Source organism: Ruditapes philippinarum, unplaced genomic scaffold, assembly GCF_026571515.1.
Source record: "Ruditapes philippinarum isolate M1 unplaced genomic scaffold, ASM2657151v2 ctg1930_1_1_1_1, whole genome shotgun sequence".
Taxonomy (NCBI): domain Eukaryota; kingdom Metazoa; phylum Mollusca; class Bivalvia; order Venerida; family Veneridae; genus Ruditapes; species Ruditapes philippinarum.
Window position 1 is genome coordinate 32,674 of NW_026865849.1, and position 72,089 is coordinate 104,762.

General features: G+C 31.1%; 2 protein-coding genes across 3 annotated transcripts; one reads left to right on the top strand and one right to left on the bottom strand.

Annotated features, from left to right (window-relative positions):
- Positions 1-1,591: 1,591 nt before the first annotated feature.
- On the bottom strand, positions 1,592-45,971 carry LOC132730553 (uncharacterized). Of its 2 annotated transcripts, none has more exons than XM_060716505.1 (6): positions 45,847-45,971; positions 7,888-8,015; positions 7,314-7,488; positions 6,412-6,635; positions 4,643-4,912; positions 1,592-3,951 (listed from the first exon to the last, which is right to left on the bottom strand). In XM_060716505.1, exons 2-6 carry the CDS (start codon positions 7,937-7,939, stop codon positions 3,335-3,337), a joined length of 1,338 nt encoding a protein of 445 aa, XP_060572488.1. In that variant the 5' UTR covers positions 7,940-8,015; positions 45,847-45,971; the 3' UTR covers positions 1,592-3,334. The 2 variants fall into 2 exon arrangements, with proteins under 2 accessions (XP_060572488.1, XP_060572489.1); XM_060716506.1 differs by lacking the exon at positions 45,847-45,971 and adding an exon at positions 24,331-24,409.
- Positions 45,972-64,308: 18,337 nt separating this feature from the next.
- LOC132730549 (von Willebrand factor C domain-containing protein 2-like) lies at positions 64,309-66,086 on the top strand. Its single transcript, XM_060716502.1, has 2 exons — positions 64,309-64,605; positions 65,883-66,086. Exons 1-2 carry the CDS (start codon positions 64,350-64,352, stop codon positions 66,059-66,061), a joined length of 435 nt encoding a protein of 144 aa, XP_060572485.1. The 5' UTR covers positions 64,309-64,349; the 3' UTR covers positions 66,062-66,086.
- The last annotated feature ends 6,003 nt before the right edge of the window (positions 66,087-72,089 follow it).

The window sequence follows — 72,089 nt, forward strand, 5'->3', positions numbered from 1 at the left end:
TATAGTTTTTCTTAATTGTGTCAAAAGTTGAAGCGTTCTGTTTTATAATTAATAGTATGAGGCTTTTAAAGATCTTGTTACTCATTTTTTATGGTTTTATATCATAAATATAATGCTCAAAAGGAGATTTATCAATATTATAAGTTCCAAAAAGCTTTATTTTTATAGATATTACCGAATTTACATTTCATGTCCATAAAGGGGGGTAGTTAGAAATTTATTTTCTATAAAGTACAAGACATTTTTTCAATAAGAAATGAATAAATATATTTTGTTGATTACATATAATGTTAACAAATATTTGCAGTACATATTTTGCATATTATTCGATGTTTGAAAATTGTTTTAGAAGCATAATTATACGTTTAAGTATATAAAATTTCACTTAAGTGTGGTAACAACCTTAATTACAACATACAGGATCTTTAATGGCTTGTATTAGCTGAAAAAAATGATTTCTACACGATTTATTTTTCTTATTCAGTTATTCAGTTTTAACTTGATTACAATGTTATTGAAAACATAAAGTAAAAGAGTCAATTTGACCATATATGCTCAAATGCTATTAATAAAAAACTAGTTTGAAATGTATTTTCTCTTAGTATTATAAAATTGTATCGCTATATTTTATTGTTAACTTGTTTCAATAACAATATAACAATGGTTTTATATCAAAATTTTATGAAAATAACATACTTTTCGTAACGAAAACATATCTAAGAAAAAAGTTTAAATCCAGACCAAGTCAATAATGGATATTGTTTGATCAAACCTTCTCTTTGTGTAAAATACACTGTTTTGTCAGAAATAATTTCATAATAATTTCCTGCACTGTTGTCACATTGACGTTAGATTACCATAAAATCAATGACATTTATAAACTTTAATTCCGTCGTTGATTGATTCACAGCGGTTATAACCCTGTTATATCAGCAGACTAACAATTGCCGCATTTTATTACCACATTAGGTATTTAATGTGGCGGAACATTGGCAAATAACTTCATGATAAATGATGCTATAATACAAAGATATCACGCAGAAAAACATGATAATTGGCCAAGAATGATTAACAAAGTAATAACATTGTCATGAAGGTGTACATGTATTTGTAAATAAACGTAAATTGAAAATAAAATCTAACATAGTGTAAACATAATAATCATCCTAAAATTAAATTTAATTCTTGACACAGTTAAGAAGCCCACATCTTTATATTATCTTAAATGTTCTTACTTCATCAATTTATGTATGAATTAATGTTTGAAATTATGTTGCGATTATTCTATATGGTTCATTAAGATGTATCTATTACATGATTAGTTCTACATCTAATGGTCAAGTTGTTTGCCACTCAAGGAAACCAAGAAAGCATGGTTTCGAACTCCCTACTTGGGAATATCACATAATTAGAGCTTTCGGTCATCCTATATTGCCTTCAAATTGCGCTTATTAGATATTTTGTTGTTGAATGTTTTAATAGTATAACATGATTGACAAATAATATACACGTGCTGACACAACATTTTAAATTAACGCTAAGCGCCAGTAGATTATAGCGCTCAATCGCTGCGTCCCTCATTAATTCTTCAAATCAAATCAGTTTATTTGCGTTGTAGCTCATGATTAGGCGTGCAATAAAACACATTTAAAACTACTTTTCTCTATCTAAAATCAGTGATTTAAAACTTTGTTTGTCGTGAAATTGTAAAAAAAACATTACACATGACATATCTAAATAATAACATATTTTCAAGTGTATGGTTGTGGATATAAACAGTTAAATAAAACAGCCAGAACTAATCAAGTGCATATAACGAACAGTTACAATTACAATTGTATAGAAAATTGACACCGTTTTTATACTTTAATTTATTATTTGGAAAGGTTCAGTTCCAACTTTTTAACAATTAGCAATGAATAATGGAAGATGTTAAAATAGACCATGATTGGCTGTACTGACAGAGCTATTTCCGTAAGTTTATCACATCGCCAGAAATAATAGCTCAAAGGTGTGTTATATATACCAAGTAACGCATATAATAGAAATGAATATGCCATCTGCATTTGATTGCATTAGTTGCAATTTTATCGCTTAATCGTGCTGCCCAATTGTGATAGTATATCCTCATTGCTTTGAATACATATCGCATATCTTTATGTCGTTGAAATGTACTTTTGCAGCACTTCAATTGTTACGAAGGAAAGTTCTTGTTGACAAATTGCTCTAACTGATCTGTCGGAAATATTATTGTAAAATCGTCATCCCATTCATGTATCAAACATTTCTAACACCTACTTCGTAATATTTACGTGTATCGTTATGAACGGTTTAGAATAAGGCATTAATATCAAACGAAACTAATAATATCTTTACTGAACACATTTTGTACGTTAAAAGTTTCGTATTTATTATATTTTACATCTTTGCCATGATCTTCTTTGGTTATATTTTTTTCCCATTAAATTTTTAACTCACACTGACCACAATGATCAGCTTTGTCTGTTAGCCATGTGTCTTACAATAACGTAGTGTCCACAAAGTAGCAGCGTTTTTTTATTGCATTTCAACCATACTTGCACAGCTCATGTATCGCCAGTATATCAAGGTTCATTTTTTGAACCGGTCTGATTCCATCACGTCTTTTTCAGTGTTATGGCCAAATGTACATGTAAATTAGATAACATTTTCCTTTTATTAATTATATTTTAACCAAACTTATACAGAACTTATATTACTAATTGATCTACAAAGGGCTAGGTGCAGTAATGAATAGTAGATATAACTTCTTAGATAACCAAAAATATCTCATTTCTGATGTTGGCATGGTGTCATTCGTGCACTGTTTATATTGATCTTTGTCTTTTGAAATCTTGATATAACATATTATAATTATATAAAACAATTGTTTACAGGTAATATTAAGGTAAAAAGTAAGTGATTTCTATATAATTAAAAAATAAAATACTATATCATACCAAAGACAAGTAGTATTGCCATGTCAACAAGTTATATAAAATGTGCGTACCAACTCTACATTTTTAGAAATATATATAAAATTTTACGATTTGCGACTGCATAGTAGACATTCATGGACATTTTGCATTCTTCCACTTTTGAGAATTGGCATTTATCTATCTAATTAAGTATATATTCACTGTATATATTTTTAAACATGGGGATGTGGATTCTTAATTCTATATTCATTAATTTGATAAATTGCCTTTATATTTGCAAACGGTCACTGCACATTTCCGATTATCTATCACAAAATTAACCTTGTCATATTTTTAACAAAGCAAGGACAGAACTGTTAAAACTCAGGTAAGCGTGTTCACAAGGCGGAATCAACCTCAAACGTTTTCATGCCGACAGTATTGTCTTGTAAACCTTCATTTTGTTTTAGTACGTATTGCACAAACTTTGTTACATCTGACAGAACCATAAGTCCAAATACTATACACATAAATACGAGAGAAACATAACCTACTGACTTTGAAATTGCTCGGTTGTCTTGGGCACTTGTCTTTTTTCTCAGAGTTGCAGATACTTTAGTTTTATCAACACGGAGTTTAACGACAAAATATTCTACCTTTTCTTCTGTAGTCATATTCGACCATTCTGGTATAGACTGCTCACTAGAAATAAAATTTGGTAGATCCGAACAACCGCAGGTACACTCTGATGTTGTGGTTATCGGAGCAGCAGATGATGTTGTAGCAGCAGTCGTTGATGTTGAAGCAGCAGACGTTGTTGTAGTTGTTGGAGCAGCAGTCGTTGTTGATGTGGTGGTAGTGGTTGAAGTTGTTGGCGCAGCAGTTGTTGTTGTAGTTGTGGTGGTGGTGGTGGTGGTGGTTGTGGTTGTTTGGTCAGTGTATAAATCACATACAGCAGCTGGTGTTTTACTATTGTCATCTGTGACTGGTGTATTGTCAGTCGTGTCTTCGGCATCTGATTTATAAAATAATATCCTAACATGTTAGTATTTCTTTGTTTTATTTAGTCTATGTATATTCTGGTTCAATTTTGTTGCATGTTGAAATATATGACCAAATTATAAACACTGTTAACTTGTTAACTTGTATTTAGGTACACAGACATTTACATATGCTTATTGACCCTTTAGCTACCGATCAGTACTATTTCAATGCAAACTTATGTACATTTTTCCCGAAAGTTACAAAAAGGACGGCACTGAAGAAATAAGTTCATTCACACCTCAATTAAAGAATACAATTGTTAAAGACTTTTTAAGAATTGTTTAAACTCATATTTTCCTGACAGCTACACCTTTCAGTTCAACTAATTTTTATTTTTCAAGTTTGTTTCATACTATCTGATTAACTGAATTGAAGTTGTATCATAATTTTGAAAGTTTATTTAATAGCCCGTCATAAATTAATTTTGAATGTCATTTGAAACATAGAAGTTTTCAAAAATATTGAAGCTAAGAGGTTGAAATTTTTATCAAATGCTTTGATTTGTTTTGATAAAAAGACCTACAATGTTCAAGTACTATATATTCTTAAAATGAAAAAACCCTGAAATAACAGGTCCAGCAGCTCCACTTGGTTATGTGACAGACATTTACAAATTTACAAACAAAGGTAAAGAATAATGATTAAATATAAACTTATCGTACCCGTATAGCAATTCTTAATTGACATGCTGGTACTACTTCCGTCATATGTTGCAGATTCTGTGAAATAAAACGGATTTTCAGCAAAATATAAGACACAATTATCCATGCTTGATGCTGACAAAAAATTGAGACCCCAACAATTGAGATTGTTCGCAATTCTCATGAGACATTTTGATTTACATCCATTATGATCAGCTGTTGTTATTGTACTCGATGAAAACTTATTCGATGTAGTTGGGATTCCAGTTCTGTCTGTAAATGTACAATCGGCTGAAATAAAAATGAAAAACGTTAGTTTGTTTGTTAGCTTGGTTAACTTGTGTCTATAAACGATAGTTTTCTATTAAATGATATGTTAAATGATATATTATACAATTATTGACTAGTGAGCCATTGAATATGATGTGATATTCACCGGCAGATGACATATTGACCGAGGCGATAGCCGAGGTCAATATGACTTTCTGCCGGTGAATATCACATCATATTCAATGGTTCACTAGTCAATAATTGTTTTATTATATGAATAGGCTAAGAAATTAGAAAAAAAAACCACAAAAGTACAACCTTATAATTATACATGTACAAATTTTGCCTCGTTGAAGCGCGAGAAAAAAGACGCACGTGTTAGGCGTGCAACGACTACGCGAACGCTGCGCATACAAAAATAATTCAAGTTTATACTCATCATTGCGGTGTTACCTTTTAGTATAATAGTAAAGTATTGATATTTTAATCGAGAAATATGCCATAAAGAACAAAAAGCAACAATTATTTTTTAATCAACACACGTAATTAACAGTCTACGGTGTATGATCATTGAATATGAGTCTCAATCTATTTTTAGACTGGGAAAATCCAGTTCAGCCAGTGAATATGATACTACACCCAGTAAATATGATTTTATAAAAAGTTCTGATGACTACTGTTTGGACCAATGAGATTGCAGCTATATTTAGATCATATAATAATGTGCTTTAGTCAGTATATGACGTGCACGCATTTGTTGAAATCTTTAAAAAAAAACGTATAAACAAAAATATTTAACTCAGTATGTCTATCGATCTTATCAATCAATAGCATGTGAAAATGCAGCAAATAATGTGCAGGAGCATGAGGAAATTGATTATAAAGCAGTATGCTTTCAACTGTAATATCTATTACTTACTATGTAAGATAAAGGAATTTTCAAAGAGTCAATTTTCGAATAAAATTATTTTGTTCATCCATAGAGAAAAAACAGATTCCCTAAAGAAAGTACAAAACTGAAAAATTGAAAATGATGCAGGCTCGGTTTGATTGAGCCTCTTCATGGACGGTAGTGGTAATTGCAAGCTACCGTCCACACCCCTAGCACCGGTTTAAGCAGAATTCAACATTTAACCTGAACTGGTACAATGTTGAATTTTGAAACATCCGTAGATGTGTTTATATGTCGGTGATCATGGAACCTTCAATGCGAAACATTAGTGCCATTCAATGAATAGCGGCATATGGTCCCCGAGAAGAAATGTGCTGGTGCACTTTACGAAAAAAAAACATTGGGCGAAACAAAATAGAATGGAATTTTAAAGGGAATTAAAAGTTATGAAGCCTGCATATCACAGTTAAGCTGTAAAAAACAAAATTCAAAAGCAGGCAACATATCCTTAGGGTGTTTAAAGCGTATTTAGGTGAAGAATGCTGGAATCATCCGACTAAAAATATACCAAATTGAAAAGAAGTAAAAGTACCAAAAATATGCAGTCATAACAATAATGCAAGTTTACCTGCACTCTGTTTTTCACATACAAATTTGTGATCATGGCTGCAGTCATGTGACTCCCAGCCGATACCATTCTTGTTAGTTTGACCACATTTCTTGTCACTTGTATCTTTAGGTTCGGCTGCATTTTTGTAATTTTCATAGTCCACCCAAAAGCAACTGGTCCATGCAAAAACATCATTACTGCTAGTGCTCGGATAGTGAAGTCCAATCCAAGGGTTTTCATTGCTTAAATCGATGATATATACATAAAGTTTACTTATTGAATATGCAACACTATCTTCACAATAAAGGCGGTCTTATTGCTGAAATTAAGTCCATGGTGTACAAAATTATTTATTGAACGTGTTCCGTCATTCCCACAATAAAGCTGTTGCCATTGATTATATTAATGATGTTAATATACTTATTGCATACCGCTATGTGATTAAATAACAAACAACAGACTGTCAGTGCAATACATATCTAAGTAACACATTAGGGAACGATATTATTGATTCATACAAAATAAGAAAAACATAAAATCAAATAGAGAACGAGGTATAATTTAAAATATATAATTTAAAATATCTAACATCAAAATTTTGTTGTTGTTGTCTTTATATTATTATAATCATATCTCTCTTTGTCACGAAACTATGAGAAGAAAAAGTCAATGTCACCACCATAACATTGACATACACATTTTGTTACTTTAAAAAACTCGGTTTAGAAATGGTTAATTTCAGTCAGATTCCTTAAGAAAAAATATGAATCTTTGATGTGATGGTATAAAAAAGAACAATTTGCTTTTTGATAAGACAGAATCATTACAAAAACAACGACAAATATAAATTAAATGGATAAACAAAAAAATCGGAAAAACCTTAAGCTTATGTCAGATATTGTTTATTTAATAAAACTTACAAAGCCCAAAAATCTGCATTGTATTTTTCAATAACGACAGTTCTTTCAGCAGAGTCTTCAACATACAGTCTACCACCGTTGTTGTCACATATAGCCGCTGCCTCGTTCCAACTTCGTTGATAATTATGATATGTTACTGTAAGTTTCTTATTACTCAGTGTTATCATTTCGATTTCTATAGAAATTAAAAAGAAAGCAAATGAATATTTAGCATTATGAAATTGTTCACAAATAAGAATGGACAATGAATTAATGATGTACATATCTGCACTCGTTTGGTATTAACATTAAATAACAAAATATAGAAAACAAAAGATAAATTTTGTTACTATGGTATATGTTATTCTGTATTCAGTAAAATAATTGGGAAAATATATTTATGCATGCTGAATTGATTTCTCAACGTTTCTTAATTTGTGTGCGTTTTTAGCCGTGGCAGATTAATACTCTAAAATGGTATGAATAAACAAAGAAATTATCCAACTTTTACGGATTCCTAGGAAATATATATTTTTATTACTAGGTCTTAGTCTTTAAAATATAACATTTGCAAATGAGCATCTAAATTTATTACCTTTTATTTTGGCAAGTGTGCATAAACAAATGATTTTAAGGAGAAGCATCATATTGTATTGTAAGGACAATCAAAGTCTCTCTCCCAAACCATTCTCACGTCAGTTCATGTACTGTTTTTGCCTGAAACTAAATTGAGCCACAATTGAGAAGTTCCGCAGTTAAAATAATCCCTGTCATACTCGATAAGTTTTTAGTAGATATAACACGGATTAATATTTTACAATAAGTAGTATAGTGACACAAAACAAAACAATTCATAATTTGAATATGAGAAAATCGGGATTGCAACAACGAATACAGTTACTATATATGATGCTTTAATAGAAAGACAAAAGAAAACACCATATTTCGTCATTTTCAACGATTATTCAATTCTTACAGAAGTTATTATTTGATTTTTTTTATATCTCGTCACTGGGTATCGTCTAAAATTTGTTTTTCTATTAATATTCATATTCCCAGAATTAAATATAATATTTTCAGCAAGCATTTTAATAATTATGATAACGGCAAGATAATCATGTAGCAGAAAATGGCGGATTTATTATCATCTATTGAGATCGACGGTTACATTTCGTTTAATTAAGTGCTGTGTATGGTTCTTATATGGTACTTATACATTACTATTTGAATGAACTTTTACTATTCAAATCTATCTTGCAGAAAGCTAGAACCCGTTAGCTTATTAGGTTATAAAAACTTTACAGAATCAAAGAAAGACTGAAAATAGCATGTATATTTAAAACCCTGTTTGTTTTCTTATATACATGTATGTTATATTATTTTACGAGAATGCGCTTGCATAAATACTACTTTTGTATGCCAGTAGCACATACTAGTGTTAAATCAATGTTTGATTATATATAAATGTCACATTTATTGATAGAATGTCAGTATGGTCCTAATATCAATCGATTGGAGCTTTTAATTATCACATTTGTTTGACTGATATGTGTAACGTTGACAATTTTATTAATTAACATTGCAAAATTGACAAAACCACAAAACCGTTTGGATTTTTTCTATTATCTTTTTTCTGTAAGTTGTTACCACTAAAAGGGGCTAATACTTTAAATAATCAACGTTCAGAATATCCAGTTTAAAATGGCGCCGAGCTATCCTTATTGTAGCGTTGACTTAATCATTTATGCCGAGTACATGTTTGAATCTCATAGAGGCAGACTTTTCACGTAATAGCCTTGTCGTTTTCATAATGGCAGAGTTTTCTACTTTCCATAATGTTGCAGTGAACTTCTTATCGGCGCTGAATTGGAAGTATTGATAAATAACATTTACATAATATATACAACATGATTTTAAAAATACTAGTAAAAACTATTATTAGACCTAATTAATGACGTGTAAACTTTTAAAAGTGCTTTACTTAAACTAATATGTAGGAAAATCAAGTAACACTTGTTGCAATTGTTCTAGTGAATATTTAAGCAGATGCTTTACAAATTGCTTTTATCGGAAGTAAAGCTTTATGGCTGATTCAGATTATTAAAAAAAAACAACAACAACAGAATGTTAGATAAATGTTTATATATAAAAAGCAACGTATTTATAGTCTGAATATAAAGGCACAAAAACCTGTAGTCTGTTAGTTTTATAAACACAATACAGCTTATACATAAATCAATTGATGAAACCAAAAAGCTAATGGTTTTGGGACAGGCAAAACTAATACATATATCTTTAAAATGATATCATGCTACTTATACATTTAAATTGAATAAATAATTCGTGAAAATCATACATAACAGCTAAATGTTCATGTATGTGTTGTATTTGTACTTTTTAAACGTTTTATCTATCTTATTTAATACAGTTTACAACACTTTAATAACATTAACAAAGCGGGACTGAAATTGTACATGAAACTATTGGAATTTCAAATTTGTTTAATTAAGGACATAAGAGCAATCGAAGTATTTATTCAGATACTTTATACACAGTGATAGCAAATAGTATAAATAACTAAATAAATTGTAAATGTTGCCACCTTCTGTTCAAGATAATATCAACTGGAACACCTGTGTTCGTTTATTTGAATAAAAGGTGTAGTTACTGTTTGTTTTGAATAATTCAAATGTTAATGGTAACATATAAAGTTAACTTACAGATTCTGTTGTTGAAGCACTATTGCAAATAATCATAAAGGGGCTTAAATTTCAGAAACCTTTAAAAAAAAATTTTTAATTACTGTTTCCATGTAAAAACATTCACCATACCTTCCTCTGTAAAAATATAGTATGATTAGTGCTCGCCAATTTTTTTAAGCCAATCACCGACGAGGATTTTTCAAATTTTCAGGTTTCAAATCTTAATAGAACAGATTTTATATAAACTGAACGTTTTATATTATAAAACGCAAGTGGGCGGAGCTAAGTTTCGAAGAGCGCTAAAGAGAAATGTACGCATGTGCAGAGATCTTGAAGTTTACTCCTACTAATTAATATTTATGCAAAATGTTTTTTCCGTACACGCACATGTATTTCGTCACTACGGCATAAAATTAAAATAAGAGGTTCATTGAAATGAAAACAAAATAACAGTAAAAATGTTTTATTACTAACGGAACCAGTATCATTTTATAATTTCTAAATAAAAAAGTTCACTTATTCCACAAAAGTATGTATGTAATATTTCTTACTTTTTATGTAAAATATTACAGCCCGTGCAGCTGCAAAACCGAAAGTAGGGTGTTTTTATTAATTTTACAATATACTGCCATTTGTCCGAAGATGATATGTATATGAACATAATAAATATGTATGATGCATATATAATCAAGCTACAGGATTATTTCAGCCCGAAAAATATGTCGAGGTGACGGGCGAGGCAAGACATGTCGACTTTTTGTAGCTTATTGTGAAGTTGCAGTACATGAAAATCGGGCACATGACAAATCAGCACATAAATAAAACATTTTTAGTGTTCCGTGGTATACATCTTTTTACGTGTCATACCTCCTTTCCTTATTACAATGAATTTTTTACTGCATTGTTATCCATCTTTTTACCTAGACAGAATGCGAGAAAAAGCTATGCAAAACACGTGACCCGAAAATGTGTACCGATACCTCTTCCAAATATGGTTATACACATTTAGGCTATCGTGTGACGTCACGCAGTGTGTTGGGCGTAAAAAAATGGGCGGAGCACTAAGCCGGTTAGAGTGCATATTGGATGTTCTTCGTAAATAAGAAAGCTACAGTCGCTTCGCAAGCTCCGCTCCTTTTTAGCTTTCTTATTTACGAAGAACACCCAATATGCACTCTAACCTATACAAAGTATGGAATTTATCATTGTAAACGTAAAGTTTTCATATTGATTATAACTATATGTTTCGATTTTTTATTATTTTTGTGATTTATATGTATTTTATTTTAGTATTTTTCGTATCTTTACGTTAAATCTAATAAAGTACAAGATGATGGGTGAAAAAAAAACATTTCAAACGTTACAGGTAGCAGATATTTGTGCAATCGTGAAGGTTTTATTGGTGCAATTGCAAAGCAAAGTCCAACATAGCTACTGTACTACACACTGAAAAAGGCAGTGCATCGTGGAAAAACGCTACAACCTTTTTAACATGTGTAATATGTTATCATTAATATCACAAATAAACTATTTAATGTATTTTAAACCATTGTCTTGTCAAAATTATCATCATTAATTATCAAAGATAAACAATGAAATAATATCAAGTCTTGGAGTCAATCAATAAATGAATAAATAGATACATGTATATGAAATACTATGAATAATACACTTCGGAGTTCTTTTTGTAAATACCTTTTAAAAAAACATTAAATATTGGTAAATATTGTTTTGCAGTTATCATTTCTGATGGACACGTCGATTGGTATTTCGACTTGATAAAAAATCATAAAAGAAACATTCTGGATACGAAAAAACACTGTTCTGTTCGTATATAAAGATTTCTTAAACCATTAATTATATAAAAACTCATCTTAAATATACATTTTGCATTAAGTTCTGTTTTTTTATTTATTATTTCTGAAAGCAGCACATGTCCAGTTTCAAAATAACCTAAAAATGTATTTAGTGCTCGCAAATTGTTTTAAGCCAATCACCGACGAGGATTTTTCAAATTTTCAGGTTACAAATCTTAATAGAACAGATTTTATATAAACTGGACGTTTTATATTATAAAACGCAAGTGGGCGGAGCTAAGTTTCGAAGAGCGCTAAAGTGAAATATACGCATGTGCAGAGATTTTGAAGTTTACTCCTACTAATCAATATTTATGCATCATGTTTTTCCGTACACGCACGTGTATATCGTCACTACCGCATAGAATTAAAAAAAGAGGTTCATTGAAATAAAAACAGGGAAAATAACAGTAAAAATGGGTTTTTACCTACGGAACCAGTATCATTTTATAATTTCCAAATAAAAAGTTCACTTATTCCAACAAAGTATGTATGTAATATTTCTTACTTTTTATGTAAATATTACAGCCCGTGCCGCTGCAAAACCGAAAAGTAGGGTGCTTTTATTAATTTTACATTTATTTTTAACAATATACTGCCATTTGTCCGTATATGATATGTATATGAACATAATTAATATGTATGATGCATATATAATCAAGCTACAGGTTCATTTCAGCCCGAAAAATATGTCAAGGTGACGGGCGAGGCAAGACATGTCGACTTTTTGTAGCTTATTGTGAAGTTGCAGTACATGAAAATTGGGCACATAAATAAAACATTCTAGTGTTCCGTGGTATACATCTTTTCTACATGTCATACCTCCTTTCCTTATTACAATAAATTTTTACTGCATTGTTATCCATCGCTGGTTTGTTTTTAGCAGAGAATGGCCTGTGTATGTTCAAAGAGGGTACCGTTTGAGAATATTTCGCAAAGAGGGTACCGATATGGATATGCACCGTGATATTGTCTGATTTACCTAGACAGAATGCGGGAATAAGCTATGCAAAACACGTGACCTGAAAATGTGTACCGCTACCCCTTCCAAATATGGTTATACACATTAAGGCTATCATGTGACGTCACGCAGTGTGTTGGGCGGAAAAAAATGGGCGGAGCACTAAGCCGGTTAGAGTGCATATTGGATGTTCTTCGTAAATAATAAAGCTACAGTCGCTTCGCAAGCTCCGCTCCTTTTTAGCTTTCTTATTTACGAAGAACACCCAATATGCACTCTAACCTATACATAAACAGTTTAAAAATGTACACAAGACATGTGTTATTCTTATATATGATCATGTCACCGGAAAAAAAAATTTAAACAAATAAATCACAAATATCCATTCGATTGATAATTAAGTATTTTAATAAGTAAAATTAAGTAGCAACATAATTTCAAAATTAAAAAAAATAAAAGCTTTTTACTTACATTTAATTTAATGTCTTAAAAAATTATATAAATATCCTGTGAACTTCCTTTGAATTTTAATAAATCCGTGGGTCAGAGGTTATAGTTCTTCACTGACTTATCCCCGCATGCAACAATTTAAAAATCATCACTAGGTATAAAGATTTTTTTATGGAATCGAGTAAAGTAATGGAGTACAGTTTTATTGGATTTTCCTGGTCATTCAAGGTAGTTTGTTGTTGAAATAATTTCATTAGATACTGTATCATAGTTTGGAGACCTTTCTATTGAAAATGTGTCAGAAATAAATCATATACACATATATGTAAAGTGGAGGTCAGGTATTAGTTATCGCACTCCAGTTACCGCACTGTCTGTCGGGAATAAAAACATAACATGCTCATAAATTAGCTCATTTTTTCTAGGGACGAGAGAGGATGGGGTAATGATAGAAAAGTCATGTTCAGATGCTCGTTCTTTGGTTTCATATTGCATATGATACAAAAGAGAGAAAAGATCCAAACACTGAACAGTCTTATTCATACTACGCCCCCTGCACAAATCAGATTGCTCCGTGTTTCGATGCCCTTACTATTATTTATTCAATAAGCACTCACTTGAATGTTTTAATGACGACACGTAAAGATATATAATTAACTTGGTAATGGTTTTGTGGCGTTGGAATCTTTTAATTTAATATCCTCAAAGGTCACTTCCTCATTGCTTTTGTTATTTTTATAATGGAAAATCTTACTCATTTATTATTGGTTAAGTTAGTGATAGTTAAAAACCCGCAGAATTATTTGTCTCTACCCCGGACTTTTAATTTACCTATGATTTTACACAAAAGGGTATATTTTTGTTGGGTTATTTATAAAGTATTCATTTGATGTTCATTGTTTTATCACAAAGATTTGACTGACGCAGATAGTGGAAAATTTAAATAATGCTCTTTTTTCTATAATAGTATACGAGGGCTGTTCGAAAAGAATTGCTTATTGTCCTCTATCTCGTGATCCACGTGGGACACGATAAAAACCAATACATACCTGTATAGGTTAATTAAATACCTACACAACGGTGTATAAATGTACATGTTATACTAAGTGTAAGACATACAATTTGCTATTTAAATACCCGCAGTAATTGACCACTGTAGTAAAAATGGTTGGTAGAAGCTTCGACAAAAAAGATGAAATACGGGCTTACATCAAAGCTCACTCAAAACTTGGTTGCTCTTTGAAGCAGTTGATGACTGAACTCTCTACTGCTTATGGGCCTTCTTGTGTGTTTTATGACACAGTTAGGCGATGGAAAAATAAATTTGAGTCTGGTGTAGAGTGCATCAAAAATGCACCAAAATCAGGTATGCCAAAATCTGCATCTCTCCAAAATAAAGAATATCATTGAAGAAGATGCCAGATTTACAGTTCGTGATATTGCACGAAAGGTAGGCATATCACTATCAACGGTTCACTTTATTTTGAAGAAGCATTTGAAAGTCAGAAAGATTTCTGCTAGATGGGTGCCACATCTGTTGACCGATGAGCAAAAGAGGCAACGGGTTAAGGTGGCCAAAAAGCTGCTTCAAATGTTTCCAAAATATGACAAAAAACAGTTTGCCAATGTCGTCACAGGTGATGAAACTTGGGTCCATTATTTTGAGCCCGTCAGAAAAGTTAGCAACAAAATCTGGGCCACTAAACACAACAAACGCCCAATAATTGCCAAACGGTCTTTGAGTGCAAAGAAGGTTTTGTATGCAATTTTCTTCTCTGGTGAAGGAGTCGCAATAAAAGTGCCGGTGAAAAAGGGCAAAAGTATCACTGGGAAGTACTACAAAGACGTAGTACTTAAGAAACTGAAAAAAGTATTATAAGAAACGACGCCCTGTCACTGGTTTTTAAGCATATCCGTCTTCTACATGAAAATGCCCCCGCTCATACCTTTGCAATAGTTTCGGCGTTTTTGAAAAAAGAAAAAAACTGTTTTGCCTCAACCCCGTATTCTCCAGATCTTGTCCCATGTGATTTCTTTTTGTTTCCGAAATTGAAATCCTTCCTTGCTGGGCGGAAATACATGGGATTTTCAAAGCCAGATAATAAACGGTTCTTCCATATAAGATAATAAGTCCTTTTTCACATTATTTTTTAAATTAGTTGTTTAATTTTATCATGTGATCTGTATCGTTTATTTATGCCATACGATGAATTACCATGTTACAGTTTAAATAAACTCTAAATACTTAATAGTATTTAAATAGGTAGTTTTCATTACAAGTAAAAGAACATGCACGGCAATTTTAAAACAAACTATATTTATGGAAATATTCAAACGGAGTTTGTATTTAGATGCTGCATCATGTAAATGTAATAGGATACCTTAATTGATAAATAAATACTCTCATTCTATCTTTCGAAGTCGTTAATAAAAGTGAAAGTAAACTTTACAACAATAAAATGTAATGTACCGGTACTAGGGTGCATTGGTAAATAGCTAAGACATACCACAATCCATGAACAGACTCAATAAATCCGAGTCAGCAACACGTTTGTTGTTTTTGGCTTTCTTTAGAAATTCCATATTTTTTATTTTACATAATCAAAGTATTTGGAAAGTAATGAGCAAATAAACTCATATCCTGGTGTGATCCTGTTGAAATATAATTCATTGCAGGTAAATATAAACCTTAAAAATAAATTACATTTGGTTGTGACACCGATGGTCATCAACTGGTCATATTAAATAATTTGGTCATTTCTGTTAGTGTAAAAATTCATTACTTATATGTTGGACGGTAAGATCAGTAAATAATAAAGCATGTTGTTATTTTAGTAAATGTTAACCTGATTTATCTAAGAATAAGTTAAATGAAAGGATAAGAATGATCTGAAGTATGAATGACGTTAAAAAAACGTCCGCACCAAATTTGCTTCCTTACTTCACACATAATTACAAATAATGAGAGACCAAAGAATATTTACCATGTAATGAATGCTATTTGCACACAACCAACAAATAATCTTGGTTTAGTTACTTAATCTTAATTTTGACAAAAGCAAATGGAAATAAAATATATGAAATGCCGTTTCAACTAGAAAAGTTTCTAGGATACAGTGCTTTCAATTGAAACGTCTACAGAATATTTTGCACTAACTAGTTGTCAAATGTTTATCTGTTCCGAGTCATAACAGTTGAATGTTTATATGATGTAAACGAGGCCTTGGTAATATATTAAACATTTTTCTTTATTAATAATGTCTATGGTAATGACTTAACTGATTAGCATTTCTAATAATTTTTGGTTCTCTCCATATTTGGTTTGAAAATGGTATGTGTGTAAATGTTCTTTATCAGAGAAATTTCAAAACAATGTCAAAACACAAACAGTACAACATATTCCAAATTGTAAATTATTTGAATTTCGTGAAAAGCTATGAATTAGCAATTTTTGTTAATCAAATCCGTATAAAAAATATATTTAAATTTTTAAAAGTGAAGAAGCTAAGCGAAGATAGTAAGTCTTACTTTCAAAAATACTTTTGTCAGTATATTTATTTTTTAATTAAATGACAACTGAAAATAACTTTCGCAATGCTTATTAATTTTATTGCAAATTTTGTAATTTTTTTCCTGGGATGAAAGATCAAAATGAGTTGGATTGTCAATTAAAAGTCTAGCTCTCATAAAAGAACAATTATTGCAAACATGTTTTATTCGATACGAATGCATTGCTTTTACATACACACATGTAGAATTTTTTTAAACAACTTCTTTCCCGAATGATGAACAAATTGATTTAAGACAACATGTGATGAAGCCAATAAGCATTTGCTTTCTTTCAATATATTATTGTTTCTTAATCAAAAAGCTGTCGAATATTCTAAATTTATCTAAAACAGTCTTCTGAAATCGTATCTCAATTATTAATAATTTTATTATATAAATGTTCATAACGTTACAATGAGATGTAGTCTTTCCTAATTAAATTAACATGGACCAAGTTCATTATTTCATGACCAATGATATTAAAGACAATTTTACTTACATTAAGCGGGCTGAGATTTCTTAGAAGACAGATCAACATCCTCTTAACTTTCAATTATCTTATTTCAGAAATTTAAGTACGTGTGTCCTCATAAAACACGGCACTTCTGAGGTATACATATCTAAACATGAAACAACATAACGTATTGAAGTCAAGTTGTATTGATTTTCTTCGTTGCTATACATATCAAAATATGAGCCGTGTCACGACAAAACCAACATAGTGCGTTTGCGACCAGCATGGATCCAGACCAGCCTGCGCATCCGCGAAGTCTGATCAGGATCCATGCTGTTCGCTATCAGTTTTTCTACTTGTTATATGGTTTGCAAGCGAACAGCATGGATCCTGATCAGACTGCGCCGATGCGCAGGCTGGTCTGGATCCACGCTGGTCGCAAACCCATTATGTTGGTTTTGTCGTGACACGGCTAATATATTTTGCTTATGAAATGATCATACTTGAATCAATTATTCCATGATTATATTTTTTCGTTCAGTATTATATATAACGTCCAATCCTGATTTATGGTTTTGAATATTTTAGTTTAATCATACCCTAAGTTCACCTCAATAACGTTGTAATTTGGGTCAACGGAAACATATCTCATATGTGTTTGATTTTCAACTAATGTAGAGTATTGTTAGTACCTATAGTACGTCAGTTCAACCATACTAAACAAATAAATTGTTTGTCTATAAATCAGGGTTTTTATGTACATTCAGATTTGCTTCTACTTGTGGCATTTTATAGTGTCGATAAATGCAATTTTGTTTGCAGTACACTCGTTTGTTATTGCAGATGTGATTAGCTAAGTAGTTCGATTGTTTTCAATATCGTCACAAATTATGCGAAATACCACAAATATACAAAAAGTTCTTTTGAAAATCATTCATAATCTTTTTATCCTGCTATTATTTATTTTTACTGTCTATTTTTTAATTCCTATCGTTACGCAAGCCTCTGTTTGACTAGCCTATTATAGGAAAAATGATTTGGTTTAAACAACAGTTGTGACCTTATCTGTGACCCCTGTGATGGCTTTAAATAGGACAGTTTTCTAGTCTAATTCTTGGATAAATGTTTTCACTCTTAATTTGTGACATTTGCAGTTTCTACATAAAACCCGTTAAAATTCATAAGCGTACTTAGAAAAACATTTATTTACAACGTACGTACGCGCTAGATATTTATTTTGACCCCTGGCTAGTTATATCGTATGCACACGAATGACTTTATAATAAAAAAATATGTAAAAGAGAAACATATTCAAAGGTAAACAAACGGAAGGAACATTCAGACGACATTCAGGAGTAAGAAAAGGAATTGCAAATAGAATATTTCTGGAAGTCACGCAACTTGACAGAAACATGCTTCGAATTTACATGAGGAAATTTGACAAAAATACATTTACTAAATATACTGTCGAAAATCAATATTGAGGCATAAGAATGTTTTATTCACATGCTCGGTGAATTTTGCAAAAATATTTTGATTGCTGATTACTGTTTAAATGAAATAATTCATAAGATTGACTATGTAAATATTTTATCATTCTCGTTTATACATGCACTCTAACGGTCTAATTGTCTAAATGGCCATGTTTTCCAAATTTAAAATGATTTACATGTAAGATAAGATAAGAATATTTTATTTCAGTCTCATTCACATTATATATACACATACATTTTACATATCTAATCTACAATTTACATATAAGTGACCAATCAATTAATGATTTGTAAGAGATTATACATGTATATTTATTTTAATATAAAACACATGTACATTGTTACATCTAAAACCAAAAACTGTCTATGTATTAGTTAACACATGTCTAAAAATATTAAGGTTGACTAGAATTTGTTCAATTGCCTTATGTATTACAGTGTATATTTCACAGTGTAATGTACACACTCAACATCTATCATACATATATACATATATACCTAAATTAAAATTTGTTAAAAGAAAATAAAAATGATAAAACCGCTCAGCGGATGTGACCTAGAATATAAAAATGTTTTCCTATCAGTGACCAACTTTCGTCTCAACTTCATATCTTTAATACTAATACTTTAAAAAAATAACCATTTTGCGCACCGGAATTATATCTTTAAGGTAAGGATTAGTTACTTGTCTGGGGTCCGTACTCAACAGTGAAAGATGTTTTGTGGAGCTCTCATGGACTAAGATTGCATAAATCACACATGTAAATATCAATATCAACAGCTGATATAACAGAATTATTGTCAAAACTTTATATATGTATATATGAAGGAAAATAGTGTTATAACACCAGTATGTAAAAAAAATTATCAGCAGTTCTAAGAGATATCTTCAGCATAAGATATTTGGGGAATGACCCTAAAAATGACGACCAGGGTAGAACACGTATAGGTCAGGGATAACGTAAATGTTACATTGAATAGTTTATAATTCAGTATTAAAAGTTAATGGTAACATATTAAGTTAACGAACAGTTTCTGTTGTATGAACACTATTGCTTATCACGCAAAGGGACTTAATATACAGAAACACACAAAAATAGTTTATCAAAAAGAAATTGCTGTTTCTATGTCAAAAACATTCACTATACCTTCCTCTGTAAAAATATTATAGGTAAATGATGCAATTCATCATTGTAAACGTACAGTTTTCATATTGATTGTAAAAATATATATATTGATATTTTATTATTTCTGTGATTTACTATGATTCTAATATTTGTCGTATTGCTACGTTAAATCTAATAAAGTGCAAGAAGATGGATGACAAACATTTCAAAAGTTACAGGTAGCAGATATTGTGTGCAATCATTAACCCATTACTTCATGAGCATTTTGTGAAAAATGGCTGTTTTCATTGAAAAGTCTCCCGTTACAAGTTCAAATTGATATAATACTATAAAAACTGCTTCAACACTAATCAAACTTGGCACAAATGTTGACTGGACCATTGCCCTTGCAACAACATGCTCAGGCTTAAATTTTCTGTTACCATGGCAACGAGGGGACATCTCAAAATTGCCAAAAATCACTATTTTGCGTTGATTTTTTCCATCATAATTGATTTCAAAGTGCTGCAACTTCTCAATAGATTGAGATAGAGTCAAATGCTTTTCAGCGTTGGTTACACGTTACCTTATGATCAATCTGGGGTCATTGATAGCCTCTCACAAGTCCAAAATTTTCTTGGCGATGAGGGGGACTCCGCCCCCCTTCAAACCCCCCAAACAGAAGGGGGCACATCCCCCTTCTGGCAACCCCCTGATGTATCTTTTGGTTGGGGGGCCGCGCCGAAAAAGTGGTCACTTTTTTTAACAACATTTCTCAAACAAAAACAAGTGTTAAGGGCCTAAATAATGCATTTTTTTCACCATTTGAGACCACAAAAAGGGGGGGGGGGTGAAAAAGGCGTTAAAAGGCGTGTATATGAAGTAATGGGTTAACAGAAAATGATGAAAATACTTGAAATTACTCTAAATTGCGTTTTTCCATGTTTAAACATGGCCTGTCATATAAATTTGAAGAAAAATTGTTGTTTTGTAAAAAATTTTATTTTTTTCATTAACCCATTACTTCATGAGCATTTTGTGAAAAATGGCTGTTTTCATTGAAAAGTCTCCCGTTACAAGTTCAAATTGATATAATACTATAAAAACTGCTTCAACACTAATCAAACTTGGCACAAATGTTGACTGGACCATTGCCCTTGCAACAACATGCTCAGGCTTAAATTTTCTGTTACCATGGCAACGAGGGGACATCTCAAAATTGCCAAAAATCACTATTTTGCGTTGATTTTTTCCATCATAATTGATTTCAAAGTGCTGCAACTTCTCAATAGATTGAGATAGAGTCAAATGCTTTTCAGCGTTGGTTACACGTTACCTTATGATCAATCTGGGGTCATTGATAGCCTCTCACAAGTCCAAAATTTTCTTGGCGATGAGGGGGACTCCGCCCCCCTTCAAACCCCCCAAACAGAAGGGGGCACATCCCCCTTCTGACAACCCCCTGATGTATCTTTTGGTTGGGGGGCCGCGCCGAAAAAGTGGTCACTTTTTTTAACAACATTTCTCAAACAAAAACAAGTGTTAAGGGCCTAAATAATTCATTTTTTTCACCATTTGAGACCACAAAAAGGGGGGGGTGAAAAAGGCGTTAAAAGGCGTGTATATGAAGTAATGGGTTAAGGTCTGTTTGGTGCATTTGCAAAGCAAAGTCCAACATAGCTACTGTACGACACACTGAAAAAAGCAAGCAGCTCATCTTGGAAAAAACTTCAAACTTTTTAACATGTTAAACAAGTTGTCATTTGTGTCACAAATAAACTATTTAATGTAATTAGTACCATTGTCTTGTCAAAATTATCATCATTAATTATCAAAGATAAACAATCAGAAAATAAGGCGTCTTACAAAACACTGTATAAGTATGGCATAATATTAATTAAAATTTAATCAGGAAATAAAAAATCATCAAGTCTCTGAATCATTTGATAAATAAATGAATAAATAAATATATGTATATGAAATACTATGAATAATACACTTATCTTTTAAATATTAAATATTGTATTGCAGTTATCATTTTTGATCGACAGGCTGATTGGTATTTCGACATGATAAAATCATAAAAGAAACATTCTTGGATACGAAAAAACACTGTTCTGTTCGTATATTAAGATTTTTGAAACCATTAATTATATAATTAACTCATCTTAAATATACATTTTGCATTAAGTTCTATTTTTTAATATTTATTATTTCTGAAAGCAGCACATGTCCAGAATTAAAGAAATACATTAAAGTATATATAAGCAGTTTAAGAATGTACACATACTCACTATCCATGTAAACTGTGAATGTATTAAATGATGATACTATGTCTTCCGTAAATATATTAATTGACTTGTATTATAATTATATTATGTTGACATGTATATATTCGGAAAAGAAATGTTAAAATAAATTTCAACACCGTTACTAACTGAGAGCTTTGTGCAAACTTATACAATTTAAAGACGATTTCTCTGTATAATAATTTTAATAATAACTTAAATGATTTAAGTTGTACTTTTGCCAACAATGTAGTGTTAAGAAAGAAAAAAGAGTTTTCGTTTGAAAAAAAAAATGATAAGAATATGGAGACGTGCTGATTAAAGAAATCATAAGAATTAGCGGGGAATGTTACAAGACCTGTTGAAAGACATGTGTTATTCTTATATATGATCTTGTCACCGGAAAAAATAAACTTTAAACCAATATATCACAAGAAAAGCATTGATGCAAAGCATCAAAGGGCGTTTCCCAAACAAAAAAATGGGAGAAAATTAAAATGAACTAGTAGAAATATGTGTCAAATATTTTTAAAAAACTTTTAAAAGGTTAATTGGGGTTTTTTCCAAAAAAAGAACGGACGGAAGGGCATTGTTCATTTTTAAAATTTGGAATTGGGCATGCTAAAAGATTAGAATATTACTTGTTATATCTTTATTTATCGTGATTATTAAAAGGGAAGGATTTCTGTATAAAAATCATTTATAATCCCATACCCATGTGTAAAGGGGGATTTTTCAACACCCCACTTGGGAATTGCCCTTATTATGTAAACGCTAAATTTGCGGGGAAAAACCCCCCCTTTTAAAAGGTTTAAAATTTTCACACTTAAAATAAACACTGGTTATATTACCATGCCATGTTGGCATTATTTTTTATTATACAATAATTGTAATTTTTATTTTTTAAAAAAAAAATTTCAGATTTTATGAATATTGTTTTCCTCCCTTTTTGTGTTTTTATGTGCTATTTTAATACTGAGTTTTTTACGTTTACTACTCTTTTTTTATCAAAATTGTAAAATAAATTTTAAGAATTCAAATGTCATATTGACCGACCGAAGTCAAAACTTAACTGGAAAAAGTCAGTAAATTATGGTTAATCTTTCAATATATAATATTGTTTATTCTTCAACCATGTACATGTACATTTGTATTTTTCTTTATTATTTTTTAAATTATCAATCAATTAAATAATTAATAAAATCTAATTTGTAACTTTGAATAATTCCTCGGCATCTTTACTAAACACGAATAACAAATTAAATAAAATGTTTCAAAGTTGATAGTGTCATATTAAAACCATAAAAATGTACCTTTTTCACAATTATTGTACATATTTATTGTTTTTATCTCATATAGATAAAATGAAACATGCTATTGTTGTTGTTGTTGGTTTTTTTCGAATTGTATGTTTATGTATAATAACAATCAATAAATTTGAGAGTTGATCTATGTTTATTAATTATTGTAACCAAACTAAGTGACAAACATTCATTTTGGAAAAGGCTTATTTATCTGTAAAATATTTGTTCTGTTCTGTAACGATATCAAACATCTACTCCAAAACCGGGAGAGACCGGACAATAAACGTGTGATACTTTTCGCCGGTCACTAGTATCACGGTCAAAATAGACCGGGAGAGACTGTAATTACCGATAGGAGTACATCCCTCTACAAAATAGATTTTCGGAACATTTAGGTCATCAACTCATCATTCTATTTTAACATACCATGATAACCCACTGTGTACTACAAAATGATAAAAATAAAAAACCGAAGAGACGGAAAAGTTTATTGCATTTGAAAATGTTTGCATTGCGAAATCCTCCAGTTCGCTATTCATTGTGCATATCGCGACATTTCATTTTTAATTAATAATAATCAAGCACCCTCATACCGATCGGAATGATCGGCTTTTATTATGACCGACTAAAAGGCTCGAGAAGTTGCTGTCGCCCTTTCACAAAATCTGATTTCATTCCATAAAGGGGCGCCGCGCTTCGGCGCGGACGCCAACAAATATCCATTCATTGATAATTAGTTTAAACATATGTATTGCAATATTTTACATATATTACATTTTATTTGATAATAAAGTATTGTAATAAATAAAATTAAGTATTGCATTTTGTAAGCAACATAATTTCGAAATTAAAGAAATAATAGCTGTTTTACTTACATTTAATTCAATGTCTTATAAAATATCCCGTGAACTTCCTTTAGATTTTATAACATTGTGGGTCAGATATAGTTCCCCGCATGCAACAATTTAAAAATCATCACTACTGAGGTATAAATATTTATTCATGGAATCGAGTACAGTAATGGAATACAGTAGTATTGGATTTTTCTGGCTATTTTGCTGTTGACATAATGTCATTAGATATTGTATCATAGTTTCGAGACTTTTCTAATGAAAATGTGTCAGAGTTAAACCGTATACACATACATGCGAAGTGGGGGACAGGTATTAGTTACCGCACTCCAGTTACCGCACTGTCTTTCGGGAATAAAACATAGCATGCTCATAAATAAGCTCATTTTTTAAGGACGAGAGAGAATGGGATAAAAGTCATGTTCAGATGCTCATTCATTGGTGACATTTTCTTTGGTTACATATTTCCTATGATACAAAGGAGGAAGTAGATCAAAGCACTGGACAGTCTGATTTATACTACGCTCCCTCGCACAAATCAGATTGCTCCGTGTTTCGATGCCTTTTTATTATTTATTCCATAAGCACTCACTTGAATGTTTTAATGACGACACGTATTCCCATGCGAGAAAGATATATAATTAACTTGGTAATGGTTTTTGTGGCGTTGGAATCTTTAAATTTAATATCCTCAAATGGCACTTCCTCATTGCCTTTGTTATTGTTATAATGGGAAATCTTACTCACGTATTATAGATTAAGTTAGTGTTAGTTAATAACCCACAAAATTATTCTTCTCTACCTCGGACTTTTAATTTACATTTAAATTTGCTTCTAGTCATGCCTGTCTTTTTATTCAATTACATGTTACATTTACAGTGCACTCTAAAATAATTACTACTGTTAGGCTCATGTGTTCAACTGTTTTCAATATCGATATAAAGTATTCGACATTCCGCAGATACTTATCAAAGCTAGAGCTATGTTGCATCATGATCTTATTTATCTTGAATTTGCCTTAGTGAACACACTCACGTTTGACGTCCTTTATACTTTTCATTTTCGGGAAAATGATAACGTTTTATAAGCAACATTGTAAAACGAGCTGCAAATTGAGTTGTCGAAGGTAAAAATAAAATCACTTGTTTTCAAGGATAATAGTTTATTCATAATTCACAAAAATGATATCTGAACTATCTGTAATATAATTTATACCTAAAACAGATTGTATATACACTTTTAATACAGCATATATATTTACTTTGAAGAGAAAATTTAAAAAATCGTATAAATCTCTTTTTTACTACTGTAACATTGAAAAACCTTTAATTGTTCATGACCTGTTTTTATCTGGTTATACATATGGTTTCATACCAAAATTTTTTATATTTCAATGTGACCCTGACTTTTGGGCTGCTAAATTTGCTCTTGTTTCACAATATGCCATCTTATTAACATAGATAAATACATTATCACTAACGAATTTCCAAAATGGCAACATTACAAAATGTTAAATGCTGGGTTTGTATGGAGCCATTGAGCGGACACGAGCGCCTTTAAACAATCACATCATGACGTTTTACGTACAAGTTTGACCCTAAAGTTAAAACTGTTAGCCTGATTTTTCGTGCGACACGTCGTCGTTATGTCCACCACGACACACTTAAGCAGTTATTTTGAATCGATCAAGGAATGACAGAATTTGCAGATCCGACACGACCATCAATGCAGTTTTATGAACATATCGAAATTGTATTTTTGCATTTTGTTCAATGCGACACGTTGTCTCAATGTGCTTGACATTTATGTGAAATTCTTTAAAATCCACCCATCATATTAAACAAAGTAACAAACTGGACAAAAACGGACAGACAGAGGAACAAACGGACAGTAAATTAAAAAATTACATATATATTTGGTAATTCAAATACCACCCCCCATCCCCCCCCCCTAAAAAAAGGAAAAAGAATACTTACATGTAAACAATTCGTAGAAAGATTGTTATGTGTTATTTTAATATGATTGTAAAAAGCTTAGTTTCGTTGATGACATCAATGCTTTTTAATAATTTTAGTTCAATCGTCAACAAAAACAATACGATAAGTAAATATATGTATAAAAGAATTGCGTTACAAAAGCAATTTGAAAAGTTACACTAAATCTTAAATATTAAAGTGGATTGGCCTACAATAGGCATACTTTTCATTAGTATTTCAAATTTTTATAAAAAGAAATGTATCATTTGGCTATTCATATAAAATATTTCTTGAAAAAAAATGTTGATTGTACTAATGTTCTTCGTGATTTAGTATAAACATTTATATGACAAATGATAAAATGTTGCTCTTTGACAATTTATTAACTGTTATATATACCAAGACATTTGAAATATCAGATTCTGTATCTCACACTCACATGAACAAACATCACCCATAAATAATCTTTCCGTTTTTTGTTGCCACTTAATTACTAAATTTCTTTCAACAGAATTATTAATGGTATAACAAACCATCCGATATGGACGAATTCATTTTGTTTTAGGTGATTTCCAAATAATCATTAAGAAAAATAATGTGTGACATAAAAGATTAGTTAGAACATAAATACGTTATTATTCCACGCTCAAATAATTTATAAAGCATCTCCAACGGCCTGTTATACATTCAGTTATAAATGGAAATTGGATTATTGTATAATGTATAGGACAATAATTTAGTTTGTGTTATAACTTTAACCATTATATCAATTTCATAATTATTCATCAAATAATTAGACGAGAATTATGACTTTGTCATTTTAATCAACACAGACTTATCTCATATGTATTTGTTTTTCAAGTAATGTAGCGTATTGTTAATACATGTACGTATAGTACGTCAGTTCAACCATACAAAACAAATAAATTGTTTGTCTATAAATCAGGGTTTTTATGTACATTTAGATTTAGCTTCTAATTGTGGCATTTTATTGTGTCTATAAATGCAATTTCGTTTGCAGTACACTCGTTTGTTATGGCAGATGTGATAAGCAAAGTGGTACGATTGTTTTCAAAATCGACAAAAATTATGAGAAATACCACAAATACACAAAAAAGTTCTATTGAAAGTAATTTATAGTCTTTTCATTCAGGTATTATTTTAACTATCTATGTTTGAATTTGAATCTTTACGCACGCCTCTGTTTGACTAGCCTATTACATGAAAAATGATTCGGTTTAAACAAAAGCTGTGACCCCTGTGATGGCTTGAAATATGACAGTTTTCTAGTCTAATTCTTGAATAAATGTTTTCACTAATAATTTGTGACCTTTGCAGTTTCTACATAAAAACATTTGTCTTTGTTAAATTTCATAAGCGTTTTTTTCTGTTTTTATTTGTTTGGGTCGTCTGTGCTTTGATTTTTAATGTTTTTTTAGTTTGTTTTTGTTTGTTTGTTTGTTTGTTTGTTGATAGTGTACTAATTTTACAAGAATAGAATACAGAGTACTTAGAAAAACGTTCATTTACAACGTACGTATGCGCAGTTATAAAGTATGCACGCAAATGAGTTTATATAAAAATGTGTAAAAGAGAAACATTTTCAAAGGTAAACAAATAATCAAACAACGGAAGCAACACTCAGACGCTTTGAGGAGTTAGAAAAGGCATTGCAAAATTAATATTTTCTGGAGGTCACGCAAATTGACAGAATATGCTTTGATATTATATGATGTAATTTGACAAAAGAACATTTACTAAATATACTGTCGAATATCAATATTGAGCCAAAAGAATGTTTAACTCACATTTTCGGTGAATTTTGCAAAAAATATTTTTAAAGTTGATTACTGTTTAAATGAAATCATAAGATTGTCTTTGACTGTATAAATATTTTATCATTTTCATTCATACATGCAAACTAATGGTCTAATGGTCTAATTGTATAAGTGTCCAAGTGTTCCAAATGTTAATTGATTTATGTGTTTCTTATCACTAATTGTGGCGCATCATTACGTTTACGGGAATAAATGGACGTACCAAATGATGTGATGAAAACATTTTCGATTGATTAAATGTTTTGTTTGCATATATATTGTTTTGTCTTACAACATTGACATGGTACTCTTGCAAATAAAATTAAGTGTTGCATTTTGTAAGCAACATAATTTGAAAATTAAAGAAATAAATGCTTTTTACTTACATTCGATTTAATGTCTTAGAAATTATAAAAATATCCCGTAACCAACTTTGCATTTTAATTATATTGAGGGTCAGATATAATTCTTCTCTGACTAATGCCCGCATGCAACAATTTAAAAATCCTTGCTACTAAGGTTTAAATATTTATTCATGGAATCGAATACAGTAATGGAGTAAAGTATTACTGAATTTTTTTGGCTATTCAAGATATTTTTGTGTTGAAATAATTTTATTAAAAATTGTATATTTATATGACGTCCCCTCGCACAGATTACCCCGTGTTTCGATGCCCTTTCTATAACTTAATTCATAATCATTCACTTGAATGTTTCAATGACGACATGTTTTCCCATGAATTTACTTGGTACTGGTTTTTGTGGTGTTTGAATCTTTTAATTTAATATCTTCAAAGGTCACTTCTTCGTTGCCTTTGTTTGTGTTAAAACGGAAAATTTTACTCACTTATTACAGGCTATGTTAGTGTTAGTTAATAACCCCAAAAAATTATTTGTCTCTATCTCGGACTTTTAATTTACATTTAAATTTGCTTCTAGTCATGCCTGTTTTTTGTTCAATTACATGTTACATTTACAGTGTACTCTAAAATAATTACTACTGTTAGGGTCATGTGTTCAACTGTTTTCAATATCGATACAAAGTATTCGAAATTGGCCTATACTTATCAAAAATGGAGCTATTTTACATCATGATAAAACGTTGTCATCATTAATTTATTCTTGAAGTAGCTTCAGTGAACACGCCCACTTTTGACCTCATTTATACTTGTCATATATAGGGAACATGATTACGTTTCATAAGCAGCATTGAATACCGAGCTGCAAATTGAGTTGAAACAACAATCCTCGAAGGCAAAAAAAAATGATGTTCTAGGAAAGTATTTTATTCATTATTCACCAAAATGATATCGGAAGTATCTGTAATGAAATTCGTACCTAAAACAGTTTCTATATCAACGTTAAATACAGCATATATAGTTAGCTAGAAACATAACATTAGTCCCTTCGTACTACATTGACAAACCTTTTATTATTCATGACTTTTTCATCTGGTTATACTTGGACTAATACCATATTTAAATGTGACCTTGACAACTGGCTCTTGTTTCAGAATATGGCATCTTATTAACATAGAGAAAAACATTATCAATAACGAATTCCCAAAACGGCAAATTTAAAAATGTTAAAGGCTGAGTTTGAATGCAGTCATATAGCGGACACGACCGTCTTTAAACAATCATATCATGAATTTTTAAGTACAATTATGACCCTTTAAAACTTGAAGCCTGATTTTTCGTTCGACAATTCGTCATCATGTCCATCACGCCATACCTAAGCAAAGTTATTTTAAAGTGCGTCTTAAATGACAGAATTTTGACAGGAATATCATGCACTTTTATAAAAAAGATTCCTACTATATCTTTAGTCGTACACATATGAACATGATCTTTGTGCTGGAGAGCAAATTCTTGCACGCGACACTGTCATTAAGTTCAACATATTTAAGACAATTTATTTTGAAATCGATCAAGGAATGACAGAATTGCCAATCCGACACGACCATCAATGCAGTTTTATGAACATATCAAGTAAGTGTCTTTGAAATTGTATGTTTGTATATTGTAAAATGCGACACGTTGTCTCAATGTGCTTAACATTCATGCTAAGTTCTTTGAAATCCACCCATCATTAACAAAGTTACAAACAGGACAAAAACTGACAGACAGATAAACAGACGTACAGTCAATTAGAAAATCATTTGTATCATTCGGGGCTTAAAACATTCCAAATAAAAAGTGAATGCTTACAGGTAAACAGGTGAACAATTCGTAGAAAAATTGTTGAGTAAACTATGTTTACTAGTGCCCGTATGTCTGTAAAAAGGTTAGTTTCGCTGATGACACTAATGCTTTTAAATAATTTTAGTTCAGTCGTGCAAGAAAACAATAATACAAATACAAAAAAATGCGTTACAAAGGCAATTTGAAATAAAATATACTAATTCCTAAATGTTAAAGTGGATTCGTCTACAATGGCATACTTTTCAAAAGTATTTCATATATTCATATAAAATATTTCTGGAAAATAAATCATGATAGTGTTCTAAGTATGTAATTTAGTATACACTTCAATATATGATAATATGTTGTTCTTGAACAATTTATTATCTGTTATATATATCAAGAGATTTGTAATATCAGATTCTGTATCTCACACTCACATGAACCACATCACCCATAAATAATCTTTCCGTTCTTTGATGCCATTTAATTACTAAACTCTGTCAACAGAATTATTTATGGTATAACAGACCTAACAAACCTTCCGATATGGAGACATTCACTTTTATTTAGGTGATCTACAAATAATTAATAAGAAAAGTAATGTGTGACATAAACGATTAGTTAGAACATAAATGAGTAAAATCATGAACAGAGAAAAAATAACATTATTATTCCACGTTAAATTATTTGTAAAGCTTCTGAAACGGCTTGTTAAGCAGGCAGTTATAAATGGAAATTGGATTATTGTATGAAATGAATATGACAATAATTCAGTTTGTGTTATAACTTTTACCATTAAATCAATTTCTTAATTATTTATCAGATAATTAGACAAGAATTAATTGAATATTTGTTTGAATACGTTTGAAATAACCCTTGCGAAAATGAATTTTTAATGATTTTACTCAAAATGTTTATTTTTGTTAGTTATGTATAAAGTATTCATTTGATTTTCATTATTTTATCACAAAGATTTGACTGACGAAAATAGTGGCAAATTTAAATAATGCTCTTTTCTATAATAGTATATATTTAATTTGTCCGAAGATATCATACCTGTCATTCTGATATAAAGACACACTCATTAGAAGCAATATGTTCCATGGGACTTCCAAAGCCAGATAAGAAATGGTCCTTCCGTATAAGATAATAAGTCCTTTTACCATAAATTTTTAAACATCAGTTGTTTAATTTTATCATACGAACTGTATTGTATATTTATGTCATACAATGAAAGATCATGCTACAGTTTAAAGGAACTTGAAAAACTGAATAGTATTTTAATGGATAGTTTTCACTATATAATGTAGTAAAAGATCATGCAATGTAATTTTTGAAACAAAATATATTTATGAAAATTCTAACAGAGTTGTCATAAAGGTGTTGCCTTAATTTTAACTTAATTGTTAAATGTTCTCACGCTATCTGTCGAAGTCGTAAATAAAAGTGTAAGTGTGCTACAAGTGTACAACAATACAATGCCATGTACCGCTTAAGCCGGTAGTAGGATGCATAAGAAAAGGGATAAAATGTTTCACTGTCCATAAACAGGCTCAATAAATCGGACTCAGCAATAAGTTTGTTGTTTTTGGCTTTCCTTATGAATAGCATATTTTTCTTTTACATAACTTTAAGAATTTGGAAAATAAATTCATATCCTGGTGTGATACTTTTGAAATATGATTAATTGCCGGTAAAACCTGAAAAAATAAACACCGGCGGTCTTAAACTGGTCATATAAAATAATTGCGTCAAAATAGTGTTAGTGTAAAAATGCATATTAACTTATTTGTTTGACGGTAAAATCAGTAAATAATAAAGCATGTTGTTAATTTAGTGAATGTAATCGTGATATCCTGAATTATCTAAGAATAAGAAAATTGAAAGTAAAAGACACGAATGATGTTAAAAAACGTCCACACCAAATTTGCTTCCTTACTTGACACATGATTACAAATAATGAGGGACCAATACATATTTTCAATTTATTGAATGTCATTAGGTACATCCAATCATTAACCTGGGTTAAGTTACGTAATCTAAATTTTGACGAAAGCAAATTGAAACAAATATAGTTTCTAAGATACAGCGGTTTCAAATGAAACATCAACAGAAAATATTTTGCACTAACTTGTTGTCAAATGTAAATTTTTCCGAGACTAAACAGTTGTATGTGTATTTTTCTGGCTTTTTAGGCACCCCTCTGTAAACAGGAATAGATGATGTAGACGATGCCTTGGCAACATATTAAACCTTTTTGTTTATTAATAAAGTCTATGGTTATGACTAAACTGATGAGCATCTCTAAATATTTTTGGTTCTCTTCATGTTTGGTTTGAAAATGATATGCGCTTTAATGTACTTTATAAGATAAATTACAAATCAATGCCAATAAACATACAGTACAACATTTTCAACATTGTAAATTCTCGGAAGTTCGTGAAAAGCTATGAAATAGAAATTTTTGTTAATCAAATCCGTGTTAAAAACATATTCAAATTTTTGTAAGTGAAGAAGTTTAGCGAAGATAGTAATCATGACTTTCATTCAAAAGTACTTTTATCAGTATTTTTATGTTTTAATAAATGACAATTGAAAATAACTTTTGCAATCCTTTGAAACGGAATGAATGATTATGAATTTAATCTGTAAAATATGTTAAAAGATTGAAACTTTGGGCCCTGTGTTCAAATCCCAGAAGGGTCAACTTTTTTATTTTATTTTTATTTTAACATTATTATATATTTTTCTCTCATTTCCCTTTTGGGAAGAAAAAAGTGTTTAATTTTAATCATTTAATTAATATAGGTTAAATTGGCTAAATTATGCTAAATCTTATAACAAATATGGTACCCGAAATTTTCAAAGTGCAATAAAATCAAAACTTGATATTTTACGAGAAAAACCAACATACTTTTGAGAAAATTTAGGGAAACTTAGAAAACAGGCACTCAGTTGAGTAAATTTTAGGGATTTTTTTATTATGCTATCAAAGTAGAAATTTGGTCAAACACGTCTTAAAAATGGGCTAAGTAGCGTAACATTATTATACATATTTCATAAATTTTGAGTAGAAACAATCATTTTGCTTATGTGGATTATTAGCTGAAAGTTACATTTTGTTTCTTACTAAAAATTAATGGGAAAACATTTTTCATAAGGATGATATTATATATTATTTAAAGGTTCCTGATTTCTGAAAAAGGCCCTTCTAACATCCAATATTAAATTTGAAAAGTGACCATAACTCAAACTTCGTATGGTAAAGTTTGTTAAAATTTTGCATACAGGTGTCCTTTAAGGAATATATATCTGACTTATGTTGTCAATTATTTAGATCCTTATAGTGCCCGTAAGGTTGTACCTTAAGAATCATGCGATGAAGCCAATAAACATTTGCTTTCGGACATGATATTATTGTTTCTAAGTCAAAAAGCTTTCCAATTTTCTAATTTTATCTAAAACAATCTCCTAATTACACCACCATACAAATGTTTATTACGTTGCAATGAGGTGTAGTATTCCCAAATTAATTAACATGGACCAAATTCATTATTTCATTACCAAAAGATAATAGACAATTTTACTTACATTAAGTCGGGCCGATTTCTTAGAAGGCATTACAACATCCTCTGAACTTTCAATTATCGTATTTCAGAAATTAATGGTCTTGTGCCCTCAATAAACACGGCACTTCTGATGCGTATTGAAGTCCACTCGTATTGATATTGTTGTTGCTATTCATATCAAGATATCTTTTGTTCATGAAATGATTATACTTTATTCCGTGATTATATGTATTCGGACAGTCTATTATATAATGTTCAATATTATTTTATGGTGTTGAATGTATTAGTTTAAATATCCTCTAAGGTCACCTCAATGACGTTGCCATTTTGATCAACGGAAGCTTATCTTAATTATGCTGATTTTAAACTAATGTAGCGTATTTTTAGTACCTATAGTACGTCAGTTCAACCATACTAAACAAATAAATTGTTTGTCTATAATTCAGGGTTTTAATGTACATTCATATTTGCTTCTAATTGTGGCGTTTTATAGTGTCTATAAATGGAATTTCGTTTGCAGTACACTAGCTAGTTATTGCAGATGTGATTAGCTAAGTAGTTTTCAATATTGTCATAAATTATGCGAAATTCCACAAATACTTCGTATAGTTACGCACGTCTCTGTTTTACTAGCCTGTTATTGAAAAAATGAATCGGTTTAAACAAAAGCTGTGACCCCTTCTGTGACCACTGTGATGGCTTATAATAGGACAGTTTTCTAGTCTAATTCTTGGATAAATGTTTTCACTCTTAATTTGTGACCTTTGCAGTTTCTACATAAAAAAATTAAACACCTTTCTGTATTAAGATTCATTATTGTTTTGTTTTTTTTTAATCATTTTTTATTTATAAATTTATTTTTTTGTAAATGCTGTTCTAGTATAATTAGAATAAATGGTGGCTTACAGAGTACTTATAAAAACGTGCGTACGCGCTAGATATCTACTTTGACCCCGGGATAGTAAAAACGTATGCACGTGAATATTAGCACGTGTGCATAGCTAGTACATGCGCACGTAATACAGCCTTTGTGGTAAAATTATGAGTTTTGTCTCAGCTCTGAACTTTCATTGGTCAGTGAACATTCTGTGGCAGTTTCAGATCAATCAAATACTGAGATCTGAGTTTGAGCTCAGAACATTTCTTAACAACCTTGGACTAATATCGCGTGGCACGTAAAAGCTATTACGTGTCTACGTAAAACTATCGTGTGCGTACGTACTGGACACAAAATGTATGCACATATTGATTTTATAAAAGAAGATTTGTAAAAGAGAAACATATTCAAAGGTAAAAATATATCAAACAGCGGGAGTAAAAATCAGACGACCTTTGGGAAATTAGAAAAGGCATTGCAAAAAGAATATTTTTGGAGGTCACGCAAATTGGCAGAATATGATTTGACATTATATGATGTAATTTGACAAAAGTACATTTACTTAATATACTCTCGAATATCAATGTTGAGTCAAAAGAAAGTTTAACTCTAACTCACATTTTCGGTATATTATGCAAAAATATTTTGATAGTTTATTACTTTTTAAATGAAATCATTCATAACATTGACTTTGACTGTATAAATATAATATCATTCTCGTTCAGTACATGCAAACTAATGGTCTAACGGTCTAATTGTCTAAATGTCCATGTGTTCTAAATGTTAATTGATTAATATGTTTGTTATCACTAATTTTGACGCATCATTACGTTAACGGGAATAGGGACGTACTAAATGATGTTTTGAAAACATTTTCGATTGATTAAAGGTTTTGTTTGCATATATATTGTATTGTCTAACAACATTGACATGGCACTGTTGCAAGTTGAATTAAGTATTGCATTTTGTAAGCAACATAATTTAAACAAGAGGGCCATGATGGCCCTGAGGTCGCTCACCTGTATATAGCCCCCCCCCCAACCCCCACCCCCCCCCCAACATTGCAGAGCCAATTTAACCCAAGGGCTTTTATTTGCACAAACTTGGTAGACACCCATAAGAAGATGTTTCATGCTAAACATTTAAGCTCTAGCTCATTGGGCTTTTTAAAAGAAGATTTTTTTTAAGTTTTTACTATACACATATAGTTAAAAACAATGACACCCCTGGGGCCGGGCCAGTTTTGACCCCATGGCTTTTATTTGAACAAACTTTGTAGACACTTACTAGAAGATGTTTCATGCTTAATATCTAAACTCTAGCTATTTGGGTTTTTTCAAAGAAGATTTAAAGTTTTTGCTAAACACATATAAAGAAAATCAATGACCCCCGGGGCAGGGCCAATTTTGACCCCTGGGCTTGTATTTGAACAAACTTGGTAGACACCTATTAGAACATGTTTGATGCTCAATATCTTAGCCATAGCCCTTTGAGTTCTTTAAAAGAAGATTTTTTAAGTTTTATCTATATGCATATAGGGAAAATCAATGACCCCCCGGGGCGGGGCCAATTTTCACCCCAGGGCTTTTATTTGAACAAACTTGGTAGACGCCCATTAGAACATTTTTAATGCTAAATATCTTAGCTCTAGCTCTTTGGGTTCTTTAAAAGAAGATTTTTTAAGTTTTTACTGTATGCATATAGGGAAAATCAATGACCCCCCGGGGCGGGGCCAATTTTGACCCCAGGGCTTTTATTTGAACAAACTTGGTAGACACACACTAGAAGATGTTTCATGCCAAATATCTAAGCTCTAGCTCTTTGAGTTCTTTAAAAGAAGATTTTTAAGTTTTTACTATATGCATTTAGGGAAAATCAATGACCCCCGGGGCGGGGCCAATTTTCACCCCAGGGCTTTTATTTGAACAAACTTGGTAGACACCCATTAGAACATGTTTCATGCTAAATATCTTAGCTCTAGCTCTTTGGGTTCTTTAAAAGAAGATTTTTTAAGTTTTTACTATATGCATATAGGGAAAATCAATGACCCCCCGGGGCGGGGCCAATTTTGACCCCAGGGCTTTTATTTGAACAAACTTGGTAGACACACACTAGAAGATGTTTCATGCCAAATATCTAAGCTCTAGCTCTTTGAGTTCTTTAAAAGAAGATTTTTAAGTTTTTACTATATGCATATAGGGAAAATCAATGACCCCCGGGGCGGGGCCAATTTTCACCCCAGGGCTTTTATTTGAACAAACTTGGTAGACACCCATTAGAACATGTTTCATGCTAAATATCTTAGCTCTAGCTCTTTGGGTTCTTTAAAAGAAGATTTTTTAAGTTTTTACTATATGCATATAGGGAAAATCAATGACCCCCCGGGGCGGGGCCAATTTTGACCCCAGGGCTTTTATTTGAACAAACTTGGTAGACACTCACTAGAAGATGTTTCATGCCAAATATCTAAGCTCTAGCTCTTATGGTTTTTTAAAAGAAGATATTTAAAGTTTTTTCTTTCGGTTGCCATGGCAACCAGAGTTCTGCATGGAATTAAATTCTTTGAACAATTTTTAAAGGTGACCACCAAAGGAACATTCCTGTGAAGTTTGGATGAAATTGGCTTAGTGGTTTATGAGGAGATGTCATTTAAAGTAAAAGTTTACGGACGGACGACGGACGGACGACGGACGGACGGACGCCGGACGAAAAGCGATCACAAAAGCTCACCCTGTCACTTTGTGACAGGTGAGCTAAAAATAAAGGAATAAAAGCTTTTTATTTACATTAAATTTAATGTAGAGATTATTAAAATATCCCAAGAACTTCCTTTGCATTTTTATAATATTGTGGGTCAGATATATTTCTGCAATGACTAATGCCCGCATGCAACAATTTAAAAATCATCACTGCTGAGGTATAAATATTTATTCATGGAATCGAGTACAGTAATGGAGTACAATAGTATTTGATTTTTTTCTCACTATTCAGGATATTTTACTGTTGAAAATGTTTATTAGATATTGTATTATAGTTTGGAGCATTTTCTAATGAAAATGCGTCAGAGATAAATCGTATATACATACAAGCAAAAGTGGAGGGCAGGTATTAGTTACCGCACTCCAGTTACCGCACTGTCTATCGGGAATGAAAATAGAGCATGCTCATAAAATAGCTCATTTTTTCTAGGGACGAGAGAGAATGTGGTAATGATAGAAAAGTCATGTTCAGATGCTCGTTCATTGGTTACATTTTCTTTGGTATATTGCTTATGATACAAAAGAGAAAGAAGATCCAAACACTCGGCAGTCTGATTTATATGACGCCCCCTCACAGATTAACCCGTGTTTCGATGCCCTTTCTTTTACTTATTTCATAAGCACTCATTTGAATGTTTTAATGACGACATGTATTCCCATGCGATAAAGATATATAATTTACTTGGTAATGGTTTTGTGGCGTTTGAATCTTTTAATTAAATATCCTCAAAGGTCACTTCCTCATTGCCTTTGTTATTGTTATAATGGAAAATCTTACTCAATTGGTATATGTTAAGTTAGTGTTAGTTAATGACCAAAGAAATTATTTGTCTCTACTTCGGACTTTAATCTACATTAAAATTTGCTTCTATTCATGCCTGTTTTTTTAAATTTTAATTCAATCAATTATCTGTTTCATTTACAGTACACTCAAAAATATATAACTTATGTTAGGCTTATTGGTTCAACTGTTTTCAATATCGACACAAAGCTTTCACAATTCCGCAAATACTTATCAAAGCTGGAGCTATGTTACATTATGATAAAATGTTTTCATCATTCATTTATTCTTGAATTTGCTTTGATGAACACGCCCACGTTTGACCTCATTTATGCTTGTCATTTATAGGAAAATGGATTACGTTTTATAACTAGAATTGAAATAAGTTTTGCACGTCTTCAAAGGCAAAGAAGACAACATTTGTTCTAGGAAAATATTTTTATTCATTATCCACCAAAATGATATCGGAACTATCTGAAATTCGTACCTCCTATACAGCATATAAAGCCAGTATCAAGAGTAATTTAGAAACTTGCATCAATCCATCTTTGGCCGGGTTCAACAGGTGCAAACCCGGATTATAAAATGGTGAGTGGCGGACGGGCGGTTGGAGGGCGGTCTTATGGGCGGTCGGGCGGGTTACGAAAATATTTTCGTAACAGTTTTCTCAGCAACTACTTATCACAGCCTCTTGATATTTGGCATACAGCATAAACTAGTGGTCCCATATCGTGGGATCCGATTTCAGGTCTGTCGCCCACCCTTTTCCTGTTTACTGAGTTAGTTAAATTTCCGACATTAATGGTTAATGGTAAACATTTTTTATAACATCACAGCCTCTGGATATTTGGTTTACAAATACAACCGGCCTTTTCTGTCTTTGACCTATTTTAAATCATTGAAAAACCTTTAAATTATTTTAATTTTCATCTGGTTATACTTATGGACTTCTTCCATGAGTTTTGATATTTAAATGTGACCTTGACTTTTGGACTGCTGAACTGGCTCTTGTTTCACACAATATGTCATCTTAACAACAAAGAGAGAAACATTTTCACTAACGAATTCTCAAAACTGCAAAATTAAAAATGTTAACGGCTAGGTTTGAAAAAAAGATTCATGGAGCGGACACGATTGTCTTTAAACAATCATATCATGACTTTTTACGTACAAGTTAGACCCTGAAGTTGAAATTGGAAGCCTGATTTTCGTTTGACAAGTTGTCCTCATGTCCATCACTACACACCTATGCAAAAATATTTTAAAAGTGGTCTTAAATGACAGAAACTTGACAGGACTAATCTATACATGCACTTTTATAAAAAAGATTCCTACTATATCTTTAGTAGTACACATATGAACATGACCTTTGTGCAGAGAGCGAATTCTTGCACGCGACACTGTCATTATGTTCAACAAATTAAGACAAGTCATTTTGAAATCGATCAATGAACAACAGAATTGCAGATCCGACACGACTATTAATGCAGTTTTATGAACATTTCAAGTGTGCGTCTTTGAAATTGTATTTTTGTTAATTGTAGAATGAGACACATTGTCCCAATGTGCTTCACATTTATCCGAAGTTCTTTGAAATCCACCCATCATTTACGAAGTTACAAACTTGACAAAAAACGGTGAGACAGATGAACAGACGAAGAGTCAATTAGAAAATTATATCGTATCATTCTGGGGTAAAAAATATTCCAAAAAAATAATGCTTACAGGTAAACAACTTGTAGAAAGAGTTATGTTTTAGGTACCCGTATGTTTCTCATTATATGATTGTCAAAAGCTTAGTTTCGTTGATGACATCAATGCTTTTAATAATTTTAGTTCAGTCGTGCAAAAAAAACAATAATACAAATATAAAGGAATTGCGTTACAAAAGCAATTTGAAAAATGAAATCCTAAATGTTAAAGATTGATTGGTACATTCCATTAGTATTTCAAATATTTATAAAAATAGAAATATATCATTTGGATATTCTTATAAAAAAATCTTGATAATAATGATAGTGTTCTAAGTAAGTTATTTAGTATAAACATTTATATGATAAATTATAAAATATTTTCTTGAACAATTTATTATCTGTTATATATATAGAGAGAGATTTTTAATATTTTGTATCTCACACTCACATGTACAAACATCAACCATAAAAAATTCTTCCGGTGTTTGTTGCCACGTAATTTACTAAATTTTATCACACGAATTATTTATGATTTAACAGACCTTCCGATATGGACCACCAATTCATTTTGTTTAAGGCGATCTCCAAATAATCAATAAGAAAAGTAATGTGTGACTTAACAATTAGTTAGAACATAAATGAGAATATCATGAACAGAAAAAAATAACATAATTATTCCACGCTCAAATAATTTATAAAGCATCTAAAACGGCCTGTTAAGCATTCAGTTATAAATGTAAATTGGATTATTGTATAATGTATAGGACAATAATTCAGTTTGTGTTATAACTTCTACCATTATATCAATTTATTAATTATTTATCAGATAATTAGACAAGAAATAATTGAACAGTTTTTAATACGTTAGAAATATCCGTTGCCAAAATGAATTTGTAATGATTTCATGTAAAATGTATATTTTTGTTCGGTTATGTATAAAGTATTCATTTGATGTTCATTGTTTTATCACAAAGACTTGACTGGCGCAGAGTGGCAAATTTAAATAATGCTTTTTTCTATAATAGTTTTTATTTAATTTATCACATATGAATGTCTAAGAATATTGTACTAGTCATTCTGATATAAAGACAAACCTTTTAGAAGCAATGCGTTCCACGACTTTCAAAGCCAGATTAACAATTGTCCTTCCGTATTGATATTATAAGATAATGAGTCTTTCCATTCTTAAAAAAGCAACAACACTTGTTTTATTTTATCATATGAGCTGTATTTAATGCCATACAATGAAATACCATGTTACAGTTCAAAGAAACTTGAATAACTGAATAGTATTTTAATGGATAGTTTTCACTATAATGTAGCAAAAGAACATGCAATGCAATTTTAGAAACACAATATATTTAAGAACATTCAAACGGAGTAGTCATAACGGTGTTGCCTTAATTTGATCTTAATTGTTAAATGTTCTCACCCTTTCGTTCGAAGTCGTAAATAAAAGTGAGAGTATGCTACAAGTGTACAACAATACAATGTCATGTACCGCTTAAGCCGTAGTAGGATGCATAAGAAAAGGGCTTAAATGTACCACTGTTCATAAACAGGCTAAATAAATCGGGCTCAGCAATAAGTTTGTTGTTTTTGGCTTGCCTTAGGAATTGCATATTTTTATTTTACGTTATTATAAAAATTTGGAAAGTAATTAGCAAATAAATTTATATCCTGGTGTGATCCTTTTGAAATAAAAATAAACACCGCCAGTCTAAAACTGGTCATATAAAATAATTGCGTCAAAATAGTGTTAGTGTAAAAATGCATATTAACTTATTTGTTTGACGGTAAAATCAGTAAATAATAAAGCATGTTGTTATTTTTGTGAATGTTATCGTTATATCCTGATTTATGTAAGAATAAGAAATTTGAAAGGAAAAGATAAAAATGATGTTAAAAAACGTCCACACCAAATTTGCTTCCTTACTTGACACATGTTTACAAATAATGAGAGACCAATGCATATTTAAATTTATTAAATGTCATTACGTTCAACCAACAATTAATTGGGTTTAGTTATGTAATCTAAATTTTGACGAAAGCACATTTGAAACAAATATAGTTTCTAGGATACAGCGGTTTCAAATGAAACATCAACATAAAATATTTAGCACTAACTAACTTGTTGTCAAATGTCTATTTTTCCGAGTCTAAACAGTTGTATGTGTATTTTTCTGGCTTTTTAGGCACCCCTATGTAAACAGGAATAGATGATGTAGACGATACCTTGGCAACATATCAAACATTTTTGTTTATTAATAATGTCTATGGTTATGACTTAACTCATGAGCATCTCTAAATATTTTTGGTTCTCTTCATGTTTGGTTTGAAAATGATGTGCGCTTTAATGTACTTTATAAGATAAATTACAAAACAATGCCAATAAACATACAGTACAACATATTCAAAATTGTAAATTCTCGGAATTTCGTGAAAAGCTATGAAATAGACATTTTTGTTAATCAAATCCATACTAAAAACATATTCAAATTTTTAAAAGGGAAGAAGCTAAGCGAAGATAGTAAGTATGACTTTCATTCAAAAGTACTTTTATCAGTAAATATGTGTTTTAATAAAATGACAACTGGAAATAACTTTCGCAATCCTTTTAAACGGAATGAATGGTTATTAATTTAAATTGTAAAATATGTAAAATACATTGAAATTTTGGGCCGTGTGTTCAAACCCAAGAAGAGTCAACTTTTTTCATTATTTCTTTTAACATTATATATTCCCTTTTGGGAAGAAAAAAGTGTTTAACCTTAATTATTTAATTAATATAGGTTAAATTGGCTAAATTATGCTTAATCTTATAACAAATATGGTACCATATATTTTCAAAGTGCAATCAAATCAAAACTAGACGGCAAAAGTATTTGATATTTTACAAGAAAAAGGAACATACTTTTGGGAAAGTTTAGGGAAACTTTGAAAACAGGCACTCATTTGAGTAAATTTTAAGGATTTTTTATTAGGCTCTCTGAGTAGGAAATTGGTCAAACACGTGTTAAAAAAATAGTTGGTGAAGTGTATCATTTCTATACATATTTCATAAATGTTGAGTGGAAACAATAATTTCACTTATGTGGATTGTTAGATGAAAGTTACATTTTGTTTCTTACCAAAAATTAATGGGAAAACATTTTTCATAAGAATGATATTATTAATTATTTAAAGGTTCTTTATTTCTGAAAAAAAGGCCGATTTAATTTCAAACTCCGTACGGTAAAGTTTGTTTACATTTTGCATACAGGTGTCCTTTAAGGAATATATATCTGACTTATGTTGTCAAATTTTTAGATCCTTATTGTGCACGTAAGGTTGTACCTTAAGACAACATGTGATTTAGCAAATAAACATTTGCTTTCGGTCGTGATATTATTGTTTCTAAATTAAAAAGCTTTCCAATATTCTAAATTTATCTAAAACAATCTTCTAAATGGTATTTCAATCATTTTCGCATTAATGATACCATCATACAAATGTTCATTATGTTGCAATGAGATGTAGTATTTCCTAATTAAATTAACATGGACCAAATTCATTATTTCATTACCAAAGAGATAAAAGACATTTGTACTTACATTAAATCGGGCTGATTTCTTAGAAGGCAAAACAACATCCTCTGACCTTTCAATTATCGTATTTCAGAAATTAAAGTTCTTGTGTCCTCAATAAACACGACACTTTTGATGTACAAATATCTAAACATGAAATCACATAACGTATTGAAGTCAAGTCGTGTTGATTTCTTTCGCTGCTATTCATATCAAGATATCTTTTGTTTATGAAATGATTATACTTGAATACATTATTCTGTGATTATAGGTATTCGTACAGTATAATATATAATGTTCAATATTATTTTACGGTGTTGAATTTATTAGTTTAAATAACCTCTAAGGTCACCTCAATGACGTTGCTATCTTGATCAACGGAAACTCATCTTATATTTGCTGATTTGCAACTAATGTAGCGTATTGTTTCTACGTATAGTACGTCAGTTCAACCATACTAAACAAATAAACTGTTTGTCTATAAATCAGGGCTTTTTATGTACATTCAGATTTGCTTCTGATAGTGACATTTCATAATGTCGATAAATGCAATTTCGTTTGCAGTACATTCGTTACTTATAACAGATGTGATTAGCTAAGTGGTTCGATTGTTTTCAATATCGACACAAATTATGCGAAATGCCACAAATACGCAAAAAAAAAAATTATATTGAAAGTCATTTATATCCTTTTATTATACCTTTTTTTTTTATCTATTTCAACTGTCCATGTTTGAATTCGTTTCGTTACGCACGCCTCTGTTTGACTATTCTATTGTAGGAAATATGATTCGGTTTACACAAAAGATATGACCCCTTCTTGTTATCTTTCGGCATGACTTTAAATAGTACACTCTTTAGTCCAATTCTTTGATAAGTTTTCACACTTAATTTATGACCTTTGCAATTTCCAAATAGTACTTAGAATTTTTTTATTTATAACGTGCGTATGCCCTACATATTCATCTTGGTCCCGTGAGTGTTAGCACGTGTGAATAGCTAATGCGTACGCATGTGAAAGTAATTACGTGGCCACAGGATATATTTTATATAGACATGCGTTTGTATTGACACCTTTTGCGTGCGCACGTAATACATCTGAATTTTGTCTCAAACTCCTGATTTTCATTGGTCAGTGAACATTCTGTGGCAGTTTCTGACCAATCAAATACTGCGATCTGAGTTTAAGCTTAGAACATTTCGTAAATAACTCCGGATTCATATCGCGTGGCCACATAATAGTTTTTGCGTGACTACGTAAATCTATCGAGGGCGTACGTACCGGACAGAAAATGAACGCAAACATTTTTAATTGTATTAAAAATGTGTAAAAGAGAAACATACTCAAAAGTAAACAAATAATCAAACAACGAAGCAACAATCAGACGACCATAAGGAAGTAAGAAAATGCATTGCATAAATATTTCTGGAGCTCACGCAAATTGACAGAACATTGGACAAAAGTACATTTACTAAATACTGTGTCGAATATCAATATTAAGCCATAAAAATGTTTGATTCACATGATGGGTGAATTTTGCAAAAAATATTTTGATAGTTGATTACTGTGTAAATGAAATCATTCTTAAGATTGACTTTGGCTGTATAAATATTATATCATTCATGTTCATACATGCAAACTAATGAATGGTCTTATTGTCTAAATGTCCGAGTGTTCCTAATTTTAATTGATTCATGTGTTTGTTTTCACTAATTTTGACGCATCATTAACGGGAATATAATGACGTACTAAATGATGTTATTAAAACATTGTCGATTGATTTAATGTTTTGTTTGCGTATATACGTATTGTATTCCTAGTGATTTTATTTGAGCCATAACAAAACAATATCTAAAAATATCTACGTTACAATACACTGACATGATAAGTTTAATCTTTCCAGGACCCTAACAATATTGTGAATAGCTAAGCACACCTAATATACAAATATTTCCCGTCCACAAATGAAGCATATAAACTATTATAATGAACCTTAATTGTATATAAATAATCATGCATGTTTTTTTTAAAGTATATAAACTAAACCAAGACAATACGTATGACTTACAAAACACTATTATCAGTAAAATGATGTTTTAATTAATGTCAGCTAAAAATAACTCTTATGATAACCCAATTTAAATAGTTTGTAATTTGAATAATACAAAACTTCTTTCAGCATGAATATTCCTTTCTTTCTACAACTACAAATATTCATTTCTTTGCAATAAATTTGTTTCAGTTTCAAATTCATTCAATATCAAATGGATGTTTCATGATGAAAATTATTAAAAGTGTGTTTTTTGTTAACTTACAGTAAGTCGAGATGATCTCTTAGAAAGTATAACAATATCCTTTAAACCTTTTTGCATACAAAAACAAGATTGTATTTCTAAAATTAAAGCTTTACACGTAAGGAAAGCTTATAATGCTGTGTCCATGATACAAAATAATGTTAAAAACGTCAGGTATAAATGATTATTTATTGAATCACATACCGTATTTGAGCATAGCTGTATTGGATTTTCCTGCTAGGTGGGTTGATCCAGATACTCGTAGATTTTCCATGATTTCTCTTAATTCATTGTTAGATTTTAGTAACAATGTAATAACTGTAATGTGCAACGAACATTAATTTGCCTGAACATAAGGCTTTGTTTGAATTTAGGCAAAGAGTCTACAGAAACTTTTTAATTTCTAAAGCAGGCTGAAGTGAGCCTCATAACTGTATTTTAAATGCGCCGTTAATAAGAATATGTGTCCTTTATATAATCGCATTTATAGTTAAAAGTGAATGCCTGGTTGGTGCCGTGCATAGTTAAGGAACATGAGGTGGAGCGCCGTGGTCTTGAATCCTATAAATGAGCCGCGTCATGACAAAACCAACATAATGGGTTCGCTTACAAACCCTATAACAAGTAGAGAAACTGATAGCGAACAGCATGGATCCTGATCAGACTGCGCGGATGCGCAGGCTGGTCTGGATCCTTGCTGGTCGCAAACCCATTATGTTGGTTTTGTCGTGACGCGGCTCAAATTTCTATGTCAGATGCTTTGTTAATTTTTTATCAATTGTATTATTAAATGAACGAACATCACTTCATCTTTACGATCATGTGACCCACTCGCAGGCTGTACGTTACGAAAACAGTTTGCTGTTTAAAACATTATTTTATTGGGATCTTAAATTATAACATATATTCGTTAATTTTAATAAATATTGTGATGGTTTTCTGGCGTTGAAATTGTCTTCAGTATTTTCGGAGGTTAATTTCATCTTGACTGTCATTTCCATCTACAAATTATTTTTCACTTGTGATAGGTATTTGATTTCCAACTAACATATTGCATTTTATGTAAGTACATTAACGTTTATTACTATGCAAAACAGGAACAAAAAAAAAAACAACAAACAAAAAAAAACATACATTGTTTTCTAGCGACCGCGGTTTGTAACTGCATTAGGTTTTGCTTTATTTGATGCAGTTTACAGTCTCTATACATGTACTTTGGAGTTTTATTTACAGAAACTAGTGCAAATATGTCCAGCTGAGTGGTTTTATTGTTTACAATATCGACACAAATTACATAAAATGTCACACATACGTAAAACATTAAATCGGAAGTCTATTCTATCCTTTATATACCGATATACTCATTTAATTTTATGTGCTTGTAGAGGTATCGATAACTAAATTGGGCCTTATATTTAAACTAGTCTTAGGACATTGTACTCTTAAACTTATAGCATTAAAACGAGAGCCTTGACCCGGTCATATTGACTTTCAGAAATTATTTCGAAAAACATCCATGTTTTTTTATAAAAGGTAAGCTATTTATGTATGAATAGTTCTACATTTCATCTGTCGAATTCTGTAGTTTTATATATATATAACATACGTATAACTACCTTTAAATAAAATGTGTACATGTACCAAAACAACTTCTCATTATTGTTTTATCTCATGAATACCGCAAAGGAGGTTTCAATAATTAGTTGACTTGTAATATATCTTTTAAACGGATATTAATTAACTCTGGGTAAACGCTTCGTTGTAGCTTTATTGCAAAAATATCTTTACGGTACTTGTTTTACCTATACATTTTTAAGTCATGAACACATCTATTCAAAATTTCACCATTCTCATGTTAAAATGATGAATTCTGCGTAAGCCAGTGTTCGGAATCGTAGACGGTAGCTTGCAGGCTCCATCACATTTTCAATTATGCCGCTTTTGATCATCAAGGATCACCTTCACTCTCGTGACATAAGTGTTTTTAATCATTTCAGAGTAAAACGATCGAATTATTAATAAGAAGATGCAAATGATGAATTAACTTACGAAAGCAAATATAGTAATTAATGCTAACTGCTTTATATAGAGGATATTTGTTTGTTTGTGTGTAAGATGAAATTTTATTTCAGCGAGTGAGCTTTAAAAACAGTATCCTCACGAGTGGCGTAGCCACGAGTGAGAATACTGTTTTCAAAGTTCACGACATGAAATAAAATCACATCAAACAAATTTTCTTTTTATTTTATGCTTAAACACAAGTTAAAACGAAATTTCCTTGATATCAACTTTTATATTAAAATCTGTTTTCCCCACTGGTAGCCTCTATTATGTACTAGTACATTATGTACTAGTACTGTATTAGTCGAATTTCTCATAAAATACAAGAAGTCTTGGACTGAAAAATAAGTTCGATAATCAACTTTAAATTTCGGTGATATTATTGATTTTATTAAAAAAAATGAATGATCGCTTGTTTTAATAATAAAAGCAAACAATTGTAGTAGGAGAAAAAGTCCAGCCATCCATCCATATTTCTGTTACTTACTGCGAATTTATATTAGACCTGGCTCTGTTAAATGTAAGCGGCCGCCATTTTTAAAAGTTGTGTATTTCACGGGAGGAAAATAATTGTGTTTGATTCAGAGGGATATCATTTGGATTTGTTAGTCATAAAAGAAAGAAAATTTATTTGAGGATTGTAACAGACAATTTATAAGTGTTGACAGATTTGTAAACATTCAAAAAATGGCTAGGAATTTGGTAACTTGGAATTGTTGAAAGCCTGACTTACGAAGGCTGGGTTGTTTACTTATTCTTCGGGCTGATGGTTGTCATTGCTTTTCAAGTTTTCATAAAGCATACGGCAGTAATTGCTCGTAGGATACTTAAATATGCCCAAGAGCAGTTCTGCATGTGGAAGGAATGTATTTTTCAGACTGTAAAAATGAAACAAATCAAAGCACAGAAGGCGGGTAAAGAAGAATCGCCAAGATACACTTTCTCTTTCACCGGATTAACCTTCTCCATCCCGACATCAACTTTGTATTTTCTATATAACCAATCTTTCCGAAGTGCTATTAACAAACGATAAATAAAATAATAATAGTCAATATTTAAAGTATTAAACCGATTAAACATTTAAGCATTTAGTCGTAAATGGAAAGTGGATGTTGTATGAAATTTATTGGACATTATTTCACATTGCGTTATAACTGCTACCATTAAAACAAGGTCTCACTCATTTATCACATAATTACACAATAGCTGATGACTGAGTAAATTATATTTATTAAGATAATTGTCCCAGAAAACTAATGTTTTTTACAGAAACAAATAAAATTGGGAAAAAAATATCATTTCATGTTCTTACTGGCAAGTGGATAAATGCAGACCGTAAAGGCGTTTCATATGAATATTTGTCAACTGAAATACCCTGCAACAGTAAGTTTATCACCAATAACGCTTTTCAACATTTAACATTAACAATTCAAATGTATCAGATTAGGGGTACCATTGATAATCTTTTAGCATTTTTTTAAACGAGGGAATCAAATGAATATTCAGACTTGGTGAATATCTTGTAAACTATGGAAACAGCTTCCGCTGACGTTTAACGTTTTAAATTGTTGTTTTGTTTTATTTGTGGACAAACAGATTATGTTCGTGGTAAACATAACAAATTAACAGACGCATCATATCCATGCACGAGCAATGATGTATCGTAGGCTTGTCGTATAAAAAATGAAAAAGGAAAAAGTAATCAACTAAAAGTACACTTTTAAAAATTCTTTATGTCATTGTTTTCTTGCTCTGGACTTTATCAACGCTATTAAAATTAATGAAGTGTAATTTAATGCATTTAATAAATATAAAAAATGCATTTAATTAATGACATGTAATCTAAATTTTCACTAAGCATTTTATATTTTTACTCTTTGAAAATTTATAAGCGTTTTATGATACCATAGTTAACACTGACGTTCACAAACTGGCTTTTAGCAAATACGTGTATGGTGATATAAAATGTCGATTGGTTGATTTATAAAAACAATGAAAGAACAATGTGTTTAGTTTAATTAGTACTATTCTGGTAGCAGATTATGCCATTTCATTTAAAAAAAAGCTTTTTGATGTCAATAAATACGTGCTGTTTTTTTCAAGTACCCTGTAACAAGTTTCAATGTTTATATCCAAAATTCAATAAAATAGTTTTAACACAAAACAAACAATACAAGAGGACTGCAGGTTTCAGTACAACGCATGTGGCCATAAATTTAAAAGCAAAATTTCCACGATATAATCAAAATATAATTCATTTAAAAATGTATCCGTTTATATATTTTAGATCTATAAAACCTCAAATCAAGAGCATATATCAATCAAAATAAATGAATTTAATTTAAAACCTTGTGGAACAAAGCACTCTTTTAAATCAAGTTTAGTGAAGCAATTATTGGTCTAATGCTGATATACTTTACAGAAAGAAATGTTAAATTTGGTTTGTAACATTAGTATGTATATCTGTCGAAAAGGTTTTTGTTTTAACTTTTAAAAACTTCCAAAATGCTTATATGGAATAAATATGGTAGTAAATTGCCTTAACATTGAATAGCGCATGCACAAATCATTACTTAACTGATAAAACCCTACCTTAAGAAGCAGAATTATATTTTTGTTTCAAACATTTTAATTTGTTTACGTACAATATTCATATGTATTAAATGACGTGGACATTTCTTTGTTAAAACTCTTTCAAGAATTGACCATAAGAGTATGGAAGAAATATAATTTTACTGTTGATAAATGTTATAAAATATATCTAAGAAGATATAGCTTTATACCCTTTAATATTTTGAAACAGATTATCCGATTTGATTTTAGCTTTCAGTCGTTTTGTTTTTAAATATGTATTATGTTGTCATTTGTATTAGTAACGCTACAATGATGTCTTTCATAACTATTGAATATAGGTACTTGGTTTCAAAAGCGACGAAAATGTTCGATCAAACATTTTATAAATATAAAAATATAAACGAGATGGAGTAGCTGCAGCCATGTTTTTAAGCAACGGAATTTCATTTACTGGTTTTCGTTTGGTTCTGGTTTACATACAAAAAGTAATACAACATTTTTTTATTGTGAAACCAAGTGCCTGTGATATTGACCGGTAAAATTCTAACTGTAGCATTTCTTCATTGATATTGTCCAATAAAGGTTTTACTGTTTCACTGCATGTTTGTTTCGGACAATCGACAGATTTGTTCTACTTGACAGCGTTTTGATTCGTCTGAGTCCTTGAGAGTTGACACAGTTCACAGTGTGTTATATCACGTGGTCAAAACATCGGATAGTTCCTACTTCTTCATATGTAGATAAATGTTTCCAGCTATTCAGCAGACCTTGTTCTACCTCAAAAACAAGTCATAACTCATTTTCGGCCAGATACCACATTCGGGCCAATCACTGAGGTTGTCACATAATTTAATTTTGGAAAAAAAACAAATAATAAGTAAATCAATTTAAAACAACAGAATCGTATTCAAATATGTTGTATTAACAAGTATTGAAAACCTCGGCATGGCTTACAAACACAAACAGTGACACACGTATAATTATTTTTAAGGACAACTTTATCATTTTTATTCATGTGAAACTCTAAATATGGTTTTAGAATATTGTTCTATTGTTAGATAATGAATCAACAGTATTTGTATACTATTATCGTTAATGGCCAAAATGGATGTCATCTGCTGATTTGCCAATAAATGAAATAATAATAAATGAATACCGGGACATTTGAGAATCATTTTGCTAAAAGGTGGGCGTCAACCTCACAAAAAAATTAACGTACATTCTAATGTGCAAATAAAAATTTAAAAGGAAATAAAAACATTTTGCAGTTGATCGCTTTATGGTAAATTAAAGTCAATACGATATAATGAAACGAAGACACCTTTCACTGAAAAGCATTTGTTCTTTCGCTAGAAAGCTCATGTTTAATACATTTTATAATTATACTTAATAGCCAAAAAAAACCCATTCAATAATTTATTGACAGATGTACATTTTGGATTTCGTAAAGAAAGAAGTACAATAAAATATTTTTTTGTTTTAAATTCTATCATAGATAAAACATTGCATTATGAAAAGTAGAAATATTTATTTTAAAAAAGCGATTCATGGTTTGAATAGGTATGATGTTTGGTAGAAGCTTATAACAAATAGAGGTAGTTAACATGTTGAGAAGGCAACAATGGCATAATGAAATTAACAATTTACCTTTAGAAGGAAATAAGATTTTGTCGCCTACCTAAACTGGCCTAGTATTCAGAAAGTTTGAAATATTATGACATCTAGCCAAAATGTGTTATTAACAAACTGATAAAATATTTACATTTAGCTACATGTAAACAAGATACGTATAATTGATAAATTTGACTCTTTATATCCATACTATTATTTCTTTAAAAATCGTATTTATGTTTTGGTTGTTTTTGCTGACTGAACTCATAAGAATATTTACAGAAATATAAATTTAATAGACTGTCATCCCTTTAATTTAGCTCGTTCATAATAAATAATGGCTATTACAAACACATTTTATCCGCACAGAGAAGAGAAATGTACCTTATTTTTAGTTATATTTGTTAAACACTTTATATTAATATTTAAGAATAAATGTTATTTTCATTCTAAAGTTTGAATAGTCGACAATCCGAATTCGTTATAACATGCTGGGTTGTTATTGTTTAATAAATCTAAACATTGCAACATGGCTGTATTGATTATTCACAAATGATATACATTACAATAGATGATGTCCACTTACATAACATCTACAAAACAAGATATTGTATATATTATATATATTTAGCCAACTGAAGCTGAAATATTTACAACTATGTAAAATGTAGGCACAACTTTGTTTCTTTAATTTCCCTCAACGTTATAACAGAAATGAAGAAAAAGGAAAATCACAGTTGTCTTTACTCCCCTCAAAATTACTGCAGAAATGAAGTTAAAGAATTATATATGAAAGTTGTGGTCTTATTCATAAAGTAAATGGCAACATTAGAGATGTGTTCCTTTTCATATTGATTATGGTAATATCAGAGATGTGTTCTTTATCATAACGATAATGGTAACATCAAAGAAGTGTTCCTTTTTATAATGCTAATGGTAGCATTAGTTGTGTTTGTATTAATTACACTAATGATTACCTCAGAGAAGTGTTCTTTTTCATAATAGTAACATCAGAGATGTTTTCGTTTCCATTATGCAAATGGTAACATCAGAGTTGGTTCTTATTCATAATGTAAATAGGTATCATCACAAAATAAATAGCAGGCTTCCATTTATAGCGGATTTTCCGTTGTTTTTGTACATATTTAAATTGTTACATCTGCCTTTTTATTTGTCACTTATTTTGTTATAATTAAATGATTTTATAAATTTTAATCAGTATATCTTTGTGTTCAATTCTTGAAAGATGTTGATCTGCAATTGGTAACCAATAGAAAAAGGCCATGTGGCACCCTAAAGTTAGTATTTATTAGATTTAGTAAGTTGATGGCAATGATTTCAAGCTTAATTTTCTGGTAATTTTCTTTGGTTTTGTTTTGACTCAAAGCACGATTATAACCGGTGTACGGTCCTATACCGTAATTATAGGTCGCCTCTTACAGCAAAAGAAATCTTGCATTACTTTTCTGCAGTGTTTTAATTATAATACAGCGAAATACATCACTGCGAAAATATAGATAACATAGAAATCATATGCTGTATCGGAGAACATTGGTAATGTGTTTTCTGTCTATTTTTTATATTGATTTTACAAGTTAAAGTGTATTCTTGTAAAATACGCTTTTAACAAATTAGAAATAATTTACATTGATTGAAGTGATTCAAGTGATGCCCTCATGGCTGCAATTCCATCTGGTAAAAAATACATGACAAAAAATGCAAAAACATTGTTACAAGTTCATTCGTTAAGACGGTTGACAGAAAACCCTAACATACACCTTGATATTAAATAATACAGTCATGTATACCTGTTAAAAACCTTTGCTAAATGTTAATTTAAACGGATAAGTGTATACAGGAAATAGATTTTATAAAATGCATTATTGACGTTTGTATTGATTCTTGTAAAATTAATCATTATAGGCCATATGTTTGAACTATTTGTAACATGAACCAATATAGGTCTGGGAATGATCGGAAATGAAAGGTCAATCATGGATAAATTGAAATGATTATTACAATTGGTATAGAGTCACAACGCAACAATTATAACTAGGTCTTATTTGTTATTTACACAACTAAAGGACAGTTGATGGTAATCAATACGTTAAACAATCTATAGCCCGAATAAAGTTTTGTAAAATGCATAATGGACACTTGCATTTATTCATTTTAAATTATTCACTCTTGACTTTTACAGAACTTGGACCTATCTTAAAGATGATACAGGTCGTTGGCGGGGTAGAAGAAATGGATATGATATTAACCTACTCCGTGCTGTGGTGCTTGAAAAAAAGAGGCATTAACGAAATATAAGAAAGATGTTTTACAAATTCCAATTAATGAGCAGAATATATCTAAGATTATCTATTTGTTTTTATTTACCCATTTTATGATTGGAAATTGGTAAAATCCAAGCAAAATGATTTGTTTGCTTTCTTATTTCGTAATAAATTGCTTCCGTAAACGCAGAAATGAAGTTTATTTTCGTACAGTTATTTACTTTTGTCTAACATATAATTTTATCTGGAACATTTTTTATTTAAAAAATGATATAAAAGAAATGAAATATATTTATATAATATGTCTTCAATTTATTTTATTCGATTTTACTCTCGGTCAAGCAACCAATCCCCACAAGCAAGCATCAGCATCAACTTTTAATTGATATTAAAATTCCAGGTATTTCAGGATCGACCTTTCATACTAAATATAACAAACGTATAGAAGCAGAAGGTTGTCTTGAATGCTAAATGTAAAATTACCCAAAGGTTAATCAGGTGTACATAGTGACATACATAAAATAAAAAAGGGCGCTGAAATTACTTTAGTTGTTAATGAGATCTACAGACCGAAAATGAAAAGAGCGATATTAATCATTTTGTAGTGTGATTGCTTCTGTCATTGAAGGACTAAATTATTCATTAAATTCAGTAAAATACGAGAATTATTGTTTCCATAAGCTATTGAATGATACATTCATTTTCCAATTATCATTATTTAATAGAATCATTATTTGATAGAAAGGATAAATGCTTAATGCGTCATTTGTATTAATAAGAGAGGTTTGTAAAGTCTTTATTGTGAAACCAAGTGTCTGTGATATTGACCGGTAAAGTTCTCACTGTAGCATTTCTTCATTGATATTGTCCATTAAAGATTTTACTATTTCACTGCATGTTTGTTTCGAACAATCGACAGATTTGTCCTACTTGACATCGTTTTGATTTTGATTTTTGAGTCCTTGAGAGTTGACACAGTTCACAGTGTGTTATATCACGTTGTCAAAACATCGGATATCTACATGTCTTCAGATGTATATAATTGTTTCCAGCTATTCAGCAGACCTTATTCTACCTCAAAAACTGGTCATAACTAATTTTCGGCCAGATACCACACTTGGGCCAATTATCATTGAGGTTTTCACATAACTTAATTTTGGAAATAAAAATCAAATAATAGTAAATCAATTAAAAACAACAGAATCGTATTCAAATACATGTATGTTGTATTAACCAGTATTGAAAACCTCGGCATGGCTTTCAAACATTGACTTACGTATAATTATTTTTAAGGACAACTTTATCATTTTTATTCATGTGCTACTCTAAATATGGTTTCATAATTTTGTTCTATTGTAAGATAATAAATAAAAAATATTTGTATTCTATTATCGTTAATGGCCAAAATTGATGTCATCTGCTGATTTGCAAATAAATGAAATTATAATAAATGAATACCGGGACATTTGAGAATCATTTTGCTAAAAGGTGGGCGTGAACCTCTAAAAAAATTAACGTAAATTCTAATGTGCAAATACAAAATTTAAAAGGAAATAAAAACATTTTGCAGTTGATCGCTTTATGGACAATAAAAGTCAATACGATATAATGAAACGAAGACACCTTTCACTGAAAAGCATTTGTTCTTTCCGCTAGAAGGCTCATGTTTAATACATTTTATAATTATACTTAAAAGCCCAAATAAACCCATTCAATAATTTATTGACAGATGTACATTTTGGATTTCGTAAAGAAAGAAGTACAATAGATTGTTTTTTTGTTTTAAATTCTATCATAGATAAAACATTGCATTATGAAAAGTAGAAATATTTATTTTAAAAAAGCGATTGATGGTTTGAATAGGTATGATGTTTGGTAGAAGCTTATAACAAATAGAGGTAGTTAACATGTTGCATGTTGAGAAGGCAACAATGGCATAATGAAATTAACAATTTACCTTTAGAAGGAAATAAGATTTTGTCGCCTACCTAAACTAGCCTAGTATTCAGAAGTTTTGAAATATTATGACATCTAGCCAAAATGTGTTATTAACAAACTGATAAAATATTTACATTTAGCTACATGTAAATAAGATACGTATAATTGATAAATTTGACTCTTTATATCCATACTATTATTTCTTTAAAAATTGTATTTATGTTTTGGTTGTTTTTGCTGACTAAACTCATAAGAATATTTACAGAAATATTTTAATAGACTGTCATCCCTTTAATTTAGCTCGTTCATAATAAATAATGGCTATTACAAACACATTTTATCCGCACAGAGAAGATAAATGTACCTTATTTTTAGTTATATTTGTTAAACACTTTATATTAATATCTAAGAATAAATGTTATTTTTATTCTAAAGTTTGAATAGTCGACAATCCGAATTCGTTATAACATGCTGGGTTGTTATTGTTTAATAAATCTAAACATTGCAACATGGCTGTATTGATTATTCACAAATGATATACATTACAAAAGAGATGATGTCCACTTACATAACATCTACAAAACAAGATATTGTATATATTATATATATTTAGCCAACTGAAGCTGAAATATCTACAACTATGTAAAATGTAGGCACAACTTTTTTTCTTGAATTTCCCTCAACGTTATAACAGAAATGAAGAAAAAGGAAAATCACAGTTGTCTTTACTCCCCTCAAAATTACTGCAGAAATGAAGTTAAAGAATTATATATGAAAGTTGTGGTCTTATTCATAAAGTAAATGGCAACATTAGAGATGTGTTCCTTTTCATATTGATTATGGTAATATCAGAGATGTGTTCTTTATCATAACGATAATGGTAACATGTGTGTGTGTTTTTAGTTTTATTTATACTGGGCGCCGGTTTCCCATATGTCCCAGACTAGTCGGCCTCTATTACGATTGCTGGTAACGTAGAGCCTGCAACGGAGAACTTATTCGCCTGCAACGTCGTCGATGTCGTAGAGCCGCGACGGAGGTCTTTTCAAGCTGTCGATCGTCGTAGACCTTCTCTAGGACCAAATTCTTCGCTCGATGAACAAATGACAATAGAGGAAAGGCACCTCTTCCGGGAGCAGCAGCTCTCTTTAGGGCCACATCCTTCGTCGTTGGTTAGGTCACACAAGCTAAGTGACCTAACTAGGTCACCCATCTGGTGTGACCTATGCCTTCCGAGCGACGTGCACGCCACGAAGGGAAGTCGGAAGTAAATGGTAACATCAAAGAAGTGTTCCTTTTTATAATGCTAATGGTAGCATTAGATGTGTTTGTATTAATTACACTAATGATTACCTCAGAGATGTGTTCTTTTTCATAATAGTAACATCAGAGATGTTTTCGTTTCCATTATGCAAATGGTAACATCAGAGTTGGTTCTTATTCATAATGTAAATAAGTATCATCACAAAATAAATAGCAGGCTTCCATTTATAGCGGATTTTCCGTTGTTTTTGTACATATTTAAATTGTTACATCTGCTTTTTTATTTGTCACTTATTTTGTTATAATTAAATGATTTTATAAATTTTAATCAGTATATCTTTGTGTTCAATTCTTGAAAGATGTTGATCTGCAATTGGTAACCGATAGAAAAAGGCCATGTGGCACCCTAAAGTTAGTATTTATTTGATTTAGTAAGTTGATGGCAATGATGTCAAGCTTAATTTTCTGGTAATATTCTTTGGTTTTGTTTTGACTCAAAGCACGATTATAACCGGTGTACGGTCCTATACCGTAATTATAGGTCGCCTCTTACAGCAAAAGAAATCTTGCATTACTTTTCTACAGTGTTTTAATTATAATACAGCGAAAAACATCACTGCGAAAATATAGATAACATATTCATGAAATCATATGCTGTATCGGAGAACATTGGTAATGTGTTTTCTGTCTATTTTTTATATTGATTTTGCAAGTTAAAGTGCATTCTTGTAAAATACGCTGTTAACAAATTAGAAATAATTTACATTGATTGAAGTGATTCAAGTGATGCCCTCATGGCTGCAATTCCATCTGGTAAAAAATACATGACAAAAAATACAAAAACATTGTTACAAGTTCATCCGTTAAGACGGTTGGCAGAAAACCCTAACATACACCTTGATATTAAATAATACAGTCATGTATACCTGTTAAAAACCTTTGCTAAATGTTAATTTAAACTGATAAGTGTATACAGGAAATAGATTTTATAAAATGCATTATTGACGTTTGCATTGATTCTTGTAAAATTAATCATTATAGGCCATATGTTTGAACTATTTGTAACATGAACCAATATAGGTCTGGGAATGATCGGAAATGAAAGGTCAATCATGGATAAAATGAAATGATTATTACAATTGGTATAGAGTCACAATGCAACAATTATAACTATGTCTTATTTGTTATTTACACAACTTAGGACAGTTGATGGTAATCAATCCGTTAAACAATCTATAGCCCGAATATAGTTTTGTAAAATGCATAATTGACGCTTGCATTTATTCATTTTAAATTATTCACTCTTTATTTAACAGAACGTTGGACCAATCTTCAAGATGATACAGGTCGTTGGCGGGGTAGAAGAAATGGATTTGATATTAACTTACTCCGTGCTGTGGTGCTTGAAAAAAGGCCTGCACGAAATATAAGAAAGATGTTTTACAAATTCCAATTAATGAGCAGAACATATCTAAGATTTGTATAAACTATTTGTTTTTATTTACCCATTTTATGATTGGAATTTAGTAAAATCCAAGCAAAATGATTTGTTTGCTTTCTTATTTCGGAATAAATGGCTTCCGTAAACGCAGAAACGAAGTTTATTTCTGTACAGTTATTTACTTTTATCTAACATATAATCTTATCTGGAACATTTTTTACTTAAAAAAATGATAAAAAAAGAAATGAAATATATTTATATTATACGAGTATGTCTTCAATTAATTTTATTCGATTTCACTCTCGATCAAGCAACCAATCCCTACAAGTAAGCATCATCAGAAGTAACACATTTGAGATGTTAGTGTCATCTAGACTAAACTCACAAATGGCATCGACCCTTTGTATTCTTTAAAGCGTCGAAAACATTTTAGTGTTGTTGTTTTTGTTTTTTCTTTCTTTTCTTTATCTTCGTTACAGTTTACCTCGGCGGCACAACGTTTAAATTGAATCGTATGAACATAACTATGTTTCATAGATATGATTGTTATGCGTTCAAATATCATAAATTTTGTTTCCTTGTAAAGAGGCTATCTTCCCATTAATATAGTGTTAAACATCAACTTTTAATTGATATTATAATTCAAGGTATCTCAGGATCATCGACCTTTCATACATAATTATAACAAACTTATAGAAGCAGCAGGATGCCTTGGATGCTAAATGTAAAATTACCCAAAGGTTAATGATGTATACATAGTGACATACATAAAATAAAATAGGGCGCTAAAATTACTTTAGTTGTTAATGAGATCTACAGACCGAAAATGAAAAGAACGATATTAATCGTTTTGTAGTGTGATTGCTTCTGTCATTGAAGGACTAAATTATTCATAAAATTCAGTAAAATACGAGAATTATTGTTTCCATAAGCTATTGAATGATACATTCATTTTCCAATTATCATTTATTGATAGAAAGGTTAAATGCTTAATGCGTAATTTGTATTGATAAGAGAGGTTTGTCAGGTCGAGTTCTATTAGAAAAAAAACACCAGGTACAATAAGGTCTTTCAGTTATATACCTATTAATAATTCACTTTTAAATTAGTTAAATACCTTTTAAATATGCCACGAAAAAGGTTTTCATTATTTGAAGAAAAACTATTAATTATTTTAAGTAAAATAAAACAAAAACGTTGTTCAAGAAGTAAATGCAAAATAGGCCTGAGTGATAAATTACAAAGCATTTGAACATTAAACGTGCATTTTTGTACTACAATGCACGACATGATGGATTACTAAAAAATTTTTTTCTAACAAACATATATAAAACAGAAAATTGAAAGACAATAGTTTTAACAACATTGAGCAGAAAAATTATTTTCCTGATTACATTTAGTTTTGAGGACGTCTTATCTCACGCAATATGATGTGTAAGCATTTATTTATATCGTGTATTATCGTATATTCTAACATTACAAGTGATTTGTCACTATACACAAAGAAGAAAAATAACGGGTGTTAAACTGCCAACCTGACTGTACGTTTTAACATGTTCTCTCTCCTATAAAATGGATAAACAAAGGCACAGTCATAATAAATGTATCAATATTTTGTTTTGTTTTTATTGCTTGCTATAACAGCATCTGGCACACACTAATGCGACATAATTTGAATTTTATCTTTATTCATGTCATTTTATATAGTTACATTAAAATAATTTTAGACCATTTATAAGCAGCGTAATTTAACGTAATGCAGTATGCGACGTATTCATGAAATGCGCAAGAATGACGTCATATAAACTTACATGGATGAGGATGAACATTTCTTGCGTATCAGACAGGATCATCTACTGTTTACACCAGTGCTAGAAAAACTGTCTTACCATATTTTACAAAACCGTATAAGACAAGACGCGTGTTTTAAATTACGTCATTTCTTTGTCTTTTATGAATATTATGAGATTGAAAAATACCCTTAGTGATCTCCCTTATTCGACTGCCCTGTTTGTGAAATAGCGGAAATGTAAAGTATATAAGAATTACTCTGTTTCAAGAAGAATTAAGTCTACATTTTAAGGCCTTTATAATCTATTTGACAATCAATTACGAATTTATTAAAAAAAAACAGTTGAATTGATTTTAAACATGGCTGTAAACATGGAGACAGATTAACAATATCATGATAACAATAATGACATAAAACAAAAACATTGAGTGAATTGATTGCTTCTATTAGTTAATGTTTAAATTATGATATTGATTTGAATGCTCCATAACTACTGAATGATACGTTTATTTGTTCGTTATTGATAGAAACACTTATTGCGTCAATCATCCGCGTTTTGGCAGCACAAAATCTAGGAACAATGGTATCTCCTTACTGTATATTTAACGATTATTAAAATACAAACATTTGACCGTTCCTTTTAACCTCGTGCATTAACACACGAATAGAAGCATAATTGTATAAAACGTTGAATGTTATGAAAAAGACTAAACAAATAGGATGGCATAGTGAAGAAAAAAAATTATGCTAAATGATAATGCATTGGTCAATCGCTGCTTAAATAACTTTCTCGAAATTTTGTTTGCTTGTCCTTGCTTTCACTTTTTTGTCAATGACATTTGTCCTCGTTTGAGCATGCGAATAAAATTAACAAAAAAGGACCCCACTAATGCTTTTTGACATGTAGACACTAAAAATATTTTTCGACGATTGTATACCATTTAAAGAAAGTATGGACCAATAGTTTGTGTGTAAAATTTCATATCAATCGCTCACTTCAGAATAATTACTTTTATTGTACAGAAAGTTCTGACAATGAAAATAGTAAAATACACAGTTTATTTATTTATACAAAAATGTACATAAAGCACAATTTAAACTAGTGATCAGACTATTCTCAAACTTTGTCCCATTAAAGAAAATCGTAATTGAAACAAATTTAAGGACAAACATGGGGAAGGGTGCTTTCGACCATTCGTGCCCCTTTCCTTGAAGAAAATTGTAGTAGGTTGACTCATTGAAGCATTGCAAAATTATTTGCTCAAAGGTTGCATGAATTACATGATTGTGAATGAAAACAAATAGAAAACAACTAATAACAATAAAATATCGGTATGTTTGAGTTAGCTTCTCTTGAAAAGGGCAATAAACGAGTAATACAAATTTACAGGAGCAGATCTCAAAACGTAGGATTTTTTTTCATAAATTTGTTTCATCATGCAAAGTCAAAGAAATTTGTATTCACCAATATTAATTTTTCTACTTCGTCCTTTTTTTAAATGAAGAAACTTTAAGAAACGACACAAAACTCAAAAAACTTGATTTGGACTTAAAATCCTACAAAATTATAAGTTTCTAATTGTTAAGTCTTAGTATATTGCTTTATAATTATTGCATATTTTCCGATTAAAATCCGTCAGTTGATCTACGAAACGAATCGATTTCAAAGTTTATACATTTAATAATATTTACATATATCTATATTATCTTTGATATTCAACATTTTACAATTCTCTAAAGACGTTTATTCTCAATATGTACATTTTTCATTCAATTTAAACGTAATTAAGTGTTAACAGTAAACGCAATTTAATATTTGATCCAAATTCCTTGCTGCCAGGTCATTTAACTTAACAGTTCACTAAATTCAAATTGTTAAATATTTAAAAATATCACTTTGATAATTGAATCAACGAAATGAATATTTGAATTTTAACTCTTTTTAATGGAATGGAATACGAAAAAGGTCTGTACATTCGTAATGGTATTGATATGTCTTAGATGCTATAAGGCCGAGGTGAAAATTCAGAACTGCTTAAGCATCAATTAGTTATATAAAACATTTCTTGTAAAGAAAACTTGAAATTGGAAGCAACAAGCATAAGTGGACAAATTGTCGTGATCCAATCGCAAGTAATACATGAATTCGGATTTGCCGATTATAAGTTTTTGTGTTCATGTTTCAATTTTAACTGTTTAATATATGTATACACATGTATATATATATAGTTTCTGCTACGTTGATGTTAGGTCAATGGTAAAATAAAAAAAGAAAAATAAGAAAAGGAAAATAACGCCTACATGAATATTAACAGTAAAGGTGTGAAGATAGGGCTTTTTTTTTGGCTGCCAAATTGCTCAGATAACTACTAAAATCGAGGTAAACGCACACTTCAACGATAAAGTTATATCTTAAAAGTTACCCACGGAAACCGTGTATAAAAAACCCACATAAACTGCCCTGCTATTAACTCTGTTTACGCCTGAAAGTCGAAAAAAAATGTTATAGATGATGAGTAAAATGGGCGCACAGGCACATATTGCCGTTGTGTTAGGGAAAATAAATGACTGGCTCGTATCATTATGATTTTATACTGGGGTCTCGTGCGGCCGCGTTTAGATATACATTTACCGTTAAGTTTAAACTTACCTCGATTTTAGTACTTTATCTGAGCGATCCGGCAGCCATTAGTTGAGCCCATTGTACGATGTTGGTGACGTGATCATCGACAACGTTATGACATGGTCTTAAATAATGACATTTACCCCTCAAACAAATTCATATGAATGAGCACAAGTCTAGAGAATGTGTAAACTTAGTACCTGAGAGGTCTTTTAACAGCAAAATTGCCAAATGCTTCAGGCTCAATGTTCAGTGGCGGTAATATCCAAATACCCTAGCACTGGCGATGTTACGTGTAATCAAAGATCCGACATCATTAAAAATGTGTGGTATTAAAACCGATACATTATATTTAATTGACTCTTCTTATTACATTCAGAGATAAGACATCTGGATATATATATTTTTGGATTTAGTGGTGTAGGTGCTGACTACATGAATTCTTTAAACTTGCTTGTTCTATGTGTGTTTGTGTCATTTACTGGAAAGAGTGCTGACTACAGGAATGCTTTAAGCTGCCTTTCTCTGTGTATGTGCGTGCACGCGCGTGTGTGCGTGCGTGAGGCGCGTGCGCGTCCTTGCGTGCGCGCGTCTGTGTGTTTTTTTAGAGGGGGGTCAAATTTAATTATTTCTTACGAATTTCCATCTGTTATGTATCAGAATTTCGAAACGTAATCTTCATCATAAAAAATCCTATTTTCATGCCAGGATTTCTATATATGTGCTACATAAAATATTTGATGTTTCTATGTTTACATACTAAAATGTTACATGTACCAGTATCACTATATCTACAAGTACATGTGTAATATATCTTATCAGTGAACGTATTCAACCTACATTGAGAGGCCGTTACCATATTTAGATTCTTCGTAAGAAAGTCGTGGTATTCTCTACTTTCCGTATTTCTTTCTAAAGTGTTAGTCATAAAAGACAGACATGTTTTCTTTTATTTGTGTGTTACTTGCAGTTATAACATCCTGTCTTGCTAATTCTACCCCGCCTACATTAAAGCAGGTATGTGTTCGTGACGGAAAAACTTACCAAATAGGCCAGAGTTTTCAGCCGACTCCTTGTGAACATTGTTTTTGTAGTGCTGACGGTCGGGTTGTGTGTGCTATTGCCGACTGCTTCTTCACACCATGTGTTGACGCCGTGCACGATCCTACAAAATGCTGCCCACAGTGTCCTAACGGTAAGAGAATTTGTTTTCAAGTCTTTGCAAACATTACCAATATTTCTTTCAATAGAAGTACAAAAAAAGTATAAAAATTGCAAATTGAGTTTCATTTAGTATGGCTACGTGAGAACATTTAAAGAGCAATTTAAGTATGTTACAACCTTTATACTTGCTTGAGCATCTGAACTTTACGTATTGCATCTTTTTTGCCCATTCCGTTATATTTTTTAAGTCTTTGGTGAGTATAGGTAAACGGCAAAGAATTTGGAATGATGGAATCCGTGAACTCAATAAAACAGAAATACATATCAACAACATGTGGTACTACATGCAGACAAAATTAACGCAGACCCCTAATTATAAAACTCAAGTAATCTACTAATACGTGTGTGCTTGACCGTATGATCAGGTACACGTGCCAAAACGTAAATAAAATGTTGTTTATCCATCACCAATCGCATCTTTTAGGCCCTTTCCGTCAAACTTCGGATAAGGACCTTGAACACTATAGTAAGAATACTCAGAACGGATGTGGTATTTCGGTCAAACCGACGCATGTAAGCAAAAAGTAATTTAATGCTCGGAGATGTTGACTATGTTTTGTAAAAGTCCACCTAAATTAAGTAAAATTATAGATATAAAAGCAAACAGCACATTGTATTTATTAATATTGTTGTACTGTAGAAACCTAATTTACAAAATATAAACCGGTTGACATTATTTCAGATTTGTTTTAACTGTACATCAGTGGGCATTTTAATCGATTATAATTCAATGTAGTAATACCACCATACCGTGACGTCATTTTCGGCATCATTTCCAAGACAAAAATTGCTCGATTCGAAAAAAGAAAATAACCATAAATAATATATTTTTGCACCAATTTTTATTCGGATTTGCCTAGTCTATGGAAAAAATATAAGCTTGCCACGGAATATTGGACCTCTGTCAGTATATGACCCGTTTTATGAAACCCTTTGTAAAATTTTGGAAGTTGTTTTTATATGAGCGGACTTCAGTTACAAGCTGTTTTGTTGTAATGCATTGTCTGATCTATACCATGATTAAAGGGTCAGGTTTACATCAACCGGGAATACGGATGGCAAAATCATACCTAAATATGTTGATATTGTTATTATTTATGGCGTAAATCTTACTGTTTACTTCAGATGTCAATTGTAGCATCAGTTTCAAGTCAAAAAATTCGTACTGTTATCATTTTAAGTAACTTCTGCTGTTGTTGCTGCTGCTGTTGTTGTTGTTAATTATAATTATTATATTTTATATTTCAGGCGAGAACTGCCAACACTCTGACGGAACCATTATAAAGAAGGGAGAAGTGTATAATCCTGATCCAAATACAAGTTGCATGTGTCCATCTTCGTTTCATTTCGGACCAACACAGGCTGTGTGTGCCATAAAAGCTGTAGATCCTGTTTTGCATGTACCTGTTGACCCCTCTCATGTTTGATAATTTCAAAAAAAATATACTGTTATTTTGGTGGGTTTTTTCTCTTTTCCGTGGTATCATGGAGATTTAAAATAAAAGTCTCCGATAGGATTCATAATAACTTGTCTTTTTGTCTGAGTGTATATAATCTTATTTTAAAGCACAGACAAGAAATATCCATTTGCAGTACATTTATCTCTTAAAACCAAAATCCAGGCTGATGTTGGTCTTGCAACGTAATCAGGACCTTATCTATGTCTGAAAGCTGTAATTGGTCGGACGCTTTTAATTTTGTTTAGTCTATAGTGTTTTAAGGGAAGCCGTATTATTGCTTTATAATATATTAATATGTACGTGCCTATTCCATAATGTGCTATTGAATAGAAAATTTGTTATCGGTTTTCAGTAAGTTAAAATCGTACATGGTAATATAGCAATGGGGAGAGACATATCATAACACATATATGACCACAAAAACTATGACCTGCATAACCAACACCAGGGATACACAAACAAAGGCTAAACCCCTATTTCCTTTGCCGTCCCTTGGGTTTTGCATAGCATTTAACGGTCGCTTTGTATTAGGTTCGACTACGACGATGATTATAATGATGTGATCCATCCGCCTTTTCAGGCATTAAATCCAGCTATCGCTGTCGAGTACAGACCCCCCAGACATGTCACCACTTATGCCCTTAAAGGGCTCATTTTGAAGCACAAAAATATCAGACGTAGCTTGACTGACTGATAAGGTTATGCAACTCGGACTGGTACCTGACACATGTATTCCATATGCATTATCGACAAACAAAAGCATTCTTTCAGTTTTTAACAGACGAATGTTGAATAAAATTTTAAGTCAAAAGGGCGGTTACTTTTTACAATTTTGTACAAGAATTTGTAACAGAGTTACCAACGTCCTCAGCCTACGGGAATTTTACATGGAACACAAAATTGTGCCATTTCAAAAGATTGAGGTATGGGCGCAAAATTATGATCAATGCTAGACCTGCACATGTCAGTAACAATAAATTTATTAAAGAAATATAATAAAATAACTCCTGTGTATGTGTCAACAGAAATACAATCACTATTTCAAAGTCACAAAATGTGACAAATACAAAATCAATACAAGGTATGGTCTGTTACAGGGTATATTCCGTGCTCAGTCATCAATCAAGGTATGTGGGCAATTCACCAATGACATTTTATTTGCATGGGCCTGTCTTGGCATCATACATTGTAACATTCTATTTAAGGCTTTTCCCGACAAGTGTGACATTGGCCTTTGAGGTAGAAGTCTAGGTGTTGTCTTATTATTGTTAACGTTTGTGCCAAGTTATTTTAAAATCCCTTGATTGATGAAAGTTATATACCGCACACAAAATATACCCTAGAACAGACCATGTTAAGCTTTGGCACTTAAGTGTGACCTTAACATTGTAGGTAGGAGTCTGGCCGTTGCATATGAGACATGGTCCCATTATTGTGAACATTTGTGCCAAGTAATTTCAAAATCCCTTGAACAAAAAAGAAATTATGAACTGCACACAAAATATACCCTATAAACGATCATGTTAAGCTTTCACCTCTAAGGGTGGCCTTGACCTTGGATAAAAGGGTCCGGGTTTGGGCATGTCTAATCGTCTTATTATTGTCAACATTAATGCCAAGTATTTTTAAATCTCTTGTTGGATGAGAAAGTTATGCAATGGAAACAAAATATACACGATAGCATACTACGTTAATCTTTGACCTCCAACTGTGATCTTGACCTTGGAGGTAGTCTACTGGTTTTAGCGCACACAGTCTTATCATTATGAATATTTGTGCCAAATAATTTTACAATCCCTTAATCTATAAAGAAGTTATAGACCGGACACAAAATATACCCTGTAACAGACTATGTTACTTTGAAAGTTGTTGATAGTCAATGATATAGTCAGGTTATTGGTGAATGATATTCATTTGAAAGGCATGTCACTGTATTTTATTAATATTTTGCCTCAGAAAAGAATAAAATTTTACATCTAAAGAAAGGGCAAATGTGACTTTTATAACGTTAAAGTATTGGTTTGTGAGCAAGTTAGATCTTTGTACCTTGAAGAAAGTGGTGATTATTGTGTAATTATTGGTCTTAAAATAGCGAAATGTAGTATGTGACATCCATACAAATACTACATCACTTTAAATGTACTAACTGCTAAAAGGCAACAGGTAAAAAAAAGTTGTCTAGGTAATTGGCCAATAAGTAACATTTCGGAAACTATAAAAATACACCAGAAACGGCTTTTGAGAAATTAGAAGAAAAAAAAACGTTTCTTATGCATAATTGACGTTTAAGGTGTGTAAAGTCAATTTTGTATATTGAAAGACTATTGACAATACGAGTGATGTTAGATGAATACACTGAAATTTCAAAAGAGAGAATATGTTAACCAATAATGAACTTATTCATAGAGATTACAACATCACCTTGTAGCACTATTCTCATTTATCAATACACGTGAAAAAGACAAACGGGCGACAACTAAAATAAATCGTCCATTATTCTTATGCTTAAAGGCGGAAAACCAAATATAATTACAAGTAGTTATCATCCAATTACCCTGTTACCGGTAATTTACAATTTTTTTGAAAACATAGTCCATATAAGGCTAAAACATTGGGTCAAATATAGCGGCACACGGTTCCAATCATTAGCAAAACACTTAACAAGAACATCTAGGATCAATCACTCTCTCAATCAATCTCCAAGAAACAATTGCTCATTACATAGAACATTAAGCAAAGTTTTTGCGCTTTTCTTGGATACCAACGCCGCTTTCGATTCAGGGATTACTGAGCACTTTGTAAGAACAATATTTGTCAGCTATTCAGAAAAAACTATGTACTAGTTAATGGCGTTAAATCAGAAAGCTTGCCCGTTCTTTAAGGCGTACGTCAAGGAGTGGTATTATCTTCTTCGCTCTACTTCTTATACATCAACGATTTACTAAACATTCTACAACAAAGTAATAACGGGTGTGTCATAGGTCGTCTGCAATGTGATAACCATACCCTCGCAGATGATCTCAGCTTATTATGCCCTAATCTGAAGTCACTTAAGTTATGTACAGACAGTGAAAAAACAACATTGGAGGTATCACATTATGACGCATGGAGGTATCACTTTAATGACTGAAATTCAAAATTAATTGTATTTGATGTTTCACAATCATCAGACTACTCTATTTATTTTGAAACGTCCTGTATCTAGTCTGCTAAAACACCAAACACGTTGGTATAGAGCTTCACAATTCATTTCGCTGCTCTAATGCGGTTTACATGCAATGCAGAAAGGACAAGTCATCCCTGTTCTCATTCCTGTCTATAGAACCAGGGGAAGTATATCCGTTAGTCCATTCAAGACTGGTCGAAAAGGTCACAATCTCAGTCGCATTGTGTGTATGCGAACTCTGACATAACTTTAGGAATGTTTCTTGCGACTAGCAGCTGATCTTTTCTATCCAAACATAAACAACTCGAATGATATGGTCCTTTAAATTGTTAGACTGGTTTTCTTTTGAACCCCTGATAGATAAACGGAAACTGTGTTTTCTCAAGAAACTATGTCAAACGCCAAAGATTTCCTTACCAAGCATACATTTGAAATGCGGTTAAAAGGCGCTTATTTGCAACTAGGATTTATCGCTGATATGTTCAAGATACTCGTCAAATAGGGCTTATTTAAACATCTGAAGGGCTTATTTAAATATCTGAATAAGTATATCCAATTCTCAAAGTTCCTTACTAAATTGACTTGGAAAAAACAGCAAGAAACAGCATTTATTCCTATCATGGGAAGCGAGAATCGTATCTGATCAAGAATTCTGCAAATTTTGATCAATTCGTATCCTATAGCAGTCTCACTCTCTAGGTTATACCTTTTAGCAGATACAAGTTAAATGTTGATGCTGCATATCAAAGACGCCGCCAAAGATGTGAACAGTCAATCAGCATTGAAAATCGTTCTCTATTACCGTTGAATATTCGAAGCACAAATCAATTTTGTCTCCATGTTCTTGGTATGTGCTAGTTGTTTAAGTTGCATATTATTGTGAAAAAGTAGAACCTAATGCATAAATTCACAAAGCGATACCATGTCTGAAATTCTGAAATGTTGTCTGTTGCGACAAAGATTGAAACGTCTGGTCGAAGCAAAATAAAGTGGATAACAAGTAAAATTGAAATGATTGGTATACTTAAAATAAATTCAAGACAATAAGGGCCGAGAATACGTCCATTTAAATATTGGTACGAATTGCATTATGTTCGAATGATTTTGAGGACGAACTGTTCTGCAGTGATCTCCCTTTACTGGCCGTAGCGTATCCGGTGCGGTGAGTTTGGCGCACTTTCTTAACGGTTGAGGGAGAACCGCCTCTCTAATAGTGGGCGTGATTTAATGATTTGACAAGTGATATTGATCAAAGTTGTCATGATTCCCTTCCGCCCGTCAACGAGACTAAATGTTAGCATACGGAGCTTCATATTACATTTGGCGACAATTTAAGACGGAGCCGAACTTCATCAGAGGCGGAGCAAATAAAGTGAGTGACATACCTCTCTCAACGGTTCAGTTTTAGAACGATCGACTTTAGACTGGCTCATTGGCACGTTATTTATTATGTAGATAAAATTAGATAATGATAAACAGAATATGATATTCAAACATGACACTATCACTTCAGTTAAACGTTTATTCTAATCACTTAAAGCTCTGTGACATGTTATACATCAGAAAAGCTATGCTTTTTTATTAGAAAATGTGAAAACAGTGTGATTTTGTTTAACCCAAAAAACACACAAAGTCAATTCTCAAGTCTAAAATTTTCCCCATTGCTGTATGGACAAATGCATATCTACTAGACGCCGCGTGCACGTGCACTGCACGCGGCGTCTAACAAAACATCTATACGTCATGTCCTTAACATCATAAGTTATAACATTATCCAGTAAAGGTAACGAGATCATTTTTTCAATAGCAAGGCTGTGATTTAAATAGACATGTTAAAGTTATAGTATAGCGACGAGACTGTTATGTGGAAATATCATGGCATGGGGCGATATTGAGGGGTTTCTACTTAAATAATAATAATTATCGAAACTTTTGTTATCTTGATTTCTGTGAAATGTTGAATGCCTTAACCACATGTTTAACGTGCATTGCATTTGTTATTATTATATGTAAATATCTTTAAGCATTGTATTTCAAATGAGTATTTCAAATGAATGCATTGTGTACCTATGCTAACTATGTTAATCTTGTTATGTAATCGATAATTCATTGATAATTCTAATATTGTTTTTACGTGTTTTTTGCATATGTATATATCTGTAGAACATGTTATATTCACTGAAAAGTGGAAATAAAGAGTGTATAACATTAATCAATATAAAAGCTTAAAAATGATTTGTAAAACAATGCTTTACATATAGGCTTCCATTAGCCAAAAGAACCAATTCTAAAGAATCGAGCAAATTCAATAAATCACTTTAAGTATCATACTCGTAATATATCATTTTAACCAGTTCAAAGAAATCTAATATGCAAAAAATAAAATTTGTTATTCTGTTTCTATAACATAGACCCCACGTGTTATCATCTCTTTCCTGATATCTAAATTTGTTAAACAATTCATTCATTTGAAACTAATTAGTTATTGTCAGTCAGTGCTTTTTTCATTTTACTTTCAACTGTAAATGGCAATGTTTTATGTCTTCTTTGTTCCTTTATTATGAAGTAGCGAACGAATGGCGTAAACTATGTTAAAATTTCTTGAAGTGTTTTACATAAGTTTAAAAATGGATATTCAATAACACGTAGTTAAATTCATGTTAATTCTTTTAGATAAATGTTGTTATTCCGACTTTTAATTTTTGAATACCTTATGTTTTTAACATTTTATTAATATTTACCTATACGGTATGGGACTATAATTAATGTGAGTGAGGGAGGAACTGGGGAGAGAGCAAGTGAACAAACTATTAAGTAAGATATTAAATA

Excerpts from the sequence above, each read along its gene's own strand:
- LOC132730549 (XM_060716502.1), top strand. The coding sequence starts at position 64,350 with ATGTTTTCTTTTATTTGTGTGTTACTTGCAGTTATAACATCCTGTCTT. Across the intron at positions 64,606-65,882 it reads CTGCCCACAGTGTCCTAACG|GCGAGAACTGCCAACACTCT; the intron begins GTAAGAGAATTT and ends TTTATATTTCAG.
- LOC132730553 (XM_060716505.1), bottom strand. The coding sequence starts at position 7,939 with ATGATGCTTCTCCTTAAAATCATTTGTTTATGCACACTTGCCAAAATA. Across the intron at positions 7,489-7,887 it reads CACACTTGCCAAAATAAAAG|AAATCGAAATGATAACACTG; the intron begins GTAATAAATTTA and ends TAATTTCTATAG. Across the intron at positions 4,913-6,411 it reads ATGTGAAAAACAGAGTGCAG|CCGATTGTACATTTACAGAC; the intron begins GTAAACTTGCAT and ends TTTTTATTTCAG.